Below are 67,356 nucleotides of genomic sequence, written 5' to 3'. Positions count from 1 at the left end.
TGTTGCGCGAGTAGAAAAAAGAGCGCCAAAAACATTTTTAACGTAATTTGCACGAAAATCTAATTCAATACACAAAAGCTTTGCCAACTACAAGCGACTGTCCAAACAAAAAGAGAGCGAGAGCGAGGGCCAGAGAGTGAGCATGGGTGAGTAAGTGGCAGAGGTACGGCAGTGTTTGGTCATAAACTATACACACACACACATACCCTACACATATACAGTGGCACTTTGCTAAAACGAATTGGAAGGGAACGCAGAAATAATGAAAATAAAATAATAATAAAAATAAATTAATAATAAAAATAAAATAATAATAAAGATAAATATTAACAAGGCTATGAATGGCAAATAGCCAGATAATTTCAATCACAGGAAATGTAAGGAACGAGTAGCCACAAAAACTGAAATGCTGCTATCGGACGATTCTGTTAATATCAGCTTACTATACTTTAATCTTTATACTTAGTAGGTACTATTAAAATTAAAATAGTGTCACAAAATGTAAAGGTAATGAAAAGGTAAAATTTTCCTTAAGCTGGGAAAGTAAGATGTTTATTTATAAATGGAATTTCTAAAAAATTTTTTATGCATATTTTAATGCTTCATTTCATTTGTTTCCCAAAAATGCTTGAAACATATTATAAATCAGCTGGAAAATAGCGTAGCATTCCCATTCAATTCTAAAAGATCTGATTTAAGGCATCGTTTAATTAAACAGACTACAGAATAAAAATCGATTTATTTTAAACATTTAAACACTGAAAGCGATCGCATTTAATACAAATTCCTTTGGCACAAACCAGATTAAATAAAACATTTGTACCAAAAAAGGGCCTTGTTGCCCAACTTGAAGGTTAAGAAGGTTTTTTTACAATAACATCTAAAAGAACAGCATCTGAGTGATCGGATGGAGTTGTAAAATTAACTTGTTTGATTGGCAAGAGCCTGCCTTCCATTTAGAAAAACATTAAAAATGTTTGTTAGACAACATATATTTCTTTTTGAAAAATTAAAGACATTTAAATATGAAAAGTCAGGGCTTTGTATTAAGTGCCAATAAATCTGCTATTGCCAGCGCAGCTTATGTTTCTACATTTTATAAAGCAATAGCGATTTATGGAATCTGTGTATCAATTGGAGCACTATTTGTGTTATTTTTTTCAATAATAAATAATCATTTCTCTCTAAATTAAAAGATTGAATTTGTCGCCAATTGCTTGACGAGGGTAAATATTAATTAACATATCTATATAGAACATAATAATGTTTGAACTCCAATCAACAGATCTATTAATACTATTAGGAATTCATATAGCAAAATAATTCAATTTCATTTTTTCTGCAATTGTATAATATTTTCAGTTGCTATTGTTAAAAAAAATTAATTATGTGTAAAAAATTCCTATTTGAATGCGAATTTGATCGCGATTACCTTTTTCTTCCTTCGATTTTCTTTAAATATTTTTTAAATGTTACCGAAAACAAGCTGTATTTTTCATATATTTGTAAAAGCGAATTGAAATTTGATGAAAAAGCTCAATTTCAATCACAGGATATAAAATAAATCTTGAACTGCGCTTAAGTAGAAAAAACTCCAAATTCTTAAAATTCATTCCAAGGCACGACAGATTTTGAAAATATGTTGTTGTTTTGAGTTTTGTATTTCAAATAGATGTCAAACAGGGAAATGTGTTATCAGCAGCTCGATTTTCTCACAAAATGTTCTCATAAAATATTCTGTCATAGCGCTGCTTGACTGTATTTTGAATAGGTATACAGAATTGACCAGATACAATAAATAAATTGTGCGCCATAAAATAAAGCAACGAAGAAAAAAATGAGTCATGGAAATGCCGGCAAAGAGTGCAAAATTTTTGCAAATATATACGCGCGATTACAGCATTACAGTGGAACACCAACAACAATAAATAGCCGATGCTATATTTGTTACTATATCTTTTACTTTTGAGCAAATACTTAGTATCTGCACACGTTTAATTAAGGCGACTGGATTGTTGTTGCCATTGCCGTTGGTTGTAAGTGACAAACAAATACGTTACGAGTTACTTTTTTGCCGGTACGGTGTAACGGCTAAAGCATATCGGAGCGACGCCAAAACATGGCAGTTGAGCGGCGAGCAGACAACAACACGCCACACATGCATTAGTCTTAGATGTATCTGTTAGATACACACGCCGCACAATTAAGTGATTTTGCTTGTTTTTGTACATTTCGTGGGCTTTACAGCACTTGTTGTTGTTATTATTTTTTTTTTGTGTGCAAAAATCTATATGCAGATATATATGTTCATGTCTATGTATGTACATATGTATATGTGTAGATACATACATTTTTATTTTTTTTGGTATAATTCATCATATTTCTTTATGGCTTGACATTCGCAAAGCGCACATTGCGCGCACTTGTAGATACACGGATACACAGATACGGCAACAAATGTGCCCCACAGCGCAGACACACACACACACTCACTCACGCACACACTTGAAGGCAAACACAACCAAAAATAAATGAATTTTGCCTCTGGGGGAATTTCGCAAAAAAAGAGGGACAAAATTGCAAATGATTTGTGGCAAATTTTGTTGCTTTTGTTGTTGCTGTAGTTTTTTTTGCCTTTTCCTTTTGGTTTGTGCTTCTACTTATTGCTGTTGCTATTGCCAGTGTTGTTGTTGTTCCGTTTGTTGCTCATTAGTGGCGTTTTATTTGCGCCTCCTCCTTCTGCTCTCGCACTTTGTCAACTTGATTTACGCGCAAACATTTTTAGTTTGCGTATTTTTTTTGAACATATACATAGTCTCTGTTTTTTTTTTTATTTATATACATACACTGTATATTTTAATGCAGTTGCCTGCCACATCATTTTTTTTAACAGGCTCAGTTATTATTTTGTAGCTTTCTTGTATTATTCGAACTCACCTTTTATTGCAGACTTCCTTGACGCAAATGTATCCAAAATGAGTTCGTTTTTGACGCCTTGTTGGATCTGTTTTGGCTTAATTTATATGCTGGAAATAATAAAGGGAGAGAGTTTTTGTTATTAAGGGCGTTTATTAAAGTCAGTTGAATACTAAAAAGAATTATTTTTACATTATAGGACCACTAACAAAGATTTCAAGCAATTTCTAAATTCTGAATGACTTTGCTGATTTTACTTCGTTGCGAAAACGAAAAAACTTCTGCAAAAAATACAAAAGAGGGAAATCTGCGGGCTGAAGCAGAATTCGCATACCAAGGAAGTGGTTGTCCTAAGACGATCAAATTATATTATAAAACGAAATCATTCAATAAAGAGGAATCACAATATGTGCTAAAAATTCCAGTGTGCAGAATAACTAATAAGGGGTCTGAAGGAGTCAGGCGAGAAATTATTTTAAACAACTAATTAGCATCACTAATTTGTGGCAAACTGCCAGCCGTTAAACAAATATTCAATCGATATTTTGCTGTGTACTCGTACTCGTATATAGTTACTATACACTATAAGTATATACTGATTGAATTAAAACACGAAAAGCATTCACATCTGCTACTAATATATAACTAATATATACATTTGAGTTGACAATTTGCCGCCAATATAAGAAGACTTCCATCCCAAATTTACATATGTAATAAATAGCAGTAGGATTGTCTCATGTTTTAGTTGCGTATATGATCAAAATTTCCATCTGTCCGTCTGTATGAACATCGATAACTTTTAAAGCATAACAGCTGGGGACACCAAAACTTGGTATGTAAATTTCTCTCAACCAAATGCAGAGCAAGTTTATAACAAACCATATATATGTAGCTTCACTATTTTATATAGCTGCCATAGGAACAATTGGTTCAAAAATCACTCTTACAATAATAGCTATTTTTTTAAAAATATATTGCTTGAAAATGTGGATTTATAAGTTTTGTATAGTGCCCCATTATATTCTGAATATTCATCAAAATCGGTGGTTTTTGAATGTCCTTTAGTCTACTAGAGTTGTCGATTCCAATCCCAATCTAGACAACAAAGCACGAACATTATAAACTGCTTCTAAAACTTTTAAAAGCTCAAGCTAGAATACTAAATCCATCCACATCAATTTTTAAAAACGGTCCAATACAAAACTTTTTAAACCATTTCTAAATACATACTTATTATATAAAACAAAAATGTGTGGATTATTCCTTTCTCGACAGTTTCTGATTAGACAGTTTAAGCTTGAATTAATCATTGGTAAAGAGCAGTGTTTGAAAAATTCTTTAATTATTAGAACTAAACGAAATTGATTAAGAATACGACATTTTTAAAAATAACTCTAAAGAATTTTTAAATTATAGACAAAATAAGGGCAACAAATTCATTTCAATATTTATCTGCTATATATCTAGGCAGTTTTATAAGCTTTCTGATAACCTCTTCAATATTATACGTTTAATTCTTGTTACATTAATCAAGTTTTTGAATAACTGGTCTACTCAAGAAATCCCAAACTTATTATATTTACATACATTTCTAAAACTCAAATGAATAAAATATATAAATTATTAAGCCATTATATTACAACTAAGTCAATGAACTTTGTGGGGCAAATAAATGGGTTCAGTTACAAATGCTTAGCACGGTTTATTGTAAAACAAAAATAAGGCTATTTTATTAGAAATTGATTTAGGTTGTTTATTTGTTCACCTCCTACATGAATTCTATCTGCCCTATAAGAGTTGAAGGGAATTCTTTTAATATAAAAGCTGTGATTTCATTATAAGCGTCAAACAAAAAAAGCCCAGCCCAAAACACAGCCCCATGGGGCTGCCAAAAATTTAGTAACAACCACAAGAATTGTGTGTGTGTGTGTGTGTTAGTGTGGCGTATAAAGTGCATATATCTACCTATAACTATGTATATATATGTTTACATTCATATGTATGTAGATGTGTCTGTGTGTGTATACAGCATATATAAACACTAACCTCAAAAAGTTTATTTCGCGCAGTTGCAGCAGCAAATTGCAACGACACTAACACACACACAACACATGCACAGATACGCACACAAATGCACGTGCTACGAGTCTGACACCCCCGCCGCAACGAATTACAAATTTTTTCGTATATTGTATCTAGGCAGGCAGGCTCACAGTGACGGATACATACGTACGTACGAATAGACACACACCAACACAGATACACGCGCAGTTGCAACTGCAACGTTGCAAAATTGCAGTCGGCGGAGCAGCGACGACGACAATTTTTATTCGGCTTTTTTTTTTGATTTTTTGTTTTGAAGCGCTCAAAAGTTGTTTAATTTTTAGTATCTATGCCTCGTTTTGTGGCACATACAATTAATTTATTTACTTTAGGGCCCCACTTGGCATCAAATCAGCTTCATCATCACCATCACCAGCACAGTCACTATCGACGTCGCTTTGTCTGCACACGCCGCGCGCGTCACGTATACGACGTGTGGCACATGCGCCCCAAACTCTTTTTTTTCAACTTTTTACTGCTTTGGTTGCTTACTTGCTGCCTTTTTTCCGGCAACACGATATTATTTCTTTGCACAAGCTTTGTTTATTTTGCATTTAATTTTGATTGCACTTTTAGCCCCTTTTTTCGGACTGCACTTTGCACAATTTCCGACTACATTTTCATTTTACTTTTTCGTGAGCCCTTGCCCAACTATTTGGCTATTCTATATATTTATATACATATATGTTTGTATATATATACAGAAACATACATATATATGTAGCAAATCGTTTACTCCCGGCTGCAGCTTTTTTATTAGTCGGCGGCGGTCGACGACTGCAGCGGTAGCAGCGTCGCAAAAATCGAACAAAATGCCAAAAAACACACAAAACCGAAACCGAAATAAAACGAAACGAAACGAGACTCAATGCTTTGTCTTTGTTGTTTTTATTGTTGTTTTTGTTGTTGTTTATTGTTGCTGTCGTTGTCGTCTGTTTTGGAGCTGAGCGAGCGCGCCAACGGTCTGGCGCGTTTACAAGCGAGCGGCCAACTACAAAGTCTGTGGTGTGGCAAAGTATCTCAAACTAGCGAGCCAACCAGCAGCTCACGCATACATTCACACATCAATGCACGTATACTCACAATGCACACAGATAGCGTTTACGCTCTAAGCTTTTTAGTAAAAACATTTGCGAAAAAAAATTTACTTGTTTTTTACCGGGCGCGCGCACTTACACAATTTTTATTGTATTAGTGCAGCTGTTGAGGGCACAAAACGTCTCCTGTGCATGTGACTGTATATCTGTATATCTGTATGTGTATGTGTATGTGTGTGTGTGAGTGTAAGATACTCTTCTATCTATTAAGTATAAGTGTGCTCGTGTGTGTGTGTGTATGTGTGGGTGCTTGGATTAGAGCGCGCAAAAGCTTTTTTAGCACTCGCTCACTTTTTGGCGCTACTCTCCCCATTGCTCCAAACGTTGCTCTCCCCACCAATGTTCGACAACTCTCAGTTGGGCGCGCTCTCTGTTGTCGTTGTGTGTTTTCTAACTTTTGCGGCTAGCAGCGACGCCAGCTGCGCTGCTCATTCCAATGTGCTGTTGTTGAATTCGTACTTTTAGCGCGTGCTGCCGTTTCGCTGCACTTCGTGTGCGCTTTTTTTCGTTTTCTTCGCTTCTTATTTTTCCATGTATTTCTACTGCTATTTGCTGCTCCATTTGGCGAAGTGGAGTAGACATCTACTACCTAATTCTAACAAGCATTCGCATCGAATCGAGTGCTATTTTAGAATGATATTTGAGCCAGGCCGAAAAGTGTACAATTACATTCCCTGCTTGTGTGTACGTATACATGTGTGTGTATGTGTGACTTCGCTTAGTCGTTTATTTTTCTTGTATCAATTGAAGACGAGAATAGATAATTCGTAATTAAAATATGCTGGATTTTTTCCCAATACCTTTTTATTTAAACTAAATTAAAAAAATTAAAGAATACTTTTTTTTAACTGTAGTTTATATATAATATTTTATATTTAAAATAGTGTTCGTGTACTCTATAAATTTCTAAAACAATGCTGCTATCCAGCTGTAGAAAATTACAAAGCTATTTAACGTGGAAAACCCTAATGGAAAATAAATTGTTATATTCAATACGCTAATATTTTTCGTTAAGCAACAATAAGAATACAATGCACAATTAACTTGCTTTTATTAGAAACACTTTACAATATACCAGTTTTTTTTTTACAAATAATCAAGATTTTAGTCGGGTGCCGAGTTGGTTTACTACATCATTGATGTTTTTAGATGATTATTATTTATACAAATAATTATTTAAAAAAAGAATACATGTTTAAAATGTGATATAAGATTTATAAGTCTTCAATTGCGATTACTTAAATACACATAAATACCGGTTAATTGATATATAACATATAAATAAGTTGCTGCTATTTCTTTTAAAAATTAAGAGAAAGATAATGAAAGTAAAACAGCTTTGAAATCGTTAATAGGAAATAATAGAATATAATTGAAAATAGTTTCTAAAATAGTAAAAGTTTTTGGCATTGAGTGTAAAAAGAGGAAAATAACTAAATATATGAAAACCTTTAAGTAATAAATTTTCTTCCTACTATATTATTCCTAAATGTTGATCTTCCAATTAGAAGTTAATTAATTTACTAGTAAAATTACGATTATTTTTATTGTTTTTTATCAGGGAATACCTCTTTAGTATTTTGTAATTGTAATTTGCTATTACTTTTAAAGTAGTTATTGCAAAAAATTAGTGCACCAATATAGCCGATTATTCAGTCATTTTTAAAATAATTCCAATGCTAATATAACAAAGCCTAACTCTCTAGCCTCAACCTTCAAATCCAATGACTGCCGCATCGGACTAATCAACGCAACCTTTAGACTTGCTGACAATGCGCCCGCATCAAAAGAAGCCAACACACACACTCACAAGTAATCGTAATTCCACCCAAAAAGAAGAGACAATGACATACAAAAAACACGACCTCCTAAACGCCTCACACCCTTCAGCCCAACGCCCACATGGTTGAAAGGCAAGCCAGCCAGCCAGCCAGCCAGCCGAGTCGATGCGATTCGAGTCTAGCCCCAATACCAGCCCCCATGTGAACCCCGGCCAGAGCCTCTGCCCTAGCCCCAGCCACAGCCAGAGCCACTTATCAACGTTGTGCTATTTATAACAAAAAATGAAAAAAAAGTAAAGCACAGAAAAGCGCAAAAAAACCATTGCAATTGTTCATTTGATTTCTTTTTCCGGGTCGACGTTGACTGTCGAAAAACGCAACTGGCGTGGGACGTCGACGAACGACGGCAGACTGGCAGGCGGACATGTGTACGTACATATATATACATATGTAGGTACATAAAATAAATAATATGTACTGTGCATGCATTATATTGTACACATAAATAAACAGCGCACAATTCTGTATAAACAATAAAAACAATAAATACAATGCGAACAAATGAAAAGCAAAAGCCGCTGCTGACGTCGTGTCTTCGCTGCAGTTTTTGCTTCTTGTTTACTTTTATTTGATTTCATTTATTTTTCAGCAATTTCTGCAACGATGCAGAACCAAAAGAAAACAAAAAACCGAAAAAAAAAACTAGAATTAAATATTAAATAAATAAAACCAGTGAGTAGAAACATTGTTATCTACAGTTCAGTGACGTTTGCAAATATTTTGGGGGGTACTAAGTATATTCGGCATTATTTACTTTTTTAGGTACATACTATATTTATATTTTGACCTTGTATTTAACATTTGCAAATGGTTGCAATGGAGGTATATTTGTGAAATACTGATGTCATTTAGTCTCCTTCTAACGGTGTGTTTGTATTAATGATCGTGATCGTGACTATTTGACTGGCTTTTATTTAAGAATCATGTGCATCAGTTTCGAATACTTGTAAGAGTGTTAAGCTAGTTACAAGAAAGGAAATCATCAGTAGATCTGCACCGATCTCAAAGGAATCTATATTACAAATCTAATCTTGTTATGCCATTAATATGTATATATAAATACCATTCTGGGTTTAACATCCAGCACAAATTTAAAAATTCTACTTTAACTCAAGCTTGGAATAAACAAAAAAAAAAAAAAAACATCCCCAACTCAATTAAATATTTTAAAGTAAAGTATTTTTCAACTTACATTCTTACATTCTCTCAGTAAAGGAAAAATCTCTTCACATATTTATTTAAAAGAAGTATAAATATTAGGTAACTAATAATTATTACTAGTATTATATTGATAGAATATATAGAAAAAAAGTTTAATCTACTGTTCAATAATGCTGCTCTGTTGTAAGCACAGGATGGACATCCCTTAAGCGTATTCTTGAATTTCAATTAGGTTGCTGACTATTGAATCTATTAGATCGAAAATCCTAGGAAATTGAACATTAAGAAAAGAATGTTTACAAGATCCTGACTAATATTCTCATATATTCCTGCCAAATTCTTTCCAAATACGATACAAACGATGTGTAAGCCATCAGTGAAGTTAGAGCAGACTAAATGGGTTGGGCACAATTGTTGCCAAATCAACTTTACAAACAACAAAAGCCAAGAAAGTGTATTTCTTTAGTCTTTGATAGCCTTTTGGCAAAGATATAAATGCCAGTTCCTAATCTGTTGGATCTTTTTGCATGGTAAGTACATTGTTCTTTTTAATTAAATCTAAATGAAATAAAAAATCGGATGAACAGCTCGTTGAACAACATTTTAGCCAATTGTCACAATTTTCGCTTTCCCTTGGCATCGTCCATTTGCAATCTTTGAGATACATTATAGCTTAGAGTCGAAAAAAGAAACAAGGGAAAAAAGCAAAAGCTGGCCAATTTGTGAGGCATGTTTATGCAGTCTTTGGCTAAAATTAGAATTTATATTTGATTGTTGCCAAGATTTTTGCGCGCACGACCAATGACAATAGAATGTTGTCTTTTTGGCCAATGTTGTTGTTGCCATTGTCGTAGATAGTAGTCGTTGCTGTGTTTACCGATGCATTCAACTGTTTCGCTTTTGCTTTGGTTCAGTAACCTATCGATTTGATTTTGTTTACTTCTTGACTTGATAAATATAGCAAATACTTATTATGTGCACATATCATAAAAATCGTTGTTGGAGGAACGAATATTGCCCGGACAATGGAGTGCTTAGCTTGGGGATTTTCATCAGTATTTGAACTGAATGTGAGTATGTAACTAAGAGCCAGACATGGCAATATAAATAGACAAATAACAATTTGCAAATTGAATTCCTATTAGAGAAATAAACGACAAGCGTAGATTTATTAAAAACAACAACAATTTTTCGCGTATTCTAAGCACAAAAATAGACTATTTTTAAGCATTTTATTTGGCGTTTTTGTTTATTATTTCCATGTTATCTGCTATACTTTCTGAATTTATGGTGGGTCCAGACTTAAGCCCCATTATGTCTCTGTGAGTGTTTATTTTTAAAACAATCACAATCTTTTTTTAAATACATATTTTTTTGCTGTTGATAACAATTTCAACATTTCACGTCGATAAGCACAGCTGAGGTGCACAGTGAGTGCAAAATGTTTAGATTTATGCTTTTTAATGATTATCAAGTGAAAAATTTGGGTTGCTTGAGTGCTTTACAATCTTTATCTTTACATTAATTATGATTCTCTTTAGTTTATTGCAAAAAATATTAAAAATATTATTTATGAATATAAATAAATTAAATATGTATGGTACTTAGTACTATAAAAGGCACTAATTTGTATTCAATTGTTGTATGTTTATTTAAATCTTTTTTATTTTTCTCGAATTAATCAAATTCTTAGAGAAATCAGTTGCTTGTACTTGTTTTGTTACATTTTGAGTTTTAGTTAAAAAAAGTTTTAATATTTTAGTAAAAAACTAGTAAGAATACTTTTAAGAACTCAATGCTGTTGCTAGTAATTGTAATTGAATGCATTAGTAGTTTAAAACTAAAATTGGTTTCACTATTAATTTTGGTAGGAAACAGTAGAAATTATGATATTTTTCAACATTATTAATTTTCTTTGTGAAATTAGCTTTAACTGCAGAGTCCTTCTGAAACTGTATGTACATATATGTACATTCTTCCAACATTAATTAATTGAATTGTTTTTCATTAAAATGCATTATTGTAATGGCCTTAATAGAATTGACAGCTCGTGCGTGCTGGGCTCTCTTCACTGCATTTACATTAAAATAATGAAGTTAAAGTAATGTTATTAGGACATTCTCACTTAATAGTTGCACACGCAGTGCAAGGTTGTGCCCCAGTATGTTACTACTTTGTTGGTGCAATTCATATTAGAGATAATTTAACGATTAATTATAATAGTATGTATGTTTCAAAAAGAAATGTAATTGTTTGGTTCCATGCTTTAGTTATTCACAATCTTGGTGATTTAATTTGGAGCCGATTACTCAGAGAACAGCTAAAGGACATAAGTACCTGAACAATAGCTGGTAATACTATTGGGATTCTATTGATATTTTACCTTTCTCTTTAACAAATAATTCGGCTTTGTTGTTATTTATTTTTTAGAAATGCAGTTAAAAAAATATGCAGTTAGTAAATCGATAGAAATCAATATTTTCTTATTGTTACCCAACTCTTATCATCAATATATTTATAGAAAAGTGCGGTTATTTATTAGTAATACAAAAAACATATGTTTGGTCATCGTTTCTAGTAAAATGGACGATGTACAAAGATATAGGCTTAAAAATGTTTACAAAACACAAATTTTACAAGGATGCCTTTGAATACAAGACTTGTGGCCAACTTGGTCTAAGTTTCCTAAAACAAATATTAAGAAATTTTATGCTTTAGCCATACAAGTATATGCATGTAGTATATATACTTTTACGTGTGTAAGTTTATCCTAAATATGTTCCTACAATTCTATCTATCCTTTGTAAAGCTTTAAATGCATGCGTAATTATGTGTCGGAAATACCAGTACCCCACTAAAAACTGCCGACAAATTCGTAAACCACACATAAACTGCCACCCATTTTTAATCCTTTTTTCGGGCGACTGTTTGTTCTTTTTGTTTTTGTTTCCGTTCTATTGTATGTGCCTCTATTTTTGACTGTCTTTTGTCTCGGCGCTGTCTGCGCAAAACTTCATGGCAATAAAAACTTGTTTTCGTGTTAATGCCAATACATGAGCGCATGTGTGTGTGCACGCTTCCCTATGTGTGTGTGTGTGTGTGTGTGTGTGTGTAATAGTGGGGTCGCAAAAGTTCAGCTTCAGCTCAGTCAAGGCAGCAGCAGCTAAAGGAGCAAATTGAACGCACACACACACACACACACCCATACATACACAGTACATCGTACACCGAACACAGTGTACAGTACACTTGCCAAAAGGGGGGCGAACAAACAACAGTCAAGGCAAGCAACGTAGACGCTGCCGTCGACGTCGCTGTTGCAGTCGTAGTCGCAGCCGCAGCCGCAGCCTCAGCCGCAGAGGGCGCAGAGGCTGACGACGCCTCACCATCATGGTATTTAGTAGTAGTTTTCACTTTCATGCAAAATTTCAGCAAATAAACGAAACGATACGAAAGCAGCGCGCGGCAAAGCGTCGGCAAACAAAACATGCGATAAAGTTTATTAACAGCTTGGAAGACGACAAACGGAAGCTCGCTACGAGAAATGAAAATAACAAAAACAACAACTCAAATGGGTGCTAGAAGTTTTTCAAAAAGCCCACGATGAGCAGCATGAATGAAATGCCGTCTTTGGGGGCTTAAAGCTTAAAGTGCATTCAATTTCTTTTTCTACGCTGCATATATATATAGTATTTATAGTATAGGTTATTGCAATAGTTTGTCAATGAATTGAGACTCTACACTTTATTTAAATTGCTTTATTCAAGCACATATAGATAGTACTTATAGTATGCCGAAATATTCATTAGCCAGTAGAAGCTTTATGAGTTAAACTATAGCCTTATAATAGTTTCCCCCAAAGTAAGCTTGGAAAAACCCGAAGTAAAATTTTTTAGTAGAAACTATTTTAAAGTGAAGAATTATTATTGGGTTTAAATGAAGTACCATCTTATTTATGAAATACCTATAAAGTTCGATTAAATAGTTTTCAAAAGTATTAAGTTCTTTGAAAACCTTTTTGACAATGCATAATATTAATAATGGGGTTAAGTCGAAATATTATACAGAAATTTTTAATTAGCATATACAAGATTTATTGATAGATATGGAAACTGTGATTTATAATTAAAACTTGTATTATTTTTTAAATTTTAAGAAAATGCTAAGAAAATAAACATCTATAAAAATCTATTTAAAAATCACAGAATGTCAGACCATGAAAAGCTCTCGAAAAGTAATGAGAAAACAATACTGATTTGAGATTAGCGATTTAATATCTTTATTAATTTATTGTGCTCCAGTTTTTTTTTATAGATTTTTAGCAAGGTTAGAAAAATAGAAAAAAACCATGAATTCGAAAAAAAATATTTTTGTGAGTCCCGAAATTTGGCATTCAGCTAAATAGATGCTAAGCCGTGGCAGGTAGAACCGAATTTCTTTATATTAGTATATTATAGAAAAAAAATAATAGTAATTATACTGTGGAAAATATTCAAAAAAATCAAAACAAATATTAATAATTGTAATATTGTAATGTCAAAAAAAAAATAATTTGTAATTATTTAAAATTGAATTAAATTAGAAATAAATATGTAATTACTTTACTTTTAATGTAATGTAAATGAATAATGACTTAAAAGTAATAGAATAGGGTTTATAAAGAAATAAAATAGATTTCATTACACATCTGGTTTGTTAATGAAGTCCTCAGCCGCATCCCTCTTCATTAAAAATTCAAAGAATTAGCCCACTAAAGATCGACCGCTCTTAAGATATTAGGGTCAGTTAATCGGTGAATACAATCTGCAAAATCTACCACATTGCCTTAAGAAAGCTAGCACGCGAGTGTGAGGAACTTATTTCATTCGTATTTTCCTGTTTCGTTTTTCTTCACTTATGCTTTGTTTGATTCGTTTGGCAGGCTGCCACACTTTGACAAACTGCGGAAGAGCCCTTGTAAAGTCGGCAGACGTTGAAAGGAAAGAAAAAAAAACGATAATACGCCCCATAGTCCCAAACCAAAACCCCAGCCTGCGGGCCGCGTATTTTCCATTTTCCATACGAGCGAAAACTATGTCAAAACTTGTTTAGCTCCGTGAGCTGTTGCCGGATATGTTTGGCAACATTTTTAAGTGTTGCCCGCTAGCACGACTCTGTTTCCGTTTCAGTGCAAAGTTGATGCCCCCCTCCCCCCTGCTTCAATCACCAGCTGCAGGCAACTGGCAGCTACTTATGACCGACAAGGGCTGGCAGTTGTGGCTGCGAGGCCAGAAGGTGTGCGACTTTTGCCACCCATATGGTCGACCCTAATCCTATTACTTACATAAATGCCGTTGAACAAATACAAAGCGAGCCAGCTGGCACATCGTGTCAACATTTTATGCGTTCGCCGGCGCCCTTTGCCCATTTCCTTTGCCTCTAGATGCGTGCAGATTTTCACACCTTACGCATGAAAGGCCATCGAGCGAACAAAGTGCGACTACAACTTACGCACGGTTGCATTTTGTCACCTGTCGCATCATTCGCAGACACCGACATACACACAAACAGAGAGAGGCAACCCTGCAAAGAGCGATGACTGTACTTGCTGCTGGGTTTTTACTTTTTTGTTTGTTTTTGTTTTTAATGCCATGTTTTCTATGGTTGCTGGCCCGTCTTTGTTAAATACTTCTGGTATTTAAGTTTTAAGTTGGCCGCCATTTGTTATCGTTGGCATTGTTGGTCGCATTGTTTTGTTTTGCATTTATTTATGACAAAACACATATCGCTAAATTGCATTCTTGCAGCCATTTAACGTAATTGCATTAGACTCGTTTGACATGTTGCTTTAAAGTATATGTAATTGCACATATATATACTTAGGAGGAAAAATGAAAGAACAAATTATTGTTCCCTTTTAACAAACATTATACAAAATAATTATGAAAAGAGATATAGACAATCTTTGATAAATTAATGTTAAGTTTAAAAGATGTTAAGTTCTTTATGATCTCAAAAAAATTCTAGACTTAAAATTTTGAAAATTTTCATATTTTATAATCTTCAGAGCGAAGTTATGTCGATTTCAAATTTATCGATCGGGTAGGGGTTTTCCTATCGACATCAACATAAATATATATATATATATTTTTTTTTGTTTTTTTCAACTTTATTATATTTTCATTGATCAATAAATTTTTCTACCTAGTAACTTAGCGATGGAATTTGATATTTTGAAATTCTGTTTAATTCAATTTAGGATTCTCTATTAAACTCTTCTATTCATAAGTTATTTAAAATGTTTCGAATATTTTAGAAATATTTAAATATTTAACTTTGTAGCTTTTCTTATCATTGATTGTAGAATAGATAGAAATTATGTTGCTAGACTAACGTCCAACTGGTCCACACATTACGTAGGAGAGTAGCCAGCTCAACAATTGTGCCATTGTAAGAACTACAACTACAATAGCAGCAACAACAGCAGCATCAATATTAAGAGCTTCGTGTGTAATACAGATGTATGGGAAAAACCATTACCGAACCGAATGCCAAACGAGCGCTTAAGCAACAAAAGAAATCCATGAACGTGCCGCTTACAAAGTTGCCATGGTAGGAATGCAGTTCCAGGTTTACATTTTTCATAGTCACACCGACCCCTTCGCCCCCCTTCCACCCGTTACACACTGCACTACCAACTGCGAGCACAAATGCATTTTTTAGTGCTCTTCAGGGCAAAGTAGTTCGGGGTGTATTTTTTGCACATACATATATATATATATATATGTATAAGTATATGTTATATGTTTGCAAGTCTGTTTCATTGTACTTCGCAATGTTGCTGCAGGCGTAGAGAGCACTTTTTTATATTTGTTTTCACTCTGCCAGACAAAAAGTGCAGTTGTACAAAATGGTGGCACAACAACAAAAAGGCACAAAGGGAAGCTATGCAAAAGCATACAAAAAGGATTTATATTTCTTTACACACAAACACATCTACATACATAGTATATATGTATATTGAATATACAGCGAGAGTGTGAATAAAAAATGGAGTTTTGTTCTTAAATATGCCTGCATTTACATACTACATACATACATGTACTAGTACGAGTATGTTGATATATGCAAACATACTGCATAAGAACTTATCTGCGTTGTGCATAACTCCAGCCAGTTCTCTAGTATTTACATATGTTAAAGCTTATGTTTTAAAAGTATAAAAAAGGAGTACACTAAGTTAGGCATACTTCATTAAATAAAAGAAATAAACACGATTACCCTACGATCAGACAGGAAAATAATTTGCACGACAGATTAGTGTCGAATGTAACCATGTTCATGACATCATTAAAATTATATTTTCCCAATTAAAACTGCAAGGAATTCTTTACTCAAGTGTAATTCTGCCCCAAGTTGTTTGCAATCTAATTTTCAAAACCCTTCTTGAAAAATATGAAAAAATTGTGTATAAAACAAAATAAATTACATTTTAAAATAATGTACAGAATTGTTCAAAGTCAAATCAGACTATAGATCAGAGCTCACAGACCTGAATTACTCTAGAAACTAACACGTCAGACTTATTACAATTGACATAATCGTCCGTGTCGATTTAATCATTTATAAATATTTTTCGTTTTTTTTGCAGTATTTCTTTGCAAACATTCGAACGATAATATTTTAAAACTTAAAAAATGACAAAACGATTTTCAAAATGTATTCATAACGTTTAGTAATCCCAAATTAATATAAAATTAAAATACAACAATTGTATTTACATATGTATATACAGAATTAAATTAATGTGATTATAAAACCTGTACTTAAAAAATATTATATATATAATTTATCTAGAAATATATAGATAAAGTAATTGAATATTTGTATTATACGTTTTGAAAGAGAAGCATTGTTCTTCTTTTAAAAAATTATATGGTTTTATATCTGATTTTCCGAGTTTTCTTATTGCAAATAATAGTTTATTTATATATCTGCTGAAAAACATGAAACACAACAAACTTATACACAAAAACTTGTTCAAAATTTCAATAACTCAGCAACAATACAGCAACAAATTAGCAAAAGTTTAACAGCCTTCTCAATTAACAGACAGCCGCATTACAGCTTAAAAGCATTACAGCTTAACAGCATTACAGCTTAACAGCATTACAGCTGAACAACAGCGATTGGCACGATATTTGAATCGGAAGCACAACAACACATCTGCAACAAAAATTACCGTTAGAGTTAAAATAAATACAGCTGAATTCTGCTTGTGTGTCCTACTGCATGTATTTTGTTTTTGTAAGCTCGCTTGCGATCGGCACTCTGCTTGTGCTTAACAGAAAGAGCAGAAACATGTTAGAGCTTAACATGTATTACTTTAACATGAAATTCCATGCTTACATGCTTTAACTTAACATTTATTTCCATAACTTTGGAGTAATTTTAAGTATTTCGTGACACGAAAATATGATAATAAACCCTGCACATCTCTACCGTCAGCTAATATGCGGAGAGCTCAAAATATTTCGTAATATTTCTATTTGTTTGTTTGTTTTTGCCAGCGTCAGTCACAAACCAACGAGCAGCCCGCTTGGTAAATTTTTTATTGCATGGCAACCAAAAAGCGACAAACTCGTCATGTGAAAACAGCAACGAACGATAACAAACATCAATCCCTTTCTGGGTCCATAGGTGTGGGTGTGTATGTGTGTGTGAAGGCTGTCGATCTCAAGCCCAAGTCTGACACACGGGGCGTATGAATGTTGCTCATACGCCACCATTCGTGCCGCCATTTTTCGATAGGCCGTTGACATGCATCGAGCTGCAGGCGTATTTTTCATTTATTTTAAACAATATATAGTTGTGTCGTAAATATTTGCTCCCTTTTTACACTTTATTTGCATATGGGCGGGTGTGCATCTAAAAAATATTTCAGTTTATCCATCAGCTGCTGTCATTTTTCTGGCTTGCACAAAATGTAATTAAAACTGTCCTTGTTAACTTTTTATGGACCGCATCTAATGGGAGAGAGGGCTCATCAGTTTTTATAAACAACAATGCTACAACATTAGATACATACTCGTATGATTTATATGTTTTTTTTTTTTAAGTTTTAAAGTTTTTACTTAGCCAGTAATATGTTTTATTTGTATAACCTTAAACCATAAATTTTCCATTGAATGTATTAGTTTTCGAAGCACATTTTACACAATTTTAGCCTAAACAGGATGCAAAGCTAGCCGAGCCAACCACTTGAATGAATGATCCAATAATATACTGAAAAAAAAATTATTGCTCTATTTTTTAATATTTAAAAAGTAAACGTCAGCTTGTATTATTTGCGTTTTTCCGATGGCCTGGAAATGATAGACTGCCAGCCTTTTGCATTAGCAAGTACCATGGCATAATAAATCAGTTAGGGCGTCTAATTGGATTACCAATTAAACGTTTCAAGTCATTGCCATAAATAACAGTTGCTGCTCCAACCAAGTACTATATTTATTTGTACTATCAACGTAGATGTGTGAAGACAATGTTGAAACATTTCTTTTGTCTCATGCTGTTTGTCAGCTGCTGCTTTTGGTCACTTGGAGCCCACAAATTTCATAACCTTAGTCGGCTCATAGGTGGTGATGCTGCCACACCAGGAATTGCGCCCTACCATATCTCTATGTTTCCGATCAAAATAAATCGGCACGTATGCGGAGGCGCCATCCTAACCAAACGTTGGGTCATCACAGCCGGACATTGTTTAAAGAATGGACTACCAAATGACTTCAGGATTATGACAGGTGGCGAGCAGGATTTAAAGAAGATGGAACACGTAAAGTTCTACAATCCGGAGGCCTTTATAATGCATTGCAGCTATGATGTAACTGCAAAAACGCAGGATCATGATTTGGGATTGATACGCATAAAAGAGGACATCGTGTTCAATGCATTTACAAAGCCGATTTCTATGCATCCAGATCCAGTACCTATAGGCACCGAGTTGTTAATTGTCGGCTACGGCTTGACTAAGTTAATTCTCCCAAAGGCTCCAACTAAAATGCGAATGCTATATACGAATATAATCAATCGGGATGAATGTAGTAAGAAAATGGGGAAAAAAATAACTGCGGGCGTCATCTGTGTATACAAGGCGGTCCAGAAGGGCATCTGCTATGGCGACTCGGGTTCGCCGTTCACCCTGAATGGTAAGCTAGTGGGTTTAGCCAGCTGGGGCAGGCCCTGCGCTAGAGGTTTTCCCGACATGGTGGCAAGCATCGCATATCATTATAAGGGCATTAAAAAAGTTATGGAGAGGTACAGTAAAAAAAATATTAATGACGAATGCATATCATAAGTGATTAAAAAAGTCAACGCATTTTTTATGAATCTACCGCCGTCTCACTATTTATTGTTACCTTAACAGGAAGCTGCAATAAAAGGAGTGTTTTACAATGACGTTCCAGCTAAGCAATTTCCGTGATTTAAATGGATCCTATATTGAATAAATATTAGCTTCGAAACATAAAACCCTGCTCGTTTTATTCCATAACTATCGCAATTTTTGATGTTATAATGTAATTGTTCGAAAAGTAAAACATGTTCTTTCTATTAGCGACAAAAATTATTTTTTTTTTGATGGTTTTTTATTATTATTTTTTATTCCTATAATGTTGTGAATCATCCTCCATATTAGTTATATAATTTTTAAAACTGCAAATCATATCTTTTTAATATCTTTTTTGCCGGTAGCGCCGTGATTCTAACCGAGCTATATACACAGGAACGAACTCACATGATGGGATTCCTGTTAGCTCGCTTAGCTATGACAGGCCCCAAAAATAAATTCGACTGTCTTTAATGTTTTTACAAGGTTTCGATAAATATTTACCAAAATGTGGCACTGCAGAATAATTAACAAAAAGGTACAACTTGTCAAGCTACAAGAATTTTAATTTCGATAGCACAAAAATCAAACAAAACCCGAAAAGGAAGTCAAAGAGTTTGTTAAAAATATTTATAAATTGTTTATATTTTAGATATAAAAGTAAATCGTATAAATGAACATCTCTGTAGTCCATTTATACGTTGTTGTTCAGATTTAAATAATTAAAAAGTGAAACAGGCTTAGGAAGGATTGGCTACTTTTGCCAAATATTCAAATTCTGGCAGCAGACTCCTATTTGCATTAATCCTAACCCTAATTGTATGGATGGCTAAAGCGATAAAAGTGCCTGTCGGAATACATCAGCCCCGACCACACATGTTTAACGAACCGCCAACTCATTTTTCTGACTTTTGACAACTTCAAAAGCATTTCAGTTAAAATTGTACCCTTTCCTAATTTTTATTTGAGGTCTACAAACAACAGTCGAAATCGCGTACAGGTTTTTTCACCCTCGCAATACAACCACAAAGCCATCCACCCAACCATCCAACCATCCACCCACACACACTCACATACTCCAGTCCCCAAAGGCACACACACTTTCGCCAGGATAAGCAAAGGCAAGCAACATAGTAGTGAGTGCATTGACAGTTGTGCGAGAATGATGACGAGCAGGATAAGAGGACGAATGCTGGGTGGAGCTGGCGAGTGGGTGATGACGTTGACAACGATGATGCCACTAAGTTTTCGACACAGTTGCCACGAATTAATACCCGCCTGCTAGCCAGTGAACCATTCCGTCATCCAGCTATCTACGAGCATGTATAGTGTCTATCTATCTATCTACACCTCGTATCTGCCTTTCCGCCTTGCTGCCAGGCTGACGCTGTCAAGTGGCAACAACTCGCAGCCACTTTTGCCCCAAGGCCAACGAACGCGTCGCCCTCACAGACCGACAAACCGACAACCACCCACTTGAGGTCTTTAGCTATGGACCTGCATGCTGTATGGGATGTGTATGTAGCTATTGCTGCCTGATGCTTCATGCCTACCATAGAGTATAGAGTATAGTAACTGCTGCATCCGTATCACACACATTTTGCTTTTGTACTTCTGCTTCTGCTTCTTGTTCGGCCTTTCATGACTTTCACTTGCCACTCGCGCCAAAAGCATCACGGCATGTGGCACTACTCGGCTGTTGTGTTTTGGTTTCCATCATACAAGTATGAATGGCATTCTTTGTGCGTTTGTGTGTGTGTGTGTGTGTGTTTGCATTTTCGACCGAGTGGTGCCCGTAATTAGAACTACAGAAATCGGAATGAAAACATCGCTTAGAGGCAGAAGGGTACTTAAGCATTCTAAGAGCACATGATGTTTTAATTGGTAGGCTCATGAAAGGTTGTTGCCAAGCTTTTTAATCCCAGCTCAATTATATTTTCGTATTTCGCGCCAAATTAATTTCAAATGGTTCTATTAAACAAAGACCACACTTTTTTTTTACAAATTCGAAAACAAAAATTGAATACTCCTCTAATTTGTAGATAATTTATGTATACATACAATATTGTTACTTAAAAAATACTTTCTTAGATATCAAAGAATAATTACGATTATAATTCGATAATTAAGATTAAGCTGCTCTTTGTTGGAAATATTTGTTCAGTATTTTAAATTTTAGCGAAAAAAATACCCTCAAGGAAGAATATGAAGAAGAAACCGGAAATCAAGTGAACTTTGATTTTGCGTTAATTTTAGTCTACGGTATAGGAGTGTATGTATTGTTTTATTCAAGCACTTTTTATTTATTACTATGCGATTAGTCTAGATCCCATGACGAGACGAATAAAAGTTTGTTTGTTTGTCCGTCCATATGAACACCTAGAACTTGTGAACTACTTATCAGAGCTAGGGACACAAAACTTGAAATGTAGGCTTTTCGTATTGTTACAAACCATCTTTAGCCACATTATTTATATTATTTTATAGCTGCAAAGTGAGCGACTGATGAAAAAATGCACTCTTATTATATAACTTTGAACTGTTTTTTAAATATACCTTCACCAAATGAAATATCTATAAGGTCTGCAAAGTGCGTCATGATATTTTAAAGTTCTATCAAAATTATATTGCTGTCATAGAAACAAAGCTCTAACTTTGACTTCAAAATAAAATACGTATTTCCTTTCCGGAACCATACGTGTCTGATTTCACTGAGCAAAAGAGCTTCAATATTATAATAAAAAAATAATAAATTATAATCGAAATTGTTACTTTATGTCTAATTAAGTAGAATTCATGTCTTATAACCTACACTCTTTAACGTTAACTAATAATAAAATCATACAAACTTTTTGTGAATATATGAAATGAAATATAGATAATATCTTATGATCTGTGCATATATCGATTATAGACATGGCTAATTGGTAATACTTGTAGAGCACTGACTACTTTGACCTTCAGCTGAAGCTGTAACTTTTAAAATAAGATTAACTTTTCATAGTATGTGAGCTTTCTAAATCGAGACAAGGAGAAAAGGAACCACGGATGGTTTCCACCTTACATTCTAATTGGCGAAATAAGCTCATTATTTGAACGATGCAATTAAATAGCTGATATTTTCTTTTGAGAGTGGGGAAGTGCGCTAATGGGACCAGATATTTGGTAAGATATATATTTAAATTGGGGTGACAACTTGAACTATACATATGCACAGCTTATATGTACATAATAGCTGAGAAGTTTCAAGAAAATTCAGTTTTTTGCTTATCTGTGACAATCAGTGGCTAGCGCTTCCCCCTCCCCCCTGGCCCACAATCGAATTTGTGAGCATAAACATTCCACAACTAGATGACCAAGCAACCTTGGTCAAAACGATTTACACGAGTTTCTGATGTTATAGACAGAGTGAACAGAGCAAAAAGTGGAAATGCTAACAGTAATGATATGTCACGTAAAGCGCGAGCATTCAATGACACAGCGATAAATCGGCGACATCAAAATTACGCAATCGTTGCAATAAAGCCACCGACCGAAATGACATGACAAAGAATGTACAGCAATGCAATACAATTGCAGTTGCAGTTGATCGGTGGGTGTTGGATAGTGGGGTGGGGAGGGGTGGGATGGAGAGGGGGTGGCGGACTGAGCGGATTGGCTGCGGCAACTGTTGCTAAGTGCAAGCGCAGCGGAAATTAAAAAAATATAACAAGAGTAGGCAAAAAAGAAATGTAAATTAAAGTTGTCATTATATAGCCCCCCTCCCTCTCCAGCTGGTCATGGCTACAATGACCACACACACACACACACACACACACACACACACACACACAGAGGGAGACACACATATACACAGACATCAGCACACAGGACCAAATATAATTGCGCCTGCCTGGCTAGCTGGTGGTTGGCGCTCGTTTGGCAGCCCCCATTAAAATTGCAGCTACTTGCAGTTGTTGGCGTGAGTGCAGACAGGCAGTCTCTTTCGCACACACACACACACACATTCACCCACCACCACCCCAAACACACACACCCGGACATGTTGTCCTTTGTGTGAGCTGACCACACTCGACGCCCAGAGCTCGTTCGTTGGGATGCTGCCTGCCAGCTAGCCAGCCAGCTAGCCTTCCTTCCATCCTTCCATCCTGCCTGCCTGCCATTTGCCGTTAAAAATGTGCGGCGTCAACTGTACTTTTGTGCTGTTTGCAGACACGCACATCAACGCACACACACACACACACACATGTACATATGTAATTCACATACACAGAGATACACGGCATTTTTATATACGAATTTTATTTCAATTCATTTAAAAATATGTAATGCTTCCTCCTTTTCTCTGTGTGTGTGTGTTCTTTTTTTTTGGCGCTCATCCTTTCGACTTTTGTGCTTCGATTTTCAATGGTTTTTTGCCAATTGCTGTGGCTACTGCACCACCTCCAACCCAACCTCCTCACCACCCCCCATATGCTGCCACTGCTCGTGGCTTTTAATGGCCCATCTCCCCCACTATACCGCTATATGTGTTGTGGGAGGCTTATGGATCGGATGCCGAGCACCCAATGGGGCTTTGGGTGTTCGCGCGCATTTTTTTCAATAATTAATTTTTTGCGCGTAAATGCAATTTGCATGTGAATGAGCACATGTGTGCGACTGTGTACTTATATATAGTTCCTATATAAATATATATGTATATATGTGTGTGTGCGTGCATGTTTTATATAATATAGGCAGCGCGGTTTTTTTCATGGGGCTGCTGGACGGTTCAGGTTTAATACATTTTTATTGCATACTTTTGACGCGCACTCATGCCATCTCACTCTCACATTCAGACTATTTGCCATTTGCTGGTCACTTCGCCGTCCCATTCTAGTGCGTGCGTGGAGCACACGTTTTGGTTAGCCTGTACTTTTTTCTAGAGTTTCATTAAAATTCATATTATTATCTACTCTGCTTGTTGCAAATGGGATCAAACTTTGATTTACTGACTTACTGAGAAACCTAACTATTTTACGACATTTTGAAATCAACTTGATTCCTTATTTATACATTTCTGATGTGAAAATATCTTACTTTTGAACTCTAAATTCTTTTTAAGTTTCTTGTTACATTGCCAAGCTCACAGAACTATGAGTACTGATGGTTCCTCCTGCATACGAATACACATGTTATCTTCCTATTTAACAATTTTTGATAAACTTATTTAATACAATTTTTAACAGATAGTCAGCCTTTTTATTAAAGCTCTCCACATCCTTCCTCAAACCCTTAACTTGTTGCACTGATTTTTCAAAACTGGGGCTAGAAAAGTTATGATGTCTTTCCTTATTACTCGCTATGACTAGCGTAATAATTTAAAAGTAACCTGAACTTATAACGCAAGTTTAAGGTTAATAAATAAATAAATAAAGCATCAACATTAGTATACCTTTAGAATAGTCTTATACCCTAACTGGGCAACATTTTGAACTGCAACTTAGATTTTGATCTCTAATCAAAGTTGAGCTAAGCTTTACTTTAAAGCATAGCAGCTTAATTTAAATTTCAACCGAAGTAAACTAACACAAACTTTATATAGCTCTAGTATGCTTGGGGTTTCAATTAACAAATTTTTAAGATTGTGAAGAAACGGCTTTGATTCTGGGTCTAAAAAGTAATTGAAAATAGTATTTCGTAGAACATCGTGTATTAATTGTGATTGATTTAAGCTCCATATGTATACAAGACAGATTAATTAATCTTTCACATTTTTATTGATAAAAAATGATAACTAATGAAGCTATATAGTACTACTTGGCTTCATTTTTAAAATTATGGAGGTGGTCTGATAAAAGTCAAGCCACAAAGATATTATATTCTTTGATATTTAATGCTAATGGTTTAGGGGCTTAAATCGCCTCTTCCTTTTATTTAAAGAAAAACATCAGAATGGTATGAAGGGTAAAGATAAGTAGATAAACATTTTTAAATCTTAAATATAATACAAAATATAAACTTAAGAACTCACCAATTTTGTATCCGTAATATTGTTTTCGGTGTCCGTAGAATACTTAATCCAAAAATTGTGTGCGAAATAGTTGTCGGGGGGAATGTTTTTGTTTCTCTCTTAGTTTTTTCTTTTTTTGCAAGTATTGCCCAAAAATGCAGTGGTGATGTATTTTTTGTTTTTTTTTATAATTCTCAAATATTAGTTTCGTGAGGGTTTAAAATGGATTTTGTTTTGTTTGTTATCGTAAATGTAATATAATTAATATATAGCTTAAAATGTTTCCCTTCGGTTTTATGTTTGAATCCTTCCTTTTAAATTACTTGTATTTTCTTTTTAGTTTTATTTTAGTTTTTTGTCCTTTGTTTTTATTTGTTTTTTGTTTTCTTTACTACTAATAATTATGTAATTTTATGTACGAAATTGTTTCAGAAAATGTTTGTTGTTTTTGCTTTTGTGTTTTGTTTTGGTATTTGCCACGATATGAATATATTTTGTTGTCTCGTTATTTAATTTGTTATATATAGAGATAATGATATATGCGCAATGTTTGTCAAACTTTTCAAATTATATGCCGCAAAAGTTGCGTATTTGCATTCGATTTTTGTTCGCTTTATTTCATACTTTAACACACGAAATGTATTTTATTTTTTGCTGGCGTTCTCACTTAAATTGTTCACCTTTTTGCACCTCAAAGTTTTGGAAATTGTTTTTTGCATTTGCTCCATACGCACGCTTTTCTTTCAAGACTTTTCTCAGAACATTTTTCGATGAACACAAAGTTAAAGACGAAAATTGAAACCGTAACGCAAAAGTTCAATTTGTTTAAATACAAAAAATTACTTTTCGTTTGCTCAGAACTTGATTTTTGGTTTTTCTTTTTTTGTTTTTCTTAATTATGCAATTTCAGTTAGACTTTATTCCTTTTTAATTTTTTTTGTTTTTATGGTAAGAAGACAAAAAATTTAACAAATTTTGGCTATTTCGTTTTATTTACTTTTCGGTTTTCGGTATTCGGTTTTGTTTTGTTTGCTTTTGGCTTTTGAATTTTTCAGATTTGAGATTTGATTTTTCACGTCTGCTCCTGTTGTATGTCGTTGCTATTTTCTTTTGTTTTTGTTGGTTTTGTTTGTTTTTTGTTTCTTCTATTTTTCTGCTATTTTTCTTCGGCTTGGTCTGTTTGCTGTTGCGATCGGTATTGGAGTTGATTTGTAAGGCTATTTCGGTTTCAGTATCGGTATCGGTATTAGTTTCGGATGCGGATTCGGTTTCGGTTTGTTGCTGTTTCTGTTGCTTTTTATAAATTGGCTATTATGTTTTGTTATTTTATATTTGTTACTATTTCCGTTTTGTTTGCTTGTGGATTGATTGGCTTGGTTTTGGTTTTATTTCCTTTGTGTTTGTGTGATTTGCTTGATTTGATTTTACGTTTGATTCTTTATTGCGGTTATTTTCTTTTTAATTATCAGTTGCGTTTTATTATTAGTTGCTTGCTATTATGGTTACAAATTCGTTTCTATTATCGTTTAATGCATTTATTTGTTGACTTCTATTATTATTGTTACTTGTAGTTGTTGCGTTTTATTGTAGTTGTAGTTGTAGTTGCAGTTGGTTGTTGTTGCTGTTATTGTTGCTGTTGTTTCTGTTGCTGTGTAGTTGTTGTTGTAGTTGTAGTTGTTGTATTCCAAATTTTGTTGTGAATTTTGTTTGTTAAATTTTGAGAAACTAACTAAAAATCACTTTTGGTTTTTGCATACAACTAAAAATGAACTTTAATTGCTTTTTGTTTAACAATATCTTGCTGTTGTTGTTGTTGTTGCTGCTGCTGTTATTATTATTATTTGTTGGTATTGTTGTAAATCGTTTGGAAATTATACACAAATTAATCGTTTACTTATAAAATGAAAAACTTTAAATGATTGCACATAAGTTATTTTTATTTTATTTTTATAGCTAATATTATTATAATTATTTATTCGTATTATTATTAATATGACTTTTTACTCTTATTATTATGTCTTGATATTATGTTTAATTAACAAAACAATATTTTAATAAGTATCAACAACGTTTTAACGTAATCTTTAAAAATGTTCCAAACAGTCAAAAAGCACCTGCAAAGAGAAATCAAAAATTTAATTATATTGCAATAGTGTTATATATAACATTAAAAAATACTATTTAATAAATGGAGTTTGTCTTAGTGGCAAACTGATTTTTCTTTCATCGCTTTTATAAATTTGTTTCTTTTTACGCTTGAATTGTCAGCTCAATGCTCAGGAATTGTCTTGGAATGGTTTTCCCATAAAGAAAGCTTATACTTGTATATAAATTCATTATTTTTTGGAATTAAATATCAAAGCTTATAAGGTTATGATACATTATATTATGTGATATTACAAGATTTATGTAGAGTTTGAAAAAGTAGTTTTGAAGAAGGAATAATGTATTGAAATATTGCTTAGTGGCTTGCAAATTTGATTCTGAAAAAACTATTTCAAAATAGACAACTAAATCAAAACTGCTACAGGCTTAAAAATATTCCGTTCCTGGTATCTTTTTGCTAAGATTACGTTCAGACATGCAAATAATTTGCCCAGATTTTCTAACAATAAGAAAACGTACTGAAAATGTTGCAGATTTTTATATTTTAGCAAACACTATTGCGTTTTTAAGCATATTCTCGTTTTGATCTTTTGGTCTACGCCGTTTCTTTGTTTTTTTTTTTGTTTGCTAAAATAGCGTTCACACATGCAAATAATTTTAAAAATTCTTTCAACTTTACGAGTATATCATAAAGTTATTTTTACTTGAATTTCAGCTAAAAAAAAACGACGTTTTACCAAAAGTGTATTTTTTGTTCTAAAAACATTTAAGAATTTATGTGTGAATTTATAGTATTTGTATTTGCAAATAGTTTTCCAGCAGCATAAGCAACATGAAATAAAAAGAAAATTTTGCTTTTTGAAAACGTCGAAACTATTTCAATTAAAGTTTAAGTAAAGTATATAATAAATTAAATTTAGTAAATTAAATTTTAAATAACTTTAAATCATTGTAACAAACTCCCTGCCTAACTGTTTAACTTAACTTGGCTTATAATCCTTTCAAATTAGCAAAACTAAATAAATAAATGTCTGCCTTATAAATTTCGATTCATTTTTCTGCCGGAAGTGATGTCAATCAATATTCATTTATCTGTCTTTATTCTTTGCATCTGCGTTTTAATCAACACGCTGGGTACTACTACATTCCAGTGTTTTCTCATTTGCTTTTCATCTGCTTATCTATCAGCAAAATTATGTCTCTTTCGACTTCAAGCGTAAATTTGAAATTTATTTTAGGGCGAGCATTATTCATTTCATTCAGTTGGCCACTAAAAGCAGCCGTCGGCATTGCAATGTTTTTTTTTAAACATTTTTTGCCGACGGTAAATGATACGCGACTGTTATCGTGGCCCACTCCAAATTTAGAAACTGTTAATAACTAATTCATGTGTGAATATATATGTTATCATCATTGTGTGTGCTCTGCTTCACTTTTTGGTGTCAAAATAAATCTAACACATGCTTGAAAAGGCAACAAACCAACACGCACACACACACACACACAAAGAAAAACGCAACTACTGCCACGCACCCAAGCATGGATACACTCGTATGCATAGTATATGCACGCACACATGACAAGAGAGAGAAAGAGCTGCAGAGAGAGAGAGAGAAAGAGAGCGGAAGGACATGCGGCAGCACCAGCACAGGACGAGCACCAGCAACAATGGCGGCAAAAACATAACATGAAAATAGAAACTAGCGAACAAACAAAATTTTCAAGTTCAAAACGCCGCTAGATGGATACGTCATCAACGCCAATGTTGCCTTTGCCGCTGCCTTGGCCACTGCCAGCGTCGGCGTCGTCGTTTGCGTCGACGTCAAAGTGGAAGTCGACGTGCCAAACGTTTTGCTGCCAGCCGAACAAAAACAAAGTAGCAAAGAAACGCAACGTAAACGTATGGCAGGGGCAACAATAAAACCGCCACAGCCACAGCCAAACACAAAATTCTGATACAATCTCTAATGCAAAAAAAAAGGCAAAAAACTCGACAGCGATGAGCGCACAAAGCAAGGCAGCGGCAAATAAAGCAACAACAACAATAAATATTCTATAAAAGTTAGTCGACGAGCCGCGCCGGCAAAACGTACGAAGCAGTACGTTGTTGGTGCGGGAGCAGGGAAGGCGCTGGTGATTGTGACTGCAGCGTCGGCAAATGCACGACATTCGGCGCACTCATAGATACATAGATACACAAACACACAGACAGAGCACATTCCATATACAAATGAATCAACCGACATGGCACACAATAGAACTGGACGCTCGATTTTGATTTCGCACTGCCGTACTCGTACTACTATATATATCGAAAAGTTCAAATAGACGAAAATTGTCGAGCCGCAACCAAAGTCAGTAGATTGGCATAAAACGTATATTGTGCGTGTGTGTGTCCATTCACGTATTTTCAGATCAATTCACGAATTTGTTTATACAACTAAATATATTATATTTGTTTATATTTAAAGTTTATGGCACAATTTTGTTTTAGAACTCATTAAGTGTTACTCGAAGCTATATTTGTTTTTTTTTGGTAGATGATTTAATTGTTTCATTCAATTAGACACACACAGTTTTCACAATTTAAATGGTTTGGATTTTGCGTTTTCTCAAATTTCCATTTCATTTCATTTGTACCAGCAATGAGGAATTTGGAACATGTCTGATATTCAATTTTTATCACTCGTCACATATTCATTAATAAGTCACAATTTTAGACATTTTTCATATTGATGATACGTGCAGTATCTTTCATATTACTACTGATAAGATATTTCAGACATTACACGTTTGATTCCGCACAAGAATTACAAGTTTCCTATTTCTAATTTGCATATCAGAGTAATTTCATTCTAGTATTTAGGAATGTTTGTAGCGACCATTAAAGTCTTTGGCTTTTCAAACTGTTTCATACATTTTTCAGAAGCTTTCTTTTAACTCTCTTAGATTCTCTTAGATTTTATAACAAACTAAAGTAAGATATAGGTTTTTTAATATTTAACTTAAAATTGAATTCGAAAGAATATCGTATTATTTACATATCAATTTGACATTGTGAATCTCATTAAATTTGTGCAATAAAAACGTTTCGAAACAGGGTCAATCAAATTTACGAAACTAATATTCACATTTTATTGAGGAATCGATATAGGAAAGCTACCTTTTTCTTTCAAGAAACTAAAATATTTATGCTGGGACAATATTCATATTTAATTATTTTCAATATAAAGAAGAATAATAAAAATACGCTGTTTCCCAAGAAAATACTTGTGAAGGAGTGATTTATATGACTTGTTACATCAATTATTCATATAGGTGTATATCTAAGCAATATACAATTTTATCAATTTTATTCACTAAGCAAGTTGTAGATAGAATCCCAAAAGTTGATTTATCGCTTATTAGTTTTATAGACAATTATGTTCACATATTTAAGTATCCTTTTAGTTTATAATTTAGTGTGGATTTTTATTAATCTCTCTGATTTGTTTTCAAATTTCAATTTCTATAGCTTTAATTCACTGTGGGTCACATTTTGTTATTAAATTATTTGCAGTATGCTGTGCGAGCAGAAATTTTCCGGAGATCGGTTGTTCTTTAACACAGTTTGCACAGCACATTTCAGCATTCTCTGAACACTGCTTTATATTGTTTTTATGTTTTATTTTAACTTGATTTAACGTGATTTATTAACTTTGTCCATTGTTGTAGTTTTTGCGTCAGGTTTGTCTCATAAATCATTGAATTATTTCAAATATATTTTCGTTCGTTTGCAAATACTTTTGATCACATTTCGTTGTTGCTTTCCCAGCTAAACAGTGTTTGTTTCTCACACACCTATTCGCCTACAACTCGCAATGCACTTTAGTCCTGAAAACCCAAATTCAGGAGACTACAAAACACAAGCACTCAACGACTTGCATAGCCGGTGAGAAACGGGCAGAAGGCCAAAATAAAACATCTTAATGCAAACCAAAAAGAAAAAGATGACAAAATGTGTAAAAAGCAATGCCGCAATTCGTAAAAGTTTTTTCGGCTTCTTTTTATATTAAGACGCGCTCAACACACACACATACGCACGCACAAACAGAGAACAGACTCACAAGTCGCCAAGTAAACGGAACAAAACACACACTAATAATAATAAGAACAACACGATGGAAAAAATTGTAGGAAGTGTGTGTGAAGTATTGGGCTCCTCAGCAAGACGAACAAGAAGTTGAAGGCAGAAGCAATGTGCAAAAGTGGAGAAACACACAGAAAAATATCTTTTAGCGCGAAAAACTTTGCCAAAAAGCGCGCCGCGCTACGAAACGCACCGAAAACGGCCAAAAAGATGAATATGTGCAAAAATCTTTTGCATACGCTCAAGAACCCCATGAAAGCCAAGCCAAGCAGACGTCAACGGAGGCAGCAGCAGCAGCAGCGACGTCGCAGCGCCAACTGCAGCAGAGAGAGCGCACACGACAAGAGCAGCAGCACAGAAAAAGAAATGTTAAAAAGGCAGCCACATATACATATACCAACATGATTGCGGCGGGGGAGTGTGTTGGGGGCGGCAGCCCAAAAGCTTTTACGGACGCGCGCGCTCAGACAACACAGCAACAGCAACAACAGCAAGAGCAGCAAAAAAAACAACCGAAGCGAAATGAAACGAAGCGCACAAAAAGACGATGGAAGGCAAACACTACGACGGCGACGAGTGGAGACGAGTGGAGTCGTAGCCTGCGTTGGTGTTGGTGAGCCGGTCGGTGGGTCGCCAAAAGTAGAGTTGAGTTTATCCGATGCGAACGAGTTCCAATGGCCGGATCTTCAAAAGGAACTACTGAACTACAAAAGCTTATGGCCTTAGTTTAAGGCCTTATTTGTTAAGGTATTGGCAAAAACTTCCAATTATTTCATGAAGAGTATTTGGGAGAATGATTAATATCCAAAATAAGTTATTTTTCTTAAATAATAAATACACAGATATATCGCTCTAATAGTTGTTTTATTTAATTGTACTACCTTTACCGCCGGACTAGGATTTTTCTAAGAAGAAAGGAACTACTGAATTGATAAATTTACGTAAAATGAACTTGATTTGCAAACTCCAGCCAACTGTGGGCGCCCCTGCCCCCCACCAACCGCAATCTCATCAACACTCTTTGAGAGAGCTCAAGACTTGCCACTGTGTGTGTGTGTGTGTGTCAACGGCTGTGTGTGCGTGAGAGCGACGTGTAGTTTAAACAAAGCAACGAAAAAAGCGCTTTGCGAAAATAAAATTCGCAAAACCTCATGAAGTTGGAGGTGTGTGCAGTCTCTGTGTGAGTATCTACATACATGCATACATACATATGTGTGCATGCATGTATCAGTGTGAGTGTATCTGAATCTGTATCTGTGCCCGCTTGTCGCGCGACTCACATGCACTCAATTGCTGCTGCTAGTGTTGCTGCTGCTGACGCATGCGGCGCCGCTGACGTCGCATAAGTTTGCTCGCGTGCCTTTGGTTCGGTGGCTCGGTGGCTCGTTGTCTCGTTGGTTTGGGTGGCTCTGACTGCAGGCAGTGAAGGGTTATCGTTGGTATGTGCCGCTTTATACATCTACACATACATATGTACATACATGCATACCTACATACATATGTATATAGCTGCACAAGTCTGTATGCATGGGATTATGTGTATGTGTGAGTGTGTTTTTTGAAGTTGTGACAGGTCTGGCGTGTACCCCCGCGGCCTGTCTGGCCATCCCCTTCGCCAACCTTCTAACCACCGTCCAACGCTTGTATTCCTTTTGGCACAGAGCGCGTGAAAGTGTTACGATTTGAAAATTGCCAGCTTAGAACTGGGTAAATCAAATGGGGGCCTTTAAATTTTGACGCGCCATGCGGCGCCACTCGCCAGCGAGACGTTGAAGTTGAATTTGAAGTTTTGAATAAACCAAGCCATATTTTAAGCTCCACTTGGTTTCTTAAATTTAAGAACAGCAATAAGTACATAAGTATGTACATCTATATGTATATAGTATGTGAATGGAAATCTCTAAATTTAGTTTCCAATCAGGCTCAAATTTTAGCCATACATTTTAGAATATAAATTATAATTTAAAGTAAATTAAATTAAATGAAATGGGAGTTACATCAATATTAGTTTTTTTTTTTTTTCTTTTTAGACTAAATAGAATTTGAAAATTATAATCGATTTTTTGTTTTATTAAATATAATAAAAATAAAAAATTATTCTTTTTTGAAGGTAACTAGTTTTTCAAGAAAACATTCTAATTTAGAAGTGGTAAATTAATTATAAAATTTAATAAACCTGCTCTTCAACAATTAAAGCCATATATTTGATTATGGTATTAAGTTTGAAAAATACATTTTTGCAAAAATATTTGTCTTTTAGAATACACCTTCAAATATTTCTAGGAATACAATACATTTGTGTATATTTGCATAAACAACAATGGAATATGAAGAACTTGAATTATCTGCCATGGACTTTTAATCAACTTTCACAAATTGCGCGCAAATACTATTTTTACTTGTTGTTTTCACCAAGACTGTACACATACATATATGAATATAAGTATATAGTATATACCATATGCTCTGTATTATCAGTTGAAAAACAAAATGAATTATATTTATAAACAAAATGATAAAGCAAATCGAGTCAAACAGGCCAACAACAAAGACGATGAACATTGACTTCATTCGCTTGCAAATGATTGATGAGATGAATGGGCTAAAGGGTAATGACTAGACAGTTATGGCTTGGCCATCTAAAGTGACGAAAAATATTATAGACATTAAATTACTGGTAAAACCTTACCTATTCTTCTTACAAAATTCTAAAGGTGCCTTTAAGTTTACAAATGTGTGTTATTAATTGTATTTAGCTTCTGTTTCTTTCTCAAATTTCAATTATATTTAACTTTAAGGGATGTAGATATGAAAGGAATATGTAAAAAATATGTAAAAATAAAAAGCGAAAACGAAAAGATATTCAGTTTGGACATTAGTTTACTTTTTCGAAGCTAACGATTGATTTGAAACAAGACCAGAAGACGTGAGACTAAAGATTCTAATAGACTATTCTTCCTTCATTCCGATCGGTTGAAATGTAATATATTTTTGAAAACCATATCTAACATAACTGAATAATCACCATATAGACTCTATCATTGAAATAAACTTATTTGTACAGTTTATATAGAGAGGCATCAGGTAGTTGACGTGCCAAGTTATTTATTTTCTAATAAACAGCTAAATCGGACATGAAGGACTATATCGCACTGTATCCATTTTCTTCAGACAAATTTTTTTAAACTCATTTACTTCTTCGATAGAAGAAAGTTGCGATTTTTAATCGGGCACAAATGAAACCCCCATTTGGGGGTCTATTTTCCAAAACTACTGACTAAAATACTTAGTAAATGCAAGCGACTACTGTTGTATTAAAACCCTAGCCTCAACGCCTAGTAATTTCAACTAACAACCAACAAAATAAAAGTAAATTTTCGTCCTGTAATCTAATCTAGGAGCAGTTTGTGTAATTCCCTATATAAGTATTATAAAAATGTAAACAAATTATAAACGATAAATATAATGGAAATGTTCCAATGCACCATTCTCCTATCAGCTAACCCTTAGAAACTATTTAGTTTTAATTTTTGGATATACAAGTATGCTTATAAAACAAGAAGATGAAAAATCCAATAATTGCGGTCTTGTAATTAAACAAATGTTGCGTCTTGCTTAACTTTCAGTTACATACACACATATGATATACATATATATTTATATGAAATTTGGTTTACATTCGATAACTTGAGCAAATGATATATTTAAGGCGATTCCTCCTTTTTGGAGTTACCCTCATTTTCGAGGATTGTGCCACTGGTTTCTTTCGACTGTGTGCCACAATTATCCTCTGCATCGCTGGTGGCCTCCAGCCTTGCAATTTGCACATCGTCCTTTTGGGATATCAAGAGCTTGGAAGTCACCTTATCGACCATTTCGACAATGTGACGTTGGCGCTCCAATATGCTCCGAATCTTCATTTGGGCGCGATTGAAAATGAGTTTGGTACTCGAATCAACTGGGTGCCGGTTCGAGGCGCTGATGAGGTTTGTCTTCCCTGCCATCAGCTCATTCTTATTTGGATTTTGTGGGGCCGTTTCTGTAGAGATGCCACTGCTTATGATGTAACTCGATTTGGCGCAAGGATTAAATGCTTTGGCATCCTTGAGCGGCTTCGTAACGCAAATCTTTTGCAACACCTGCAGACAGCCCTCGAGTGAGTTTTCAATCTCCTTGCATTTGTTAACGGCGCAGTCAACAATTTCGTTGGAGTTCATAGTGTTTGTGTTGTTTTTTTTTTTTCAACCTTTTCTCAAAATATTTTTATTTTCGTTTTTTAGGTTTTTTGTTTTTGTATGACAACTTGTGTCAATGGCCAAAAGTCAGAGAATATTTATATTTATCAGCTTTCGTTTAATCCAAAATTGTAAGAGAATTGTAAAACATGATGAGAACTACTTTTTTACGTCAGCGTCAGCAGCCCTGGCTGTCCCGCATTCTAAATATGCCGCCAGCCAAGGCTCTGGCCCTGATACTACAGCTGTACAAGCGTACACCCAACTTTAGGCCCCAGACCATCAACTTGGAGCAGCGAACGGCCAAGTATATACAGCAGAAGTTCGTGGACACCCGTTTCAAGCTAATGGGCATCATCAGTCGGCATGAGAAGATCGATGCCATCATACGCAGGGCTAGGAAGCGGGCCGCACCCTTCGAGATGATGCTGCATGTGAACGAGAGCTACGAGTCCATGGAGGAGCTCATGCTGGAGGGTGCCCTGAACTGGACGCAATCGGATCGAGAGGAAGAGATGAAAATTCAGTGTCTGGAGGTGGAGGGTGGACTGCAGACTGGCTACGAGCAGCTGATGCCGCCACAGGGTCGCAGCAGCGACCAGACCCTATGTCCCAATACCAGCGACATGACCTTGTGCAGCTACAATATCTCCCCAACCTATGCGCAGGAATCTGCTCTGCGCGTCAATGAGGTGCTGCAGAAGATAATGACTGATATTAGGAAATTGGATCTCTTGGGTGAAGATGGCTTTGCTCGGGAGCTGAACGAAGGCCCAAATCTGTTGCCCCCCATCTACGACAGCGATGAGGAGGAGGAGGAAGAGTTTGGCATTGAAGGCTTTGTGAAAACCATGCCCGGAAATTATCAGTTGATGATGGAGCAGAAATACGCAGCCGAGCATAAACAATCGGAGAATAATGATTTGTTATATTCCAAGCCCTACTTTAAGGAGCACCAACCAGATTTCGGAAATAATTTAATTGGGCAACCGGACACACTGAGTTCAGATTATCAAATAGCCTATATGGATGTGGATGAGTCCTACGAGTGGGATGAGCAGCAGCTTAACCAAGAAGAATCCAAATTAGATTGGCTTGCCGGTTCCACGAAGACTGTCGAGGAGGAACTCTCGGCGGCTGCCTCCGCAGCTGGCGATGCTGCCGGCATCAAATTATGCGACACTATACTAACTGATCATAAATGCGCCGCCTGGTCAGGAGCTGGAGATGGATAGACGACAGTAAGTGCAGTGTTAAGCCAAATGTACCTTGTTTTATGTACATACATATGTATGTATATTATGTATTTGTCAAAATTGTAACTTTGATTCTGAACTGAAATGTGGCAACGTCGCAGCAAAAATTTCCATTTGGCGCCAACACTAAGCACAACAAAGCAAACGAGAGAATAGATAGCAGCGGCAAAAAAGTCATACATTATAATAGCAAAAATAAAAAACAAAAAAAAAAAAAAATACAATAAAGCACAATAACAAAATATTCGCCGGCAAGCTGCTTAGTTTTTGTGGTCAGAGCTCCAAAAAGCTCCCACACTAGTGCTCTCTCAAATGCTCTCTCGTGCGCTCCGAGAAATTTGCACAAATAAACGTCAGATGAAGAAGAAGCAGAAGTAATGTGTGCAGAAATAGAAATAACAAACAGAAAATAACAAAAGTCAGCGGCACCCACACAAACACAAAAGCCAACGACACACATGCCGTATACACAATAAAGCAAATAATAAAAAGAAAAGAAAAATGAGGCGCAACTTCAAATAGTTCGCCTCTCTTGTGTTGTTGCTGCCTTTGTGTGCTTTGCATAGCGCCTTGTTGTTGTTGTTGTTGTGCTATTGTTGGCTTTAGCATTTTGCGTGCATTGGCATTTTGCAGCTGTTGCTGTTATTGTTGTTGTAATTGCAGTTGTTGTTGCCTTAGTTTGAGCTTCGTGCGATTACCTCCTGGCCTCGGCATTCAGAAGAATCAAAAAAAAAGAAGAAAAACTGAGATTGTTGAGCGCCTTTTAATTGCATTCATTAAATAAATTAAAAAAGGCGCGCAAGCGTTTGGCTTGCCATAGGTTAAGAACAAACTTTCACATATGTATGTACTATGTACAATGCATATAAATAATTTCATGCAGATACATTGTATATATGTATATTCTTGTAGGTAGTACTACATGTTTGTATGCGCAGTTTATTTCAACAATAATAGCTTTTATCATCCAGCCATTTAATAAAATATATTTTTATGACTCTCGGCACAAAATTCGTAAATATGGTAAGAACTTGATACAATTTTAAAGTTATGGCGAGCCGACTTTGGAATACTCTGTATTCTCTTTTACTACCAAACTTCAATAAAACTTAATTTCCTACTACACACAAAAATCTTTCGGACTCAAAGCATTCTTTTAAAATAGCACAAATTTGTGTGCCAATTATTTGCATGTCTGATCGTAGCTTAAGACAATTCATTTAAAAAAAAAAATTATTACATTATTTCGTTGATTTCGTTTTTTTTTTTTTAATTATACTATATCCCCATTGTTGAACTCAATAAGAGAATGTCAGGTTATACAATGGAATATATGTATTTCAATTGTAACTAACTGTGTAAAAAATTAAACAAATTAAACAGCTTAAGAAACAAATATTAAAAAAGCTTTGATTGGGTGGCCGAGACTATTGAATACCCTCAAACAAGTCATCAAAAGAATGCATTATATTATAGGCAAAGAAAAGAATTCTATACTAAGAAATCGAATCATTTCAAAAGCTTAAGATCAACATTTAGTTCATTTTATTTTATTTCCAAAAGTAGATCAAGGCTAGATTAGAATGATCATTATCTAATGCTTTTTTAAAAATAGGCACTAAAGATATGTCTCTAGGACTTCCCGAAAATAATATCAAACTTCTGCGCATTAACTTATCGCGAATGCTTGTCGTCTCAAGTGCAAGCTCGATAGTTCGGACAAAGCGTTAATTTGGACATCCATTTAATTCCCATTGTAAGCTCTACTTCCTTTCGGGAACTTCCCCTTTTTTTGGTTTAAATTAAAAATGCTGCAGTCAGAATATAGATTTGCTTTAAATATGCAAAATATCACTGTTTCAGTATAACCAATGTTAAAAAAGGAAAACGAAAAACAGCTTCAGCAGATGAGGATTTATAATGTCATTCATAGCCATTAATATTTTTTTATTATAAATACTATTTGTCTTCTATAATATTTGTGTTTTCCAGATTTATCAGAGTATTTTTCAGACATTTGCCTCGCAATCGAGGTTATACTGTATTATTGACTTTCAAAGTAATCTTCGTTGATTTGTTTATGATATTGTTAGATTAAATGCAACTCTAAGCCTTTTGGTGGACTTTGTATTTGTTTTTATCATATGCATTTGAATATAATGTTCAATACAAAATTAATATTCTTTATTGTTCGCCTGATGCTGATGACAACTACAATTTAACATAACTTGTATTTAGATAGTCACAGTTTTACAGCCTGCTTCCGAACAGTCCGTTGGAAATTTTGCGTTGCTAATTCGATTCCATTTGCGATGTTAAGATATTAATTCGGCAGTGCCTATTCCAGTCTGTGACAAACACAAACACATATCTAATTTACCCTTTCACCCCTCGGGTGCAGGGTATTTACATTTAAAAATATTGTATAAAAAGCCGGTTTTTTGTTCTATGTATTTACATTTGACATGCATGCATATGTACATATGTATATGTGGGTGAGCTTTACACACATAAGCACACATATTTATCTGTACATACATATGTGTGAGTGTGTGTGCGTGTGTGTTTTTAAGCTCCGTGCTTGTCGTTTTTTGCAAGCCGGTTTATTTTTTTGCGACTTTGTCTATGTAAAATGGGCAGACGGTCGAGCAATTCAAAGCCATATGCTCGCCAAAAATTTAACTGAATTTTTATTAACAGGCCAGACAGTTAAAATACAGAATTGACAAAATAGAATAGAAATGGGTAATAAATTTGAATTAGTCGCATGGTTTATTTATTAGCAGCTGCACCCCATAGATAGATTAGCTGTCTGTGAGATGGATTGTAAGTTTTATACATAATATTGATTTATTCATTCAGGACATGTCTATGAGAATAGAAAACTCGACTTCAAAGTACACACAATTCACTTTATTTCAGTGAACTTTCTATTGAATATTAAACAAATTTGAAAATTGATTGAAATGAATGGATATTTCAAAATGTATTTTTTAAAGATAATTAATAATAACAAAAAATGTCAGTTGCTTATTATGTTAAATGAAACAGAAACTGGTTTCCAGTATTTGCAATTAAGTGACTAAGCCAAATAAAATTGCAAAATAAAATTAAAAATTCAACAATTGCAGTCTTATGTTATGTAACAAAGAGAAATAAGTTAATATAATCGAAATTAAATTGCGTGTTAATTATTTATACAAATAGAAAACACAGCATATATTCAGCTCCTGTATTTATAACCATTTAATAACAATACATAAAGTATAGAAAAAAAATAAAATTGGAAGCCAAACAAAAGAATAAAAAAGCGCCGACTCAACTTCGAAAACTCCCTTCTCTACATTTAACGCACTATAAGACATAAAAACAATTATAATTAGTCTATATAGTTGCTTGTTTAATTGTGAATATAGAAAGAAGTTAAGGAAGCAAACAAAAATTAAATTCCTATTCTTCTGGTTTACAGCCCACACAACGCTAGTTTTTGAAATGATACAAATTTTGAAAATGTCAGAATGGCGATAAATATCGATTCAATTCTGCTCATTTGTTTGCTTATCTACGAAGTTCAGGAGATAGACAGAATTGCTCTATAATTTAAGGATCTACTCGTATATAGATGTTATTGAACAGAATGTTTTCTCAAAATTCCTATCTGTCTGCTTCAATCGCGAATAGTGTATGTATGTAGATAAGAAGGTCAAAAAATGGGCAGGACTGCTTTGAATGCTTTCAATTAAAGACGCGAAACAATTCCACTCAGATACATGCATATGTATATCTAAAAACAGACAAAAGTAAGGAATTCCACATCTGGTTTACAAACCAAACGGTGAAGCATGGAGGCGGTGTATAATGGTCGGGGCCGTATTTTTTTTTTTTTTTTTTGACCAGTTGAGGATTTTTTTACCATCGACTTATTTATAACTGTATCGAATGGATCTATTTATCAATATAATTATTAAGCAAGTACTGCGAGACCTTAGAGACAATTCATAAAAGTGTACATATTACTTTATCCATATCTATGTTGTCATAGAAATATGAAATCATCAGTTTTGTTTTAAAAAGATAAAGAAGGGTCAACCCTAAGCTGTAACCTTTTCACGCTTGTTGTTGCTCGAGACTCTATGACTTAAACTATATTTTATATAAATACATATATGTAGACGTATATAAATACCTACAATGTATACATAAGTGTGGCTATCAGGAAACATAAGTGGCCAGAGGCAGTTTACTTCAAACAATATGCAGACTGCATATGTGCTACCATAACTGCTGCATATGTATGTACTTGTAAAATATAATGAAAACGCTTTTAATTTGATGCGGGAGCCATAAAGATGCACAGGAGCTGCAGAAGCTGAGAGTCAGCTACAAAAACAAAAAGGAAACACGTGACCGTGGCGCTTCAGGCTTAATGGAAATGGCCATGGACAATAATTGCAGTTTGGCAGGACAACACCTATCTATACGCACACTCCTGCACACATGCATACGGTATATACGTACATACATACATATATACATACTTATATAGTTATGTATGTATATGTGCAGACATGCATGTGTAAAGGGATATGCAGATAATTCCCCGTGTATATACATATGTATGTATGTATAAAAAGGTGCATTCAAATATATAAACAGTTATGTGGACTGTAAATAAGTTTATGTGCCCATGCAAACACACACACACACACAAGCCACACACATACAAAAATTATTGGTAAATATGTATGCACATATACATACATACATATGTGAAGCAGCAATTTTCATGTACATTGTGTGGTGTTTGTTGTCTTTGTTGTTGCTGCTCTTATTGTTGCTATTGTTATTGTTACTACTGTTATTGTTATTGTTGTTGTTGTTTAATTTACAGCCTTATGTCACTTGCTGCATTATACTTTTTCATTATCGCACAGGGCACATGGTCTCTCTCTCTCGCACTCATACGCATGTAAAATGCTCATGCATACAGCTACACTCAGATGCAACGTCACAGCTTTCACTCGCCCTCACTCTCTCCCACACACACACACACACACACACACTCACATGCACACACAAACACACAGAATCAGAGCTGTCGCTCGCAGCATTTGCGCTCTCTCGCTCATCCGTTTTCTTAATGTCCGAGCGAGGAACACATCAAAGGGAAATGAGTTTTCATTTAGCACACACAAAAGCGGAAATGAATCGAAATAAATAAATAAATGCATGCACCTGTGCACCCTCTCCCTCTCCCACGCATTCAAAGCCCACCCGATCACCCCATTCCAGCCCTACCCCACACAGTATGCAGCATCCGAGTCTATTCGCACACGTGTGTGTGTGTGTGTGTGTATCTGTTCAATGGCAGCGCTGTCGACGTCGCTGCTCAACTGCACTTGCGCCGTGAGCGCGAGAATGCAGCACAGCTAGCTGTCTCGCTCACGCACGCATGCAACTGCTATTGCCAGCTCGCTTGCGTGGCGTGCATTCAACCCGGCAACGGCAACACGCACTTGCACCTGCCGCCTCATCGCCCCATTACCACCCTACGGCCCCCCACTCAGCTCCGATCCACTCGCTGGGTGGAATAAAGGGTTGCCGTCAGCCCGCTGCCTGAACATTTTCATTTTCGCGTTGCATTTTCCGGCATCGTTTGTTTTTTCTTGCACTTTTTGTACCGGCGGCAACCATATTGTTTGCTCTGTATCGCTGTTTTTCCCGGCCGTGTGTGATGACTGACTCAGCCCTCGCCAACCACAACCACAACCTCGACGCCACCATCCATCCCCACCATCCGCACCATCCGTCCCCAGACCCCATCGAATAACGCCGCTCATCGCCGCACATGTTTTGTTTTGCTTCGGCCTTATCAGACTTGGCGCGTTGTTTGCTACTCTCTGCCTCGTTTTCTAGTTGATGGCGCTTTTCTCGTTTTTCGTGCCCGCTTAATGTTTTGTTTAGGTTTTTTGTTGCCGCTTTTACTTTGACTTTCATTCAAGACGAGTCGCTGCCGCTGCCGCTGCCAACAACAGCGTCGTCGACGCGCGACACAGAAACCCCAGAAACGAGCGCCAAAACTCTCGTTGCGAAAAATAGATCACAAAATAGGCAAAAACCTCAAATGAGAGCAAGCCCGTGCACAGGGGCTTTCTCGACAAATACACACCCATACACCCATACACTAACATGCATTCTAGTTGACGTACACAAACAATTTTCTAATGAAAATTAAAGCGTTCAAGCACAAGCATTTACTATGCGTTGATAATGCATGTGCTTTATAAATATTTTATGATTTATGGAAATTAAATCAGTTTCAAGGCAATCATTAATTTAGCCGCAAATTGAAATTATTATCAAAATGAATTAGATTTAAAAAAATATATATACGAGTAAATCAATCAAAAACTATATCTATTCTTGTAGGATTGCCATCGTTGAGAGTATTCGAAAAAGCCAAGCTAATAGAATTTTTAGAGTGTAGGAAAATGCCTCAATTAGTAGCGTTGGCTAAATTCCTTAAAACAACCTCAATTTAAGCGATAACTCCTGTTTTAAATTTATTTTATTTTATTTGTTTTTTCATTTAAAATTTCAATATAATAAAGAAGATGAAAGAAAAGAAGATATAACAACGATAACGAACGAAAGAAAATTCATGTATAAGCAAAGATAATGAAGAACAAGTTGTATCATGTAAAACTGTTGGAATATTGTCATGTTAATAACTTAAAAGTATAACCGCTTATTAATTTACTCATTATAACTAGCTCTTAAATCATGGTTTCTTCACTGTAATAAAGCAACTCAAACAGACAAGACGTTTACGCTCTCTTATTGTTCTGCCTTCGATTTTGAGAGCAACGTGGATCAACGTGGACACACATATATAAGCAAAATAAGAAAATTGGTGAAGTTTGACAAGAATATCAGAAAAATTATTCATAAAAATAAAAACTCTGATTATTTAAACGTACAGGTAAAGGCCATTTTAGACTTTAACTCTACCTGTTGACTTCCTGTATTCTTTTCTAAACATTTATTCTAAATAACTCCCCCACAATACTTATTATTTATTAAGATCTTTCCATTTTTCTTACACAATAAAAAAATGTGTATTTTAGGAAAATAATAAATATACTTAACAATACTAAAGTGTAATACTAAAGAGTATTTAACCATAATTGTTTTTTAAATAAGTTGGCCCAGAAATTTTGAGTAATACTGAGAAGGTACTAACTGCAACTATGATTCAAATAAGTTTTATTTTAGACACTCGACTGTTCTTATTATTAATAATTTGGCATATACTAATATTTTTCAGAATAAATAGATTTCAATAAATAGTAGCCATAAAGATCACATTTTAAGGAAAGTTATTTATAAACATTATTAAGTTATTATATTTGATCCCAGAATTTGGTACTCTTTTGCTCATAAATTGGAATACTGCAGAAATTTTGCAGGGCCTAGCACATAACCGATTGTTGTAAACTGTTATAATTATTTGGTTTCAGCACATAAATATTTCTTCCCACTATTTATAAACAATTAAAAGCACTGAAGGTTTGCAAGCCCGTACCATTTGAAACTCTGCCTCATTGAGGCACTTCAAATATATAAGATGTTATATATATGAAGAGCAGAAAACTGCAGCAGCAAATCAATTTCCCAGGAGCACATTTTATTTTTATTAATTTTTGTATGAAATGCTAGTTTTATATATATTTGTATTATTTTTGATTTAATTTGAACCGAACAAATTTTTGTTTGTTTCGAACGCGTTAGCGGAGTTTTCTAAACTAATTTTGTTAATCAGATGCGGCGACGAGCGCAGCTAAGTAGTTGCGACAACAACAACAAAAATTAACCGCAAAATCGCAGCAACAACAAAGCATTCAGGGTGTTGAATTGCAGTCGCGTTAATGCGCAGAGCGGAGCGTAATAGAGAAATAGAGCTGGTTGCCAATGGCAGGCTGTGGTGGAGGGGGGTGAGGTGGTGCCGGCATTGAGCGCCTTGTGGGTTAGAGGGATGTAATAGGGGTAGAATATTTGCACAAATTATCCCCCCACAAACTAAATTGTGGGCTGGCTGACGCTGCGTATGCGTAATATGCTTCGTGCTTAGGCTTAGGCCGCACACCCACAAACAGATACACACAAACATACAAACACGCAGAGTTCAAATACCAGCAAAAAAAAAATAGCAATTCGAAAAACTCACTTGACATGTTGCACACGCGCGCTTCTATTCTATTATTATTATTATTTGGTGGTGTTGAAATTTTCAATCATTTTTTATGAATATGCCGGAAAGGGAAAGAAACGAACGAACTAACGAACGAACGAACGAACACAATGCAAGTGCCTGGCCAAAGTGTTAATATTATACTAAATTAATCAAAATAAAAGTTATGCGACTAAACCGAAATGTTTTTGAATGTGTGTTGCTGTTGACAAAGCATTTTCGAAACTGAGCAGCATTTGATGCATGCAATCATGAGCTCTGAGCACCAACAACAACATCAGCAATATTTGTTTACCATGCCACGCGAAAAAAACTCATTATGAGAGCCGACATCGCTGCAAACCACAAAATGTGGATGAGGCTGTATGTGGGTGGGTGGTTGGGATGACCACCCAACTGGGCAGCCACGTCAATAATTAGCAGCCCTATTAATAAAAGAGAAACTGTAATTTTCAACACGACCGTCTGGTGTTGGCCGCCCAACGCATGTCGATTGAATTTTTTATATTACGTTTTATTTTTTCCCATTTTGTTTGTTGCTATTTTTTTTTCCTCATGTTAATTTATTCGATTATTTTGTTGTTTGTGCATGCACGTCCTGTGCGCCATCATCATCAACATAATCAGCAGCAGCAGCAGCAACAACAACATCGTTGACCACCCTTTCAGAGGTTGTACATTAATGTAACTCCAACTCCCAATTGCAGGCATATAACCAAATGATTTCAGCCGTGGTGGCAGCAACAACAACATCATCAACAACAACAACAACTACAATCAGTAGTTGGGGGAAGGTCTCCTGCTGCGCTCGGGTCTGTCATTCGTTGCAATTTTTTAAATCGTTTTTTAGACGCGCTGCTGCAAAAAGTGCATTTCATTTGTAGGCATATAAGTACTACGATAGCTTCTATAAATCATTCACAGTCGTATTGAAGCATTTGATTAACAACTAGGGTGAGAACTTTCTTTGCTGGAAATTAATTATTATTATAAATTGGTTTTAGAGTTAGTTTATAATAACCTCAACTACTATTGATGGTAATAACATTGAATTGATATCAAAAATATTTTATTTACGCAGAAAATAAATTACCCTTTTACCTCATTTTCGAATCGAATTTCCTCATGCATAGCTTTGCTTTAATGTCTAATTTATGTACTATATTAAATTTAAAAATGCTCAAACCATATTAATAGTAGCTTTGAAAACACCAAAAATACACAAATATATTTCAACAAATCCAATGCTGCCATATAATTTAATAATTGTCCTTGTTTTAAAAAAAATGCAAATCAACATATTTCTTTTTAGCATTTTTTTTTTATTGTTATAAATATTTATCAGTTAGAAAAAATACTACATTGTAAGTAGTTTGTTTTAAACGTGTCGCGGAGGCCTTTTATTTACATTTTGAATGAATTTTACCAATTCTTTCATCTCCTTTTTTTATAGTGCAAAAGATCACAGAATTGTGAACTGCCCAATTCTGTAGCTTGTTGTCTGCTTTTCCACCATTTTTCACATAAAAAAGAAATTATAATACAATTTATTATTAATATGTATATATGTATATATATATTTTTTTTTTGTGGCACACGACAAAAGCCGCCCAAAAGCTGCAATCGACCAACCATGCAATGCAACCCACCCTGGCACTCCCCCCCTTTTGCAGACACAAAAGCGCTTAAAAGCCGCATTGGGTGGCCAAGCTACAACAAAAACAATAACAACGCATATACGCACATTGTTGTTGCTGCTGTTTTATTGTTTTTTTGCTTTTCCTGCAATTTTTTTCGTGTTTTTATGGTGCTCTTCATGCCATTTTATTGTCATTTTGCGAACGCCATTCCGCTCGAATTGCAGCTTACATACTTATACACATATATATACTATATACATATATATATAGAGATACATAGATGCAGATTTTAAGTACCTACATTTTTATTATATAGTAAATAGTATATAGACTTGCATACTGAATGAAAAAATGTGTGCTTTTGTTTAAGTTTGTGTGGCTTATAAAAATTTGTGGTAATTTTATTTCCACGCTTTTTTCATGAGAATGTCATTATTTTAAAAGCCTGGGATATACAATAAATCTTTATTTGCTTCAACTTTTAAACTCAAAAAACTCTTCGAAAAAACATAGAGTTTATTTTGAACTCATGACGGCTGAAGTTAACTTATTATATTTGCTTATAAAAGTATTATAAAAGCAACAGCATAAAAAACGAGATGTGGAAATATTACTCAATAAAAATAAAAAACAAAAAAATAAAAACAAGAATTTGTTATTTTTGTGACTACAAAAAGTGTTTTGCATAATGTTAAAAAATACATATGCTTGAACAACTTTAACAACACTATTATTTCTTATTGGATAGTTCTTTTCTGTTGCACTCCAAAAATATTTTATTTGTTGAGAGTTGGAATTCTTACTTTGTTATTCCACTTTTAAAATCTTTTTTGCATTTCTCAGGTCAGATGTGTTTTCCAAACATATTTGACTGAAAATACTTGCATCCAATCATTTTTGAATGTTTGTCTATGTCTGTTCAAGTTAATAGTACTACCACCCAATTTTTCCATTCATCGGAAGTTGTTAAGAAAATACTTGATATCAATTGATTACTTCTTCCCTTTGACGCCATTTAAGTTGATTTGTACTCTAGTTTATTAGAACTATGTGGAGCATTAACGTCGCTACGAAAAGCAAATTTCAATCAGTTTTAATGTAAAAATTATATTTAAAATGAAGTGAAGAAATAAAAATGAAGTATGAAATGAAGCGTGAAACGAAATAGAAAATAAATAATGAAATGAGATATGAAATGAGATATGATATGAAAGATGAATAAAATAATAAATGAATTGAAATATGAAATATAAAATATAAAATGAAATATGAGATAAAATATTCAATTATATATGAAATGAAATAGGAAATGAAATATGAAGTACAAAATATGAAATGGATGTGAAATGAAATACTTGTATGAAATGAAGTATGAAATAAAATAGAAAATAAAAAATGAAAATGAATATGAAATGAATACAAAATGAGATATGACATGAAATATGAAGTAAAATATGAAATAGATATGAAATAAATTATAAAATAAAATATAAAAAATGAAATATGAAATGAAATATAAAATAAAATATAAAATAAAATATGAAATGAAATTTTATATTTCAATGAAAATTAATATGAAATGAAATACAAAATGAGATATGAAATGAAATATGAAGTAAAATATGAAATAGATGTGAAATAAAATATAAAAATTGAAATATGAAATGAAATATAAAATAAAATATAAAATAAAATATAAAATAAAAGATGAAATTAAATATGAAGTAAAATATGAAATGGCTGTGAAATAAAATATAAAATAAAATATGAAATAAAATACAAAATTAAATATAAAATGAAACATAAAATAAAACACAAAATTTCATATGAAATTAAGAGGTAAGCTAGAATTGTATCATACTATATACATACATTCAATATTAACTTGAAACATTCGAAAACAGTATTGCTATTATACATATGGGTATGTAATTATAAACCATTCCCTGAAAACACTGTTTAAATGGCTGATTGTTTCTCCTTCCGTACTCCACCCATTCCCGGCATGTTTAAAAAGTTATAAATTATTTAAATGCATTAATGTAGCCAATGTACACATATATAGGCCCACGTATACACATAAGTATCGGACATAAATGCAGGCGTTGGTAAGTGGATGCATTATATAATGTTTGTATATGGACATTTCTCCAATTAAATCGAATCTTGAGCGCATGGATTGGGTTATTTTTGTTTGTATATATAAGTACAACCAATACATAAATTATAATATTTTGCAATTTGCGCGCCCATCTGCATATAATTTGATAAGCACATAATTCTCTTTTCGTCCGTTGTGGACGATGTAATTATTTTTAATTTTTTTCAATGACAACATATTTAATTAGCAGCACTGTTCAATGCTCCGCTACAAGCTTGAATTGTGATGTGGCTGAAGGGTTGTGGAGTGCTCGAGAGGCTACTGCCATAAATAATTAAACAGCGAACATTAAATGATATATGTTGATTTTAAAATACGATTCATATTCGAATAAGTTCTGTGAAATGAAATCACTGCTATTTCTAGACTTTTAAAATAGTATTTAAAAGTATGGGTAAATGATAAAGCAAAACAAAACCGAATTAGCAAAAACAGAAGAACACAACCAAGAATAACGAAAGCTTATGGTAAGAAATAATAATAAATGGCGAGATAGAAAAACACAATCTGAAACAGTATCGGACTTATGAAGGGGGAATATGAATACCAATTTTGGTTGTTCTAGCTCTAACAATTTCCTAGATCCGCTATATCGAGCGAGCCCGACAGTGAAATACCCTGTACCCAGACAAATTTCAGGGACTGAGTTATAAGCGCCCATAACAGAAGCAAAAAGAAGAAGAAGAGCGAACCTGATGTTCCAGTTTGTGGGCGTAGTACTGGAGTGAAATTGTTTTGCTAATAAGTTTTCTTGGAATTGACCGATTCGGAAATTTAAAACAAAACTATATAACTCTATATAGATTATGTGTGCAAAGTTTGGTTAATGTACTTGTAGCTTTTGAAATGTGGCAATAATGAATTTTCAATACCTGCAACATTTTCTAAATAGACCTGCCTTTTAGAATTTTCCCAGCATTGCATTAACTTGGCAATCATGAAGAATCAAACTACAACTCGCAGATCGCATCACATTGTGCGTTAAGGGCCTGTTTTTATTGCCACTGGTTTGGGTTACGCACAAGCATCCCATCCTGAACCCATGAAATAAAAAATAACACAAAAACACTTCTTTTAGGCTCTCTGACCATAACAACCTCCCCCCACCCTCTCCCTTGTTTCCAATGGGCGGAATATTATGGCGCTCCCTGGAGAAGCACACGAGTAATACATAAGAGCAGCTGCACACACGCGGGTATACTATACTATGTATTGGAGTATTGGTGCATTCGCATTTTATATCCATTTAAATGTATATACGAAACATGGGCCCTATGTACGCACCTCACATGCAGTCGTTTGTCTGTATGTTTCATAAAAATGTGCATTCTTATTTAACATTTTTGTTTAATTTTTCACACATGCGAGAAAAAAAAACGCATATGCAAGTGCACCCTACAGCACGGGATACTTGAAGTCCTCTTCTCATTTGGTCATAATTATACTCTGTACATGAAATGTACAGAAGTATATTAGGTTTGCGGGAGCTGAAAAATGTAACAGGCAGAAGGAGGCGTGACCCCACAAAGTATATATATTCTTGATCAGCATGACGAGAGGAGTCGATATAGCCCTGTCTGTCTGTCTGTCTGTCCGTTTGTCCGTCCGTATGAACACCTGGATCTCAGAGACTATAAGAGATAGAGACACCAAATTTTGCACAAAGATGCCTTATGTGTGTATTCTATACGAGTTTGTTTTATTTTTTTGATTTTCCCCCCCACTTCCCCCCTATGGGGGTTTTCCCGATTTTCCATTCGTATAATCGCCTATATCTCGGAGACTATAAGACCTAGGAACACCAAATTTTAGTCCAAGATGTGAATACGCAGAAAATATATATTTTGGAATTTCCCTCCCTCCCCCCTCTCCCATGCAAAATTTTCTCTAACTCCCGTAATTCTTGGAATTTCGAATTAAAATTTTGCAAATACCCCCAGTTAGTAATTATGTGTCCGTATGCCAAGTTTCACTATGATAGACCGATTTACCAAGAAGTCATAGCCATAAATATATTTTTGCTGCTGCAGCGCTGCTCAAGCGCTGCCCGCGACTGTTGTTGATGCTGGTGCTTTGGTTGACTGCGAACATGTTTACACAGACACGAATAGATGCGCATAGGCATACATACACTCACACAGACGCAATTGCTTTTTATATGTACAATTATACACCCTTTACGTGAGTTCAAATACCGAGAAAGGTAAAATCGATCAAATTCTTTTTTTTTTTAATTTTTTTTATGTTCTTAAATTATTGTAAACATATGTACAGAGTATTTCAAAGTCGGGACACCCGACACTTTAGCTTTTTTACTTGTTTTCTATTAAAGATTATTCAGCTTTCAATAATGTACTTCTAAGAAAGGGAAAAATATCGGTGAGCTGTTTAAGCTCTTAACGAATGTGTCCAGAAAAACTATTTCTTTTCTAAGATTCATTGAAAATCTTTATTAAGACAGTCCTCAGTTGTTGAGTACTTATCTTAAGGCAGATCTTAAAGCACATGGTTATTAAAAAGAGCAACAATTCAGATAATCCACGGCTTATTTTTTTTTTTAATAGCAGACAGCTTTATTTTTATCCTTGAAAAAACATTAAATGCATAGCATATTTGCAAAATGCAACAATTTTGTTTACAAATGATTTAACAAACGTTTCATATAAGCAGTTTATTTTGATTAAAGTTTATCCTTTGGGTATACAATGTCCCTCACATTCTATATCACTAAATCAACGATTTGGAAATACTTTTAGCGTTATTTGGAAAATATAATTGTACTATATTGCAAGGCATCCAAGGGTTGGATTGGCCGAAAGCACGCAGGCATTTTAAATGCAGTTGCATTTTTTCAGTAGCTCTGAACTGTCCTTAATTCTGATTAACCATTCTGCCACCGATGCTGCCACCCATGCTTACCACCATTACTGCAACGCCAGCCGTAGCGGCCACCCAAAAAAATGTGTACATGTAAGCATATCATGTTTATTTATTTGATTTAAGTATGCATATCTAGTGAGGACTGTATTTGTGTGGGGATTCAAAGGCGTAGGCAATGAAGGACAACACAATCCGATGAGGGTCTCTAATTATAGCTTTTAAAATGTTTATGTTCTAAGAGTCTATTAAATATATACTCATACATAGGTAGAACTTTTTAATGTCAACTTAATAGCTGAAATAATATTATTTAATTTGTTAAAAAATTTATGTTGATTGGCTCACATATGTAAAGAAAAATTAAAAATATTTTAAAGATTACAAAAAAAATGTTTTCTGAATAAAGTGCTCAAAAGTGCATGTACACGAAGGTCTTTAATTGCAAACTCTATTCTATAGTAGAGTGCGCATCTTTAAATAAAAGTTTTTACTAAATCAATAAAGAAGACGTACTCTTTGATTTTAAAGGTCGATTTGGTTAAATTACACAACTTATAAAAAATATATATGTAAATTCGGTACTATAATGAACAAGTCTTAACAAACTATATTACTTTATTGAATATATTTTTAAAAGAATTTTTATATTGTTTTACTTTTATTTTAAATTTATATTTATTATGTTTTTATTTTAATTCTCTTGTATTTTGCTAAAACATTTAAGTTTCATTTTTAATTTATTTAATTTATATAAGTTTTATTCTATTTTTATAGATATGAAATTTTTGTTCTGTTTAGTTTGTTTTTAGTTAACTTAAATTATGTTTTATCAAAAGATTTTAAAGCCGGCAAGCTATGCAGAGATTCTCACAAATATAGCTGAAGAGAGAAGTTTTTAATGAGGAGAGACTTCGGTTGAGACTAGGTGACAATTAAAACCACTCATTAAAATTGTAAAAAACAAAAATAATTTTGCGGTATAGCATATTTTAAAATTGAAAAAATATGTATTACTATGGCATCTCAATATGGGAAAAATTTTCAACAAGGGTGACGTCATTTTTTTGATATACTTGTACCCCCTTCAGCAATGTTTTCAATGTAGCTGCGTCTGTCCAAAAAAAAAAAAGAGAAAACCAAACCAACTTTCCAAAAAATGCAGCATACATTTTTACATGCATAAAACAGACATACACACACACACACACAGACACATAGCGTATGTGGCACGTAGATTTGTTCAAGTATATACTGTTAGCATTTAAAAACAAAATAAATATAAAAAAACAATTATTTTTTTATACATTTTCTGCGGCAACCCTTAAAAATTCGCGCGCGTTCACATACAAACAGGCATGTATGTATGTACATATGTATGTATGTGCATAAAATTTGTTTTAAATTTTTGGGGTTCTATTTTTAATGATGAATTCGATGTACGAATTTTTCATTAATATAGCAGCTGTGCATGTGACAGGCCTTGATGCGCGAAAGAGAAAGCCTAGGCGGGCAGCAGAGAGTGCGAGAGAGCGGGAGATAGCTGGGAGTGCAATAAAAACGCATTTGGTCGGCAGAGCGGAATGGGCGGGCAATGGGGGAGGAGGACAATTGGGCGCCGCACAGACATTGGGAGAGTGAGAGTGGGCGGCGGTTTGTTGGCTGTTGGGCTTAATGGACATGGGCCGTAGGCTTAAAATGCGTATGCCATGTGCATGTTATATACAAACAATTCAGCAGTAAATACACACAAATATACATATGTATGTATAAATGTATATGTGTGTATATAGGCGCTGACATGAGAGACAGGGGCAGAGGCTCGTTGGTGCACATTTGGGCGCAGATACATATGTACTTATATATTTGGGCATTTACTTATGTACAAGTATGTACATAGCATGTATTACATAAGCGACAGGGCAGGCAACTCTGCTGTTTATTCAATGCGGTTTACAGTCAGCATACAATGCATGCACTTCCCCCTGCCGCTCATCCACAATTGTCCGAACTTTTTGTGTAGATGCATCCTTTTCACAAATTTTAATTCAATATTATATTCAATTAAGTGTTCGGTAGATATGAATGTCCCGCCCATATCTGGCTGCAGAGTCCACAGAACGCCAAAGTGCCGTCCGCCATCATGATGATGGTCAGGTGATGGTCACCTGGGCATTGCCACTGATAGCTAATAGATAATATTGCGGCATAATTGGATTATCGGGAAATGAACAACTCTCTCCGGCATATCACACACGTACACACACACGAACTCATACATGCATTTGAATATGAATTACAGCTGAACAAACGTTGCATGCAGCATGAAGTTAATTGGCAGTAATTGTTTGCATGTGAGGCGACGTTGCAAAACGTTTGACTGCCCCATGGGTTTAGGACATAAATTTCATTTTTTGGGAGTGGAAGTCTGCAGTGGAATTGCTGGCCTGTACTTTAATTTAAACTATCAGTAAGAGTTAGGACTCCTTGGACATCCATTCATAAGCAGAATGCAAACCCTTCAAGATTTGTAAAAAACATTTCCGAAAAGATCTTTACATATAAAGCAGAAAATGTCACTTCACCTTGATAAAGAAAAACACTTTGTTAATCTGGTCACACTTAATACATAGTCGAATACTTTGTCAGTCGATTCATTAATAAATAAAGAAATAAGTAAATTCTACATTTTATTTGGATATTTTAAAGAATGAATTGTCAAGAAGTGCGCACAGTTTTAACTTCGTTGATACAGAAAACTGCAGCAAACTCAAATACAAGCCATATCAAGAAACTCCACTTGATTAAATCAATAAATGAGGAGTGGCAAAAAATACCGTATTATATACTATTATGATATTGGTGCACTCATACCCTTGATGTCGCATCGCCTCAGGGCTGTTATGGATGCTAATGGGGGCATACAAAATATTAGCCATTTAGAGCTTTTTGTTAAAAACGTATAGCCTCTTCCAGATGAATGTTTGCATTTTGCAAACAATTAATATACAGCTAACATTTGCTGCTTTTTTTTGTGTTTTATATTATATTTATATTTTTAAACTTTCGTTAAATATTTCATTTAAAAATACGTTTTTGAAAAATATGTTGAAAGACCGAACATGAAAAAAAGTGCCTTTCCTAATAAAAATATCATGTTAAAGCTGAAATTTTGTGACTTATTTGATTTCGCAAACAATTTGTTCACATACTCTATCTTGACAAGTTTAATACACCTAATTATGTTTTTACACGGTCTTTTTTACACGATTTTTATAACACGGTTTGAATTAAAAATTGCATATATGTACATATGTATATTTGTTTAGAGATAAGAAACCAATCACCTATTTTTGCATATGATCAATGTCTTTTTTTACACGGTTGTTTCTGGATCCAATCTACCATGTAAAAATAGAATAAGGTGTATTGTATATAATCCATAGGTGCAATTATATTCCTTTATATCATATAAAACAAAAAGCAAAAATGTACTTTTCCCATACCGGGAATCGAACCCGGGCCTTCTGGGTGAAAGCCAGATATCCTAGCCACTAGACCATATGGGAGAAGGTAACGGCTATAATCAAGAAATTTTTTTAATTTGTGAATTGAAACAACAAAAATACAAGTATATGTCTATGTATTAATAGCCAATTCAGCTGTTTATGATAGGTTCTGTTTTTGCTTAACGAGCATACATATCTCTAATAAAGAACATCCACACATGTGGTACGTGTATTTATTGTGCCACGATTCTTCGAGTATATATTAAATATGGATATTATATTGCACTGAATTTAAAATATTGTCTACTTATAAATATAATCTACTTTATTTGTTGGTGTTTTTACTTTCGGTTTTTATGTGGCTAGGAAACATGGTACATACTTATGTTATCGTATAAACAAAGAGACAAAACAACTTCATAACTTTTCTAATAAAAACTTTAAAATGATAGTTGAATTGATTCTATTTAACAAGTGGGATGTCCTTATGTATATATATAATTATACAAATTTTAAAAGTATAGAGTTACAAGAAATACATTGTAATTTATACAACCAAAGTCTTTCTAGCTGTATATAATACAATATGTTCCGGAATTGAAGCAAAGAAAAAATAAAGACAATAGAAGTTCAATGGAGAAAATTTAAAAAGTTGTATTTCCCATACCGGGAATCGAACCCGGGCCTTCTGGGTGAAAGCCAGATATCCTAGCCACTAGACCATATGGGAGGTGAAGATTTCTGAACAAAAATATGGATTTCTTATATTTACAATTTTTTAATAATAATACACATATGTACAAGCAAGTATGTTAAATAAAATGAAATCCTACACAAAATTCTCAATTAACAAAATAATCATGTTCAAATATGTATGGCAAAAATATTACTATGATTCGAATAAACAATCTAATAAACTCAACATCTGTCTAAAATATATATGAATAGAATATAATTAAATAAATCACTAAATATTAAAAATGATACTTATAATCAAGATGAAATGATATCGAAAAAAAGGAAAAATTTATTTCCCATACCGGGAATCGAACCCGGGCCTTCTGGGTGAAAGCCAGATATCCTAGCCACTAGACCATATGGGAGGTGTCAGTATTGATGCTACAACGATATAAGGTTGCTGTTGACGTGTTTATGTTCAAGGTAATGTGCAAATTTAGCAACATAACTCAATCTAGCAATGTGAGCGCTGGAAGTTTAAAACAAAATATGAAAAGAGCATAAATTTACTATGTTTTAGTCGTACTTATTACATGTTATATGCGAGTTGTTAGCTTTGATGCTACAACGGTATAAAGCTTTTGTGTTGATGTTTCAAGGCAATGCATAGCTTAGCACACTACATGTGTGAGCACTGTTAAGTTTAAAACAAATATGAAAAGGCATAAATTTATGTTGTACTCGTACTTATAAAATTCAATAAATCTATACAAAGAATCTGTGAGTAGCTTAGATATACCATAATTTAAAAAAATAAAAAATTTCCCATACCGGGAATCGAACCCGGGCCTTCCGGGTGAGAGCCGGATATCCTAACCACTAGACAATATGGGATTTTTGTTGCCGGCGCGTCAACAACGTTTTTAACATGAATGTAATACGTTGACTAATTTAAAGCGAAACATTTGTCTATTTTTCACATATTGACAAATTTTTGAAGAGAATTGTTGAATTACTTGTATATATGTATGTATGATTATTACTAAAAGCTAATGCTCCGTACAACTGCATTAAATATATTATCATTGTGTATATTGTTGTATGTACATATGTATATAAAATGAGGAATTAAATATTTTGTATTTCAATTTATCGAAAGACAAAAAGCTGTGCTGTACAACACATACAGTTGTGCTCAAAATAATATTAGTGATATTTTTCACTACGTTCTACCGTTCGTATTTTTGTAGGTATGTAGGAACATACATATATATGTATGTACACACATATATAACAATGTAGAACTTCAATGGCCACACATACGAAATATACCTGTGGCAGTAAATAGCGCTTGCTGCCAGCGGCATTAAGTCCCATATTGTCTAGTGGTTAGGATATCCGGCTCTCACCCGGAAGGCCCGGGTTCGATTCCCGGTATGGGAAATTTTTTTGTTTGTATTACAAATAAAATTTATTCAATACAATATTTTCTTTAATTCAGAACTTGTTACATTTCTTAATGCATAACAAAATCTTTAAAACAAATAAATTAATCGATTAAACAAATTGCGAAGAGTGGATGTTTTATATTGACAATATCTTTTACTTTTATTAAAAGCAAATTATATATATTCTGTGGGGTAGGGTAAGGGTAAGTTGATTTGATACGCAGAAGGAATAACCAGCCTTCCACATATTAAAGGTACATACATATGTATGTAATACATACTATATACATATGTATGTATGTACAGCAGCATGTCAAATATGTACATATTTAGTTTTTAAAGATTATGAAAGGAAGAACATATAGAATAGATATTTATGTATGTACATATATAAGAATTAAATAACTTTGTACATCTAAACGTCAGACAATTTGTAACTTTCTGGCTTTGGCTTTATTTAGCCTTTGGTTGAGAACAGCATATTCTAATATTCTAATTTGGAAATCACTCTCGTGTACAATTTTTAAACTAGCCATTCATATGGCTGCTTGTAAATATAGTCTCGACTCCAGCCATGCAGAAGAAAAAGGTAAAGGTAAGGTATGACCAAAATGGCGCTTTGGCAGCTAGTACGCAACCTCCCATATGGTCTAGTGGCTAGGATATCTGGCTTTCACCCAGAAGGCCCGGGTTCGATTCCCGGTATGGGAAATAAACTTTTTCTTGTGTGCATATATTTGTTTTTTTTTTATTATTATATTATATGATATATCATATTATTATACTTGCAGTAAATTACAAATATGGATTAGTGAGGCACAACATTCTTATTATGTATACTATTCTGAGTTGGCGGAAGAGCTGATACTCATAAAATAAGTTTTTAAGTATTCGCAAAACTATTCAGAAGCAAAAGAAGGGGGAATTAAGTCTCTTGAAAATGGAGTTCCATTTAATTCTGTGATATGTGAACGTATTTATTTAAGCTTGTGTTACTTAATTTAATTAAGCCCCACATTCCACAATTCTCCTTTCCATATTTAATTTAGACTAGACATCAAAGTCCAGAGGACAACAAAATTGTTGCATGGATTGAATTAAACTGCCAAAAAAAAAAAGAAAGTATTTACATAAATACATACTGAATGTGATGTGTCCACATGCACAAAGTATAGGCAGGCGAACCCTTGAGCCTGTGCAGGATGCGATAAGCAGCAGAAGCAGAGGCGCCACCAGCGCCGTGCCACAAACAAGCAGCGTCGACATGACGACAAAAACAACACTGATGGAATAAAGTGCATTTTAAATTTTGTTCTTATCGATTTTTATAGATTCGCATTGTTCATGAAAGCTGAAAAGGGAGCGAAAGAGAGGCAATTGCCGCTGAGTAAGACAGAGACATCAATATGGAGATATATAAAGTGCACAATACATGATTTTACTTAAATATATAAAACATGCAAATATGTGCACATAAAATGCCAGCAGGCAGGCAGGCATGGAGTCAGGCAGGCAGGCAGGTAGGCAGAGGAAGGACATGCAGGATGCCATGCCAAGAGCAGAGCCGAGATGTGGAGAGCACCCTGTATGTGCAGAGCCAAAAAATGCAACAGATCCTTGAATGCAAGCCAAAAAACACAAACGCACACACACACACATACACACTCGCAAAGGGGTTGGGCATGCAATTGCAGGTAAGTCCTTCTGCATCCTCAGTCCCAATGGCAACTCATCCCTCACTACCATGCAGCGCAGCTCACTGATGTCTCTGTCCGGGCAGCTGCTTTTGTATTGGGCGCCTTTTGTGCGCTGTCCCTCTCCTGGGCCGCCTGTCCGAAAATGCCTAATGAAGTGGTAGGTGGTCCAGATCCAGTTGCAGGCTCAGGTACATCATGGGATGAACGCCAAACTCATCATCATGTTTGACGCTGTCAGCAATTCAACCGCACCGTCGATTGCCAATTTTAATGAAACACACTCATACACACACACACACACACACCACTCCCTGGCACACTCAAACTCAGACAGCGGAAGTATGTATATGTATGTATGTGTTACATACATATATAGTATATGTGTGCATATGAATGTATACATGTATGCGTATGCAATATTCGCACAATGCATCAACGAACCCTTTTGCATTTTTAAATACAATTGCTGGCAATGCTGCCAATGGATGAACATTTTTAAACGAAGTTTGCGGTTTGCTGAGTCCTCCACACGGAAATGTTCGACATGGCACAAGAATGTTTTTCAGGCCTCTGCATATGGTCGCCCAAATGGCATATGGCTTTGGAAGGCAATTGATTTTCGGCGCACAAAAGAATTCTACACCCCCGACCATCAGTCAAAAGGGGGTTGGGTTGGTTGCCCTTCCCTTTTTCCCATGTTTATTAATAATATGGAAAATGGATAAAGTAATTCTCCAATAAGCTGTTCAGCTGCATGTTGCACTTATTATTATCATACTTAATTTGTTTTCTATGTCTGTCGGCAGAAAGAAGTCACATTTAACGAATAGCCGACCTCTGCCAGCCGACATCCTTCCAATGGCAGCACACACATAGAAAGATATTTAATAATAGGACATCAGATTATAATGGAACTCCATTTTAAATCCATTCTTATTTTAAATACAATACAAAACCCCAATTAGTTCTAGCTAAAAAAAAAATCAATTACGTACCTTTCAAAGTGCAGCAAACGTTTTTTTTCTGCAAATTGAATTATAAGCTCTAATTTTGACAGCAGCTTTCTTTTTAAAAAATGCACTCAAACCAACACCGGTATGGCTTAAATTTATCCTATTTTTGTGAAATTAAAAAAAAAACTATCATTATCATTAATCCGTTTATTCTTAGCCTAAAGCATAACCCAAAATTATTCCTATCAGCTATTCTAACATCTATCTCTCGCCAACAAATAATACAAGCTTTTTAAGATCTATAAAAAATTTACAAAAAAAAAAACCTTACAGCTTAGATATTAAATAGTAAAAATAGAAGCAAAATACATACGTACGAATATATTTAATATGGAATTCCAATACATGCATTGTACAATATTGAATGAGTAGAAAAGGAATAATATAACCACCAAAAGTTCTTTCTGACTTTTTCTACTTTCTATCTTTCGATGATACAACTAAGAGTCAAGTGTCTGCCATCAAGAGTCTTACATTTGTTTGGTTCTAACTAATATATCATTAGTCCTTCGGTATACATGGTATTTTATATTAAAAAGGTGTGTCATTAATATTTTGGATGTACTCATAATTTTTTTACCATCTACAAGTTGATATTGTTTTGTATGAATGGAAAAAAAATTATTATAAATATGTAAATAATTATTTTTTAATCTTCTAGTCTTCTATTTTTCTCGAGATTATTTATTACTCTTTCAAAATTCTTACTCTCAAAAACTGTTTTCAAAATAATATTATTAATATTAGTCCCATTCCTATAGCGTTTTCTTATATTTTTTTGACAATGTCTCATTTGAACAACATTTCTTATTTAATCTAGTTCTTTCAAATACATTATTTCTTATTACCTCTTTTTTTTTGAAGTGTTATTGAATCCTTAATTTTGAGGGATTTTTATACCCTGTACCCAAAGGGTACAAGGGTATATTAGTTTTGTGCGAGTGCACATGGAACACACAGAAGGAGGCTTGGTAGACCCCACAAAGTATATATATTCTTGATCAGCATGACAAGCGGAGTCGATATAGCCATGTCCGTCTGTCCGTCTGTCCGTCTGTCTGTCCGTCTGTCTGTCCGTCTGTCTGTCTGTATGAACGCAAGGATCTCCGAAAGTATAAGAGCTAGAATAACCAAACTTGGTATACAGATTCTCCTGAGACCGAGAAAGGACGAGTTTGTTCATTTTTTCTGATCCAACCCCCCACTCCCCCCCTATTAACGATTTTCTATAACTCCCGTAATTCTTGGAATTTTGAAATAAAATTTGGTAGTCACATTAGTTAGTTATTGTATAATGTTATTGGTTAGTTATTATATAACCGTATACCAAGTCTCATTATGATAGAATGATCGGAAAGAAAGTTATAGCCATATAACCAGGCCCAATGCACACATACATACATATGTACAAGTACACAAACACGCATAAGGCACGATTCAGATGTAAATGTAAATGTATGTATGCATGCATGGACTATTTTATATTTAATTTAGTTAATTAATTAAATTAATTTAGTTAATTAATTAAATTAAATTAATTAATTCATTTAATTTCTTTTTTGTGGGGTGGTACAGGGTATTTAAGAGTTGAGCCTGCTCGACTTTAGCATTCCTTTCTTGTTTTGAATTTTTTTTGTAATGATGTATACTGAGTTTCTGAATATCTGATTTGTTGTAATGGAATTCCGTTCAGTCAATAACCTCCTTTTATTCAGTTCTCTTTACACTACTTAACCTTTCTTAGCTTTTAAATTTTCACTCTGAAATCTAATATGTAATCAGGAATTTTAATAACCAAATCGTTTTAAGGCACAGTCCTAGGTTTCTTAAGCTAGGCAGCTACATTCAATACCATAGGAGAAGTTAAAAGACAATCCTTGCAATCAGCATTCCCATCATGCTATTATTGATAAATGGCTGCATTTTGAAGTGCAGTTCATTTAGCAAATTTCCACATAGCTTGCTCGCATCAGCAACCGACTCCACACCGATGCTAAACAAACGAATGTCCAATTGTTGGATGGACTGCCAGCCTGCCAGCCTGCCTGCTGTCTGTCAACAAGCGGCCCCAAACCCAAGCCCACTCAGTGGCCGCCTGGCGGGTGACTCGTGTCTGGGTGCCTTGTTGATGATGCTCATTCGGGAAATCATTCATCAGTCGGCGCACGAGTTGACAGGCAATGCAAAAATTTGCAGACAGGCGCGTGCTGTTGACCAAACAGCCAAACAGATATAACATTCTATATGGAAACGTATAATAGATGAAATGGACATTGATGCCCAAACATATCCACACTCATCGGGCATATGAATATGCGCTGCCCAACTGAGTCGGGTTGCAAAAGTCTCATATTCCTGGCGCTACCATTGACTACCTACCTTGAACAAAAAAAATGTAATTATACTAGGGGGGAAGCAAGTTGCTCTTTTCGTTGCATGCCAATTGGCTGGGGTTGGTGGTTAGTCCGCAAGTAGGTAGTTAAATGGTTTGTGGTTAAAGCAACTTTATAAACATACTAAGTTTGAAGTCTATAGGTTGGAATATGCAGATTTTTCATACAAACTTTGGAGCTTGTTTTCCCCCTTTTGGAGCTTGAAATTTCCAAAATCGCTTCTTATTGCCAACTATATTGTCGAAACTATAGCCAAATGTGAGGGGACTGGGAATGGGGGATTCCTTCGGCTTAGAATTGTCTAGAAACTCAAAAAGTTTGAAAATCCGAATAGTTTTGAGTATCTCATTTAATTATGCTTTGCTTGGTTTGAACTAATAATATAAGTATTCAGATCATTTATATGAAACATATATATGACACCAGTCTGGTAACAAACAGTTACCAATATTGTTCTTAATAAATGGTCTTCCATATAAGTATCTTCAATCTAAGCGAATTACTGCTTCTTATATCTCTGCATGAAACTTCCATAAACGTTTTTTATATCTACTTTTTCAAAAGAAAAAACGCAAGGAACTTGTTTTTCTTAAAATAATAGAATATCAATTAAACATTAAATGCAATTTAATAATTTAACTTAAATTAATAATTAGTCAGAATTGAAATATATTTCTGACCTTCAAATGGGAAATTTGTTAAGGCTTTCATTTAAAAATTCTATACATAGAATTTATATGTGGCAATGGCATATACATATATATTTCAAAATATACGAATTTTTAAGAAAAAAGCATAAAATAAATCTCCTCCAAAAGAGAAACGCTACTTTTGTAAAAACATTCCCATACCGGGAATTGAACCCGGGCCTCCCGGGTGAGAGCCGGGTATCCTAACCACTAGACAATATGGGATAGTTATACACTCGATGAAAAAGATCCCACATGCAGTGAAAAAAAACTAAAGCGACGTACACACACAAAAGTATTTTTATAAATAAACATCGAGAAATAAAAATCTGCGACTAAATATTAAATAATGTATCAATACAGGACAAAAGCTGTACAAAATCAAAATGAAACAAAAACAAAAATGCGAAGCCAATACGCACAAAAGCCCAGCAAGCTGTACAAACTGGTGACAAAGGTACAAACAAAAAACAAACAATTTTTTGTTGTATTGTGGCAAATAAATTATTTAAATATGGCCTTTAGCATCTGAGGCGCAATATGCGAACCGAAAATTTCTCTGTGACGGGACGGACAGCTTGTTGCTGGAATAATCAAGTCACAATATGGTAAATGCATATGGCCAGCCCTCATAGGGGGTTGGACAACAACAACAGCAACAGCAACAATAGCAGCCACTCGACATATTGAAGCATATTAATTAAAAGCTTTTTTATTTATTAAAAGGAAGCAAGCCCCGTTGCAGCAGCAGCTCAGTTGCCGGCAACACAGCAGGCGCATAAATTCGGGCTCGAGCTTATGAAGCACCTGAAAGCCGATATGGTGCTAGGTAGACTCATGAGGCAACGACCATATGGAAAAATCACTAATATTGCATAGCAACGTGTGTCGAGGAGTGGTTTCGTGTAGAGTGTAGAGGGATACAGTAGCACGACATGCCAATAAAAAAAGTTGAACTAATAAAAAGCAAAACCAATCGCCCTTCAGAAGTGCTTTTATAAAATCATTTTGGTGGTTGATGCTTGCAGTTAAAGTTTTGTTGATTTGAAATTTGGGAATACACGCTATGTACTTTAATATAGTGTAGTAACTTATATTTCCCAAGCACAAACACTGTATAGTTTACAGAGTAAACAATAATAATACCTTTCAACGCTAACATACTACTTATGATGGAATACAAATTCCTAGCACAATTCTTTCATCAACTCCCATTATAAAATGATTCACTATATTTCAAGAATATTTAAGAAAACATAAAAGTTGGTAGTCATTATTTCACCGCAAATCGATTCAATGAGTCTAAATATATAGTTTAGAGACTTTATTGTGTTTATATTCTTAGATATATTCAGGGTGTATTCAGGCTGACCACAATGTCCCGAAGATTTTTGATAACCACACCCTTCAGGTGTATACAATTAAAAACTAATTTAATCGACGATAATTGTTTGTGTTATTTCAAAGCATGTACAATAGACTTATTAATATCAGAAAAATATCAAAAACGGATAAATGCTTAATCTTAAAAATGTAATACTGAAAAATGTATATGCATATTGTTTCAGAAAAGGTGATTGGTCCTGGCAGACCTTGACACACACAGAATATAAAAAGGAAAATTAATCAAAAGTTAATTAATGAGACGGTTCTTATATAACTGAGATTAATAGAATAGTGCATTTTTTTAGGTTCTTTTCCTTCAAAACGAAGTATTCCTATGTTAAGAAAGTTGTCAAGTATGCAAAGTTTTATAACTATGAGATTAGAAGGTGTGGACATAGACAGGCTAACAAAAAGGGAAAAGGAGTAGTTGCTGTAGCTTAGGAATGTGATCTGGACTTATAGTCATTGACCATTGCAACTGAGGATCTCATCTGATGTATTCCAAGCGATCCAACAGTCTTTCTTTCTTGTGCAGAGGAGGAACAGAACAGACTATTACTATTCTTGATGCTTTAAATATTTACATTTCTATTATTTCAATAACATTTTGGAGCAAAATTAGGTTATCCACAGATGATCTTAGATCTATCATGAACTCTATCATTTTGTCGTTTCTCAGAACTTACATATTATAATTCCCTGGATTTAATAGGCAATGCTGTTATATTCTTTGTAACCGGGTTCCTTCTTCAGTCTTCAAGACCGGCCAAAAAGAAGCCTAATTTCACTTAAAATCAAATATTCTTTTAGAGATCGGCTTCACTCATTATTTTAGTTTAAATTTTGCAGATAATTTTCTTTAAAAAAAAAAGCCCACCAATTCTTTCAGAAAGGAATTCAATTTGGAGCATAAGACTTTAAAAGAGATTTCAATTTTCTATAAACCATTTGTGTATTTTATTTATAATCGAGTAATTATTGTGAATTTGAATGCCGGAGTGAACTGCGTAGAGATCATTGAGTTTAATTTTGCGACTGTTGTGATCTCTCACTGATGATTAATTTAAGAGCTCAATTGTTGTCCCTTGGTTCAGGATTTGTTCGCCCGAACAACGGGTCCTGGTCCATTTGTAACAACATCTGGTTTGCCGTTAGGGAATCATTTACCATTTGGGCGTTTAATAAACGTCTCACCACAGCCATGGCGCTATCCAATTGCTGAAAGCGCTGGGACAACGAGCGGAGTCGGGTCTGGACCTGCTGAATATCCAGTTCCACGTTCGTCGAGTCATCGAGCGCACGCTCTTCGGGACTCATCCCACTGCTTTGCTCCACTGGATCCATTTTACAAATTTGCCGAAAGAAAAGAAATAAAACTTGAAACAATTTTGTTGCTACTTTCGAAGCGTTACTGGCACGCAATGAAGTTTTGGGCTCTGAATTGTGAAAACGAGACAACTAGATCGACAAGTATATAGCTATGGTGTTTTAATTAAAAGCGGAAATGCTGACAAACAATTTTATTGATCAGCTGCCTACATTTAAATGACACTACAACGCGTTTCTATTTTCCCACTGCAGCCAATTGGTAATTAAAATTAATTTTCGCACAAAATCCGCACAGCCTAAAAGCAAATAAAGCGCCAGGCCAGAGTTTTGTCATCCAGTCCCGACTTCGCACAGCTCCCAATCAAGTTTTCCCAGTTCTAGCTGTGATAAATGATGTCTTGTTAGCAGTGTGTGCCAAAGCAGAAACAAGATCACTCAAGACTGCAAGCGGCACGCACGATTGCACTAGAATTGGGAATTTCAAATTGAAATACTGACCCAGATCAGTTACAAATAAGCATGATTCAAGCTTTAGCTGAGTTAAACAAAATTGTCAACACAGAAAACATCACATTTTTCTTAGGAAAGAAATACTAGAGATGGTTAAATAAAAAACTAATTTTTATCTATTCAGATCGTTTAATTTTTACACTTTAATCTAGAAACAAAAAAAAACTCTTTAAAATACAAAATATTTGTATATTATACAAAATATCAATCTGTTGAAAAGCTAAACAATATTTAGTTTCATAGTTGTTGAAAATTAGAGACAAAACAAAAATGTTAATTTTGGAGTTTTATCTAAGATGTGAAAACAATGAAATTTTCATAATTAAACGTTTTGTAGGAATGCCTTAGCATTCAACATTCAACACCTGAGATGATACTCGACTTTAGATTTATTTAAGAGCAATAGTGGAATTCTTGGAACAGCTGTTGAACAGCTATATGAAGATTCTCGCAAAATACGGTCACACACTTTGTAATCAACACGAATTCTATTGACGTCTCTCTCGCACCAGCTAAATTTATCATATAGCTTATATTGCGTTTCTACAGCTACTGGTTTTTCGCTTCAATTAT

The 67,356-nt window shown here is 34.4% G+C and overlaps 1 protein-coding gene and 7 non-coding genes across 8 annotated transcripts; 3 read left to right on the top strand and 5 right to left on the bottom strand.

The window, feature by feature from the left end:
• The first annotated feature begins 18,684 nt into the window (after positions 1-18,684).
• LOC115632908 (chymotrypsin-2-like) lies at positions 18,685-19,486 on the top strand. The gene has a single exon (XM_030530198.1). It carries the CDS (start codon positions 18,780-18,782, stop codon positions 19,452-19,454), a length of 675 nt encoding a protein of 224 aa, XP_030386058.1. The 5' UTR covers positions 18,685-18,779; the 3' UTR covers positions 19,455-19,486.
• A 36,142-nt stretch (positions 19,487-55,628) lies between these two features.
• Positions 55,629-55,700, bottom strand: Trnae-uuc. The gene has a single exon. It is a non-coding gene; the product is annotated as a tRNA-Glu (tRNA).
• A 598-nt stretch (positions 55,701-56,298) lies between these two features.
• Trnae-uuc lies at positions 56,299-56,370 on the bottom strand. Its single transcript has one exon. It is a non-coding gene; the product is annotated as a tRNA-Glu (tRNA).
• Positions 56,371-56,671: 301 nt separating this feature from the next.
• Positions 56,672-56,743, bottom strand: Trnae-uuc. Its single transcript has one exon. It is a non-coding gene; the product is annotated as a tRNA-Glu (tRNA).
• Positions 56,744-57,140: 397 nt separating this feature from the next.
• On the bottom strand, positions 57,141-57,212 carry Trnae-cuc. The gene has a single exon. It is a non-coding gene; the product is annotated as a tRNA-Glu (tRNA).
• Positions 57,213-57,689: 477 nt separating this feature from the next.
• Positions 57,690-57,761, top strand: Trnae-cuc. The gene has a single exon. It is a non-coding gene; the product is annotated as a tRNA-Glu (tRNA).
• Positions 57,762-58,405: 644 nt separating this feature from the next.
• On the top strand, positions 58,406-58,477 carry Trnae-uuc. Its single transcript has one exon. It is a non-coding gene; the product is annotated as a tRNA-Glu (tRNA).
• A 5,234-nt stretch (positions 58,478-63,711) lies between these two features.
• On the bottom strand, positions 63,712-63,783 carry Trnae-cuc. The gene has a single exon. It is a non-coding gene; the product is annotated as a tRNA-Glu (tRNA).
• Between the last annotated feature and the right edge of the window lie 3,573 nt (positions 63,784-67,356).

The sequence above is a fragment of the Scaptodrosophila lebanonensis genome, unplaced genomic scaffold, assembly GCF_003285725.1.
Source record: "Scaptodrosophila lebanonensis strain 11010-0011.00,11010-0021.00 unplaced genomic scaffold, SlebRS2 tig00001415-arrow-pilon, whole genome shotgun sequence".
Lineage (NCBI taxonomy): Eukaryota > Metazoa > Arthropoda > Insecta > Diptera > Drosophilidae > Scaptodrosophila > Scaptodrosophila lebanonensis.
This window is presented reverse-complemented; position numbering and strand designations above follow the sequence as displayed.

Bases quoted from the DNA above. Each gene is read 5' to 3' on its own strand.
- LOC115632908 (XM_030530198.1), top strand. From the start codon at position 18,780: ATGTTTCCGATCAAAATAAATCGGCACGTATGCGGAGGCGCCATCCTA.